This window comes from Cricetulus griseus, chromosome 5 (genome assembly GCF_003668045.3).
Source record: "Cricetulus griseus strain 17A/GY chromosome 5, alternate assembly CriGri-PICRH-1.0, whole genome shotgun sequence".
NCBI classification, from domain to species: domain Eukaryota; kingdom Metazoa; phylum Chordata; class Mammalia; order Rodentia; family Cricetidae; genus Cricetulus; species Cricetulus griseus.
Window position 1 is genome coordinate 37,936,919 of NC_048598.1, and position 70,312 is coordinate 38,007,230.

Consider the following 70,312-nt stretch of genomic DNA (forward strand, 5'->3'; position numbering starts at 1 on the left):
TTTTAAGTACCCAAGAACTTGATTCATCTGTTCTATTGTAGACCTCACAAGTCACTCACAGAAAGTCTAACTTAACAAAATGATTCAATTTTTTATTGGGTATGCTTCACAATGGACATTTTGATTGACATATCCAAGTCAGATAAGAAAGCTCAATTTTAAAACCTAAAGTGATCACTCTGCTCAAAAACCTTCTTTTAAGCCATAAGCTTGTCTCTTCCAGGGTACCGTTAACTCCTTGCAGTGACAGCCATCATTCGTTTCCAGATGCCTCCTTTTAGGAAAGACGTTAAGATATCCTTTAATTCTCATTCCAAAGCTGCATCTTAGCAACCACAATGATAGGTGGAAAGAACACTAGATGTCACACCAGAAAATCTGCCCAAATCAAGACAGTGACATCTCATACTATATGCCCAGAGTACAGAAAAATATTTCTAGCCTTGGTTTCTTCATTATCAAAATAAAGATCACAATGCTTACTTTACAGTGCTGTTTTCAAAACAAAATTAGATTTAAAAATATGTAGGTGTAACGTATAAATTCTAAAGTCCATACAATTTATCTTCATCATCATCATCATTCATGTACAAGGATGGTTCATTGATTACTCAGTGAAGATTTATCAAACATGACCATGGAGCAAACGTTTTTACTAAAGCCGTAGAGATACAAAGGTCTTAAGGAGCTTTGATTCAGGGGTGGGGGGCAAAAGGACAAAGTTGGATGAACCATGCACTGAGGTGACAATTTTTTCAGGGAGCTAGGTAGAGCACCATAAGTAGAGCATATGCACCATGGAGTATAGGAAGGGAGAGAGGGTGAGGACTCCTGAGTAGACACCTGTTACGATAAATATTTCTGCCAAAAGCTGCCTGAGCCCCACCACCACGTGTGAGCTTTACGCCAGCCACCTGCCCGAGTTAGGCCCAAATGAATACACAGAAACTTGTATTAGGTTCAAAGCTGCTTGGCCAATGACTAGGATTCTCATCCGCTAGCTCAGTCTTAATTATCATAAATCTATATAAGTTATAAGATTTATCTTATCGGACGCCTTGTTGGCGTCCCTCCTGGCTGGTGGATCACATCGTGTGCTGGAGCAGGAGTGGAGGGGAAAAGAGGGCCCTTCCTGAGTCTCCTTGCTATGTCACTTCCTATCTGGATCAGCACTTCTCTACTACATTTCCCAGAATCCTCTTTGACTCCTAGTCCTGCCTAATTTGCCGTTTCATTGGCCAAACAGTATTTTATTTAACAATCAATAAGATAAACATACACAGTACATTCCCCATCAGACACCAGGAGCTATTTGATTTCAGATCCAGCATCAAGAAAATACACCAGAAAGAATGTAATTCTTTTAGCTAGGGACCAAATACTGAACGACTGACAAGCTTCCTGGAGCCCTCTGGCATATGTTGGCATATTCCTTCTGAGTTTCACCCAGAAGAGATATGACTGCTTTTAAAGTCCATGTGAGATGCAACAATAACGTCACGTCCTTTTAGATACTGCTCTGCACAGGGTGTCACTCGGACTCTCCAAGCCTTGGTTCTTAAATGCAGACAATAAATTCTGTTTTGCAAGATCATTGGAAGAATTAAATGAGATAAAACATAAAACATCAGCCACAGGGGTCTTGACACTCATTCCTTTGGTGCAATCAATGTGATAGGAATCGTGCTGGTGACGTGACTCAAGCGGGTAGTGGTGCTTGCCACAAAAGCCTCACAACCTGAATTTGATGCTCGAAACCCAAATAATAGTAGAAGGAGAACTAACTTCACAGGTTTGTACTCCAACTTCCACGTGTGGCCTGTGTGCCCACCTCTCCTCTCTCTCTCTCTATTTCTCTTTCTCTATTTCTCTCTATATATTTCTCTCTATTTCTCTCTCTCTCTCTCTCTCTCTCTCTCTCTCTCTCTCTCACACACACACACACACACACACACACACACACACACACACACACACACACCACACACTTTTTTACTTTTTTTTTCTTGGTTTTTCGAGACAGGCTTTCTCTGTGTAGCTTTGGAGCCTATCCTGGCACTTGCTCTGGAGACCAGGCTGGCCTCGAACTCACAGAGATCCACCTGCCTCTGCCTCCCGAGTGCTGGGATTAAAGGCGTGCACTACCAACTCCCGGCCACACACACTTATTTTTAAGAAAATGAAATTTTAACAGAAGGCTCTCCCTAAAATGGAGTAGTGTAGTACACTGCTTTTGTGATTGTGTAGAACAGTGTATCAGAAACTGACACATTGGTTCTCTAACTCAGCCCTCACAAGCAACCAGATTACTTAAGAGATCAGAGATATTCAACTTGCAAGAACTATACACATTAAAAATCAGTTCCTTGAACTTGCAAGATTCAGCTCTGTGGTCCTACTGCCTCAGGCACGCTACAGCTTGGTTGAGTCTGTAGGAAATGTTTGCTGTATTCTGTGTCCTTTAGTGTCTTGTAGACATAGATTGTAAGATCTGGAAACGTCTCCTGAAAATAACGAGAAGGGTCTCCAAGCCTCTCCTTCATACTGAAAGGAAACACAAATAAGTTAGTTGACTGGCCCCAAGCTCTTTCTCATCCTTAGAGTATGCCCTGGCAGCTCGCTGTACTTGATTCTATAGCAGGAACAATAAGGACTTTGGAATCTGATGAATAAGATGCTTCCTGACTCTTTAATAACTGTGCAACTTAATCTTTCTGAAATGTGTTTGTTCATTCATAAAAAAATGGTAGTAACATGGGGGAGGGGGTGGTTCTCATAAGGCCCTACCCCTAAATAAATAGCTGTTACAGGCAACTAATGGGTGCTGAGAGACAGAGAATCAGTCTTTTCCAGGATCAAGACCTGTCTGAGAGGTTCCAATCCCAAGTGATAAGCACTAAACAAAGACACATGTGAACAAAACTAAGTGGACTCAGTATTTATCTATACATATGTAAATATGCAGCAGCAATTAAAGGAGAGGTCAGGAATTTGAGAAGGAAGTGAGGGGAACACAGGAAGAGTTGGAATGGGGGAAAAGGTGAAAATGATGTAACTACACTGCTTATATACAGAATTCTAAAAAATAATAATAAATTAAACAAAATAGTAATACAATACCACAATTCCTTATAAACAATCCCTAAATAATAATAATAATAATAATAATAATAATAGAAGAAGAAGAAGAAGAAGAAGAAGAAGAAGAAGAAGAAGAAGAAGAAGAAGAAGAAGAAGACGATGATGACGACGACGACGACGACGACGACGACGACAACATCCTGAACTTCGCAGCTAACAATTTTGATAACACAAGATTAACTAATATGGGAATATGCTCAACTTTTGTAACCCTACATTGCTTTATATAGTGGCCCTGTTTTCTATACTATTCACACAGGAAGCTGCTTCTGTTCAGTAGAAGTCAGCAAAACTAAAAAGGAGGATGCCCTCCTCCTCTTTCTCTTCCTTCTTCTCTGACAGGGTCTCACTATGCAGTTCTGACTGGCATGGAACTTGATGTGTAGACCAGGCTAACATTGCAGAGATCCATCTACCTCTGCCTCCCAAATTGTGGAAATAAAGACATGTGCCACACCCCCACCCTCCAACTTGTTTTTCTTTATCAAAATAAGTGTTCTTCTTTCCATTCTGACAGACTTAGAATTGGATTTTCTAATTGTTCCCCCTCCATGTATGACTCACAAGAATGAAAGCTACACTTACTGCTTGTTTTTGTCCTCATTGATGTGCTCTCCTATATTCCGAATGAACTTCAGTAGATCGCCCACAGTTTCCTGATAAGGATTTCTAGGTCTATTGGGCAGATGGAAATCATCCATTTCTTCCATAACACATTTGTCGATCTAAAAAACAAAACATTACTCCCAAGATATGGTAACAACATGAAACAAATCCTGATGGTGTGTTCATATCAGAAGGCCAAATACAAATGTGAATAAATGCCCTCTACCAATGAACGAATCAAACAGAAGCAAATGAAAGTACATGGGGCAGTTGTGTTGTGTTTGAATGAGGCATTATGAGTGACAGACTTCCTTCTGTCTGTACTTACCAGTTGCCAAGAAACTATGCCTATTAAACCCCTTTGTGGGAGTGTTAACTAGTCTAGCCACTATGAAAATCAGTATTGCAGTTCCTCTAAATAAATAAATAAATAAATAAATAAATAAGTAAACTAAAACTACATCTACCAAACCAACAGCTACAACTCTGCTGGGTATTTATCTAAAGGAATCTCAAACAACATATCACAGAGATATTGCAGAATTGCTCACAGTAGCCAAGATGTAGAGTCAACCCAGGAGTTAGTAGAACAGTTAAGGAAAATGCAGTTTATGTACACAATGAAATATTTTTCAACAACAAAAAAAGAACAAAGTTATGTCAGTTGCTTGAAAATTGATGCAAATGGAGATAGTCACTCTCAGATAAATAACATGGGATTTTGCTTACATACATAAACCCATATATATATATATATATATATATATATATATATATGACATGAAAATAGAAGTAAAACTGTCTAGACCAACAGAGACTAAGGAAAGGGGGAGGGTTATGAGGGGAGGGTAAAGGGCATGGGGGAATATGCTCAAGGTATATTATATACATATATAAAAATGTCTCTACTTTCAGCCAGGCAGTGGTGCACATGCCTTTAATCCCAGCACTTGGGAATCAGAGGCAAAAGGATTTTAATGAGTTCGAGGCCAGCCTGGTCTACAAAGCAAGTTCCAGGACATCCAGGACTTTTACAAAGAGAAACCCTATATGGAAAAACCAAAATAGAAGAAGAAGACGAAAAGGAGGAGGAGGAGGAGAAAATGTCTCTACTTTCGAGTTTGTCCATTTCTAAAAATTTAAAGTTTGAGCTGAAATCTCATATACATGCATTCAGCAAAGAGTCAGGGCACACGTGCACCATACTAAGAACTAGCAAGACAGCCTCTGTCTCTGCCCCCACGGAACTTGCAGACTAGCAACAAAGACCACATTAAGCCAGCAGTTATGCGTGGAGACAAGTGAAGCAAAGAAAACAACTGAGAAGCAGAATCAAAGATGGAGAGAAGAACAGAGGTCTGAAATAGAGAAGCTGATGGTCTCAAAGACCTGAAGATCATGGATTCTCCCAGAATACTTTGCCCATGCCCTGCATCACACAGCATCATCTCTGCAGATATCTCTGTCTCACCGGAACATACTTTATTCCACTTTATGGTACCCAGACCCTGAGGCTGGCCTAAAACATAATTGCATTGAGAAATGTTTGTAAATTTACAATAATGAAAGTTTGGTGATAAATACAAGATTGAAACGGTGATTAATTTTATAGAGACTCCCTAAATTCAAGTTTGGCAGAATTTGAATTGAAGAGGAAAAATATGAAAGGCTATCTTTTTTCATAATGTTTTCTCAATACGATGTGGGTCCTCAGAACTGGAGCTATTTGGTTTTGGGGGTGTTTTTTGTTGTTTTGGGGTTTTTTTTGTTTTTGTTTTTGTTTTTGTTTTGTTTTGTTTTTTTTTTGCTATTTGTTATGATAAAGCTCTAGGAGAACCTTGGCAGATTCCATGACAGGAGAGGGCTGCGTGATAGACAGACAAAGCTTAGTGAAAAGTTTTATTAGAAAAGGAAAGGGGAGTAAGGAAAGCGAAAAGAGGTAAATAGACACAGAGAGAGAGAGGACAGAAGAGAAGAGGGAGACAAGAAAAGTCCTGTCTGTCCCAGGGGAACAACAGGAAAAGAGAGCACAAGTGGGTGGGGGTCTTTCTTTTAAAGGGGTCCTTTGCACTTTTGTGTAGACTATGTAACCAGACCAAGGTACTGCCTGAATGCATTCTGCCAGGTGACAGGGGCAGGCCAGCATAATGCCTGAATCCTTACACTGTTCACAGGCAGCAAAGGTGTCCAGCCTGCCCAGGCTATGGTCTCATGGTGGAGAACCTCTTTGGCTTAGGCTCTATTTAGTCAGTTGTCCTTGTTATAATAGAACTTTGGGGCAGACTTGAGGACTCAGTAACAGGCTGGGTTAAGGCCATCCTAAGGAAGAACTTAATGACCGTGCCTTAGGGGCTCTGGACTCTGAAGGAGGGAGCAGAGAATCAACAGGGTCAAGAGAGCTCATTTGGAGAGAAGAAAATGACCTCATTCGCTTCCCGATATCAACAAGCTGGTGTATACAATAAGTTCAAAAAAGAACATAAACTTTTTTTGTTGTGTTTTTTTTTGTTTGTTTTGTTTTGCTTTTAGGAAGCATAAACTGTTACACATACCCTTATTCCTAGGCCACAGAAAGTGTTCATACCTTAGATTTCCACTGATTGAAACTTCTGGAAGGCCCAGGTGTCCCAGACTGTAGTAGTTTGAGAAGCTTGCTATTCTTTTTCGGTTTTTTGATGTCAGATTCATTCCCCACATCCCGAAGCACCCTGTATCGCCTGAGATGGTAGAAATATCATAGTCGTTGTATTTTTCCAAAAAGAGAAAACAGATATGCTTTGATTTTTAATAAATCAAATTTTCTGCATAATTGCAGAGGCCACCTGTTCTTCAGCACTTAAAACCAGAATGCAAAGGGTTGTTACCCCTCCCAAGGACACACTGCCTACTGTGCCACGGTGAGAGGAAAGCCTGGCCTGCTGATGCCCAGCCCTGACAGCTGCTCATACCACTTCTTCATCTCCATCTGAAAGCCTGTGACACAGTGGTTGTCAACCTGTGGGTCATAATCCCTTTGGGGGTCAAATGACCCTTTCATAGAGGCCACATATCAGTCATCCTGCAGAGCAGATATTTACATTACAATTCATAACTGTGGCAAAATTACAGTTACGAAGTAGCAACAAAATAATTTTATGGTTGAGGCTCACCACACCTCGAGGAACTGTATTAAAGGGTTGCAGCATTAGGAAAGTTGAGAACCACTGCTGTATCACATACCCAAGTTCTACTTACTGCTCCCAAGTCCAAAAGAAAGGATGGCCAAGTAGGTCCTTCAGACAGTTCTTTACATTCTTTCCAGGAGAAAACAGGCACTGAATGAGGTCCTTAGTGTCCTCATCTGGAGATGTTTCAGCCACCTTTTTATTATCTTGATCTTTCAGTTCCTCAAAAGGGATCTCACCTTTCTTTACCACATAGAGGACCAGCCGTCCAAGGGCCTGCACAGAAGCCATAAATCAAGCCAAAATTGCAATGTGTTACCTCTCTATTTGGGTAGCCTTGAAAGATTTGATAGTATTGTGATCATCAATTTCATTGGTCAGAGATGTGCCTAGAAGATTAGTAACGGGCACCTCTGGGTGTGTCTGTGACAGTTTTTACGGAGAAGACTATGATAATGTGGGCCCTGGCCTAATGGCCAATGATGGACTCAAAATTTCAGTGGATTTATTTGGAAGTAGTGGGACATTAGAAGGTGGCACCTCAGGAAGAAGTTGTCCAGTAGGGGATTGTCTTGGAGGCTATACCTTGATATGATCCCTTCCAGTTATGGATCAACTTTGTTTCCTGTCTATGTTGAGCTGCTCTATTAAGTCCTCACTTCTTCCTTTAGGTTCTCACAGTGACACAAAAGTAGTCAGTCCAGGCAGTGTGGAAACAGAGATGGGAGGGGTTTCAAGGAACCTGTGGGCTATATTCCTGGGATCTTGTGGTGTCATGTTAATACTCTGGACTCCGAATCTGCAGGATTCTAGGTGAGAAAGGCAAAGCTCCATTCACAAAGAACTCTTCAAGGTCACACATGACCACGATGTTTCGGCTCTTCAGGGCCACACATGGTATTATGATAAAGAGTGAGAGGAACCTTGGCAGATTCCATGGCAGGAGAGGGTGACTGAGGTGGGGAAACAAACATGCTGGGCAGACAGAGCTTAAGTGAGAAGTCCTATTATTAAGGGGGAGGAAAGAGAAAAGAAGTAAAGAGACACAGAGAGGACAGAAGAGAAGAGAGAGACAAGAAAAGTCCCGTCTCCCCAGGGGAACAGTGGGAAAGGGAGAAAGAGATTTTAAGTGGGGGGGTCTGTCTTTTAAAGGGGTCCTTTGCACCTGCATGCAGACTACACAATCATGAAACCCTGGGCTGACCAGGGTACTGCCTGAGTGCATTCTGCCAGGTGACAGGAACATGCCAGCACAATGCCTGAATCCTTAAACATGGCCCACACAGTTTAGGCTCTTCAAGGCCACACATGGCCCACATAGTTTAGGCTCCTGAAAGACCATCCTGATCCAGAGTTGATGGGACAGACTTGTTGGCAACAGGATTCTACCTGAGTCTTGAATGTTCTGCCAGAATGTAGATAAGTCAAGAAAGGGAGGATGTTCTAAAAGAAGGGCACACCTTAGAACAAACTGGGAACCTGACCCAGTACTATGTGAGGTAAATAACAGAGTCATTCCCAATCAGGTGGGACGCAGTGCTAACCCAGAGAACCACTAGGCTTTAGTAGAGCAGAGAAGTAGGCAGTGGTCAACACAAGAGATAGTTACATAGATACCACGGGCTGTCAGGAGCCACCAAACCCAGAACCAAAGCTATTGCCCATTGGCTACTATCCAGTAGAGAACTGTCCAGCCATGTCCAAACAAGCCAGGCAGCCTGGATCTGTGTCCTCTCAGGAAGGCTTCTGCTGAGCTCTGTGTCCTTGGAGCTGAAGGCTGGTCCCCAATCCCCCCAGAACTATCTGGAGCCTCCATATCTGGTTTTCTTTGGTACTCAGCAGGTAAGTTGGAATAGAGTTGGGAAGAAACTTCATTTGCCTTAACCTTAGGCAGAAAAATATTTGCAGAAAAACCTTTGAGTTATTCAGAAACCCTCGTAGAAGTCTTTGAAGAAGAGGCATCCTCGGTTTACTTATTTAGCTGATGGAGGAAGAAGGGAACAGTTAAAGATAAAGAAAGGGACCACAGGGAAGAGCAACTCCACACCAACTCAGCTATTTTACCTTCCTCTCTGCCCGGTGAAAGTTCTCCTTCAGAAAGACACCCAGAAATGCCCCTGTATGCAAGGTAGTGAGGACAGTGGACAAGGTAGAAGGAAGCCATGCTAAGTCTTCCCTTCTGTGTTAAAATGAGAGGTTCTCTACCTGACCCTAAGAAGTGGGGTAATGAACAAATAAGGAAACAGAGAACAGAAAAAGTTAACTAGATCACAGAAATTACCTCCAAGTCTCTCATGACGTTCTGGGGATCTCCCGTCCCCTGGATGCTCTGATCAAAATCTGCCAGGTAAACAGCTTCCTTGGAATCTAAGGGACAGTTTCAGAGATGCATAAAAAATATTCTCCGTAGTGTGATAATCAAATCATTTAACTAAATATGTAACATGTTATACAATCTATCATCTCTGAAGATCAATAAGAATACTGTTTACTCATGTCCAGCTTCGTTTGATCTATTAGGTACCTGCCAAGAGCAGGACACACATTTTATTTTTTATGGGACAGACAGTGGGAAGAGATGAGAGTGAAGTTCACCAGCTGTCCACTTACACAGCTCCTGGGGCACAGCACAGTAAAGGGTTACATCCTATGGCTAACTAACAGCTACCCAACAAGGTTCTGAGTCTGACAGTGTCTTCGAAACACTTTCCATTCAGTTAAGCCCACCAATCCCAAACACTTCTGGTACTTTAGACCACCATCATGGGTCAGAAATGTGTTGTCTCTGAGCTACCTGTTCCCTGCCCTTTTCAGGCTCTTCTTCCTTCTTGAAAAAGCCACTGAGTTCCCAGAAAGAGGAATGAAAGAATGATAGAAGCTGGGAGAGAGATCTAAAGATTAGTAAGTCAGGGACTTAGTCCTCAAGAGCTGACCCCTGCTATCTCCATAATGATCAGAAATAAATCTCCATTATTTACAAATCTCTTAGTCTTCGAGGTTCCATCCCAGCCACACATAAAAAACTACCACAAGGCCTCACCTATTAAGATGTTTTGTGGCTGCAGATCCTGATGGGTATATCCTTTCAAGTGTAGTGTTTGAACAGCCTTAAAAACAGACAATAGCACATTGCGAGCAAATGTATCTTCACTGTTCTCCATGGGTTCCTCTCTGTGCTCACCCAGGAACTCTTCCAATGTCCACTCACACAGGGACACACACACATAAAAACAGTCCTTGGTGATCTCTTTTCCATAGAAAGTCACAAAGTTATTGTGGCCAAGGAAGCCCTGCAGACAGGAGACTTCATTAAGTGCACGTGTGCTGTCCTCAGGGAAGACCTTCACAGCCACCTCTTGATTGTCATAGAACCCCAAGTAGACGGCCCCTTCAGAAGTGCTAGCAATTTTAAATTCCTCATCCACAAAGATCTTGAGTTTGCCAATCATGGGTCGATGCATACTGTGGAGTCTCTTCAAGGCTTTCCCCCAACGTGAACTGTGAGGCAACCAGTCTCCATCAGGAGGGCCAGTTTGATCCTTAGCTCCATAATGGAGAAGAAGTTCTACAAGGCAAGAGTTGTAATTTCGCCTGGCTATCCCAACAAGATCCTCACACTCGGTACTGGCTCCCTTAGCACACAGCAACTCAACTATTTCATTCAGGTTGTGTTCAACAGCAAATTGCAGGGCTGTCTTGCCCTGGCTATCTCTGGCATCAATGTTTATTTCCTCTTGGCTCAGTATCATCTGCACCAAACCTGTGTGTTTTTGCTTTTCCACTGCCAAGATCAAAGGTGTCTTCCCTCCTTCTCCTCTCACGTTAGCATCAGCCCCATGATGGAGCAGAAGACGAGTAATCTCCTCCACGTTTTTACCCCCTGGGTCCCGCAGAGTACAGATCAAGGCATTTCTGCCCTTATTGTCCTGGGCATTGACTTCTGCCCGCATCTCATTGAGGAGAATACTCACGACTTCTGTGTGGCCTTTTTCAGCAGCACCCATAAGAGCAGTGGCCCCTCCTCTCTTCATTCGCTTTTTGTCCTCTGTTGTCTCTCGTCTCAAATTCACATTGGCTCCCTTATCAAAAAGGAATCTTAAGGCTTCAACATTACCACACTCAGCAGCTTCCATGAAAGCCGTGAAGCCATTCAAGTCACGCTCATTGACATCTGCTCCTTTAGAGAGGAATGTCTGAAGCAGTGTCACATTTCCATTGATCCCGGCAATGATGAAGGGAGTGGCCCCATTCTTCTTCCTCTGATGAGGGTCAGCTCCATGACGAAGCAGGAGATGGACAATGTCTACTTTGCCAAGCTGCACTGCGTTGTGCAAAGGTGTCCAGCCCCCAATGTCTTCACAGGCATTGATATCAGCTCCTCTTTGCAGCAATTGCTTTATCCTGTCAACATTCCCCTCTTTAACAGCTTCAATCAACGGATGAATGTCTTCCCCAGTGGTCCTCTGACTACTTGAGGTTGTGGATCCATCCTGGGGTATGTCATGATCATTGGTCTCCATGATTGTCAATTCTAATGCCTAGCACTCTTAGCCCTTTCCTTGAGGAATGGACACTTGTTTCTTTGGGATGCAGAGTCTTGGGGTAGAAACTGGGTTTATGAGTTCTATCTTCTGACGGCCCCTCTGTAGACAAATGAAGAGGTGATTTTGCTATTTCAGACAAGAAAAATTCGTCTGACTCAGAACTCAGCTTTACCCATAGGAAGCCTTTGCTAAACACATTTACTTGCTTAACTGGAAATTTCTAAATTGTAGACTATTGTGAACATACGTAAATTTAAAATGAGGAAATTATTACTCCACAGCTCCACGCCCCCAAAGCAACTGCTACCAATATTTAGTATATGTGTATAGTGTTAAGTTTCAAATCTGGGACAAATATCTGAGGTGCCTACTTAACATATCAAAGCGAGTATGGCCACCAGGTTCTCCCAGCATCTCCCAGTTACCACTTTTTACAGGGTATGGCTGGCAGACCTGGCCCTATACCATAGAGAGTTACCCAAAAAGGCTCTTTTCCTATATAATCTAGACATTTTGGTTATCCGTCCCCTTTGTATCTTGAACCTCCTGACTGCTGTTCCTGGTTTTCCTCTCTCCCTGCCAGCCCCACCCTCCCAACATGATCCAGCTCAGTCTGATGGCGTCCATTCTGGATTCTCCCAGATGTCCCTGCCTCTACCTATCTATGCTCTCCCTCTTATCTACAATCTCCCTCCACCACACCTAGTAGCAGTCATAGCCTCTCCTTTCCTTTTTCCTTTTTTTCATTCACAGGGTTTTATTTTCAGGCTGGGGTAAGGCTATGCTTAGTGACTCTGCACTTTCATGCTTATTCCAATCTTCTAATCTTGAATATTTTGACATTTGAAATGATATTTTAAAAATTAAACAGTGCCAGGCAGTGGTGGCACATGCCTTTAATCCTGGTGCTCAGGAGGCAGAGGCAGGTGAATGTCTGTGAATTCGAGGCCAGCCTGGTCTACAGAGTAAGTTCATAGCTACACAGAGAAACCCTGTCTCAAAAACAAAACAAACAAGCAAACAACAACAACAACAAAAAAGTCTTGGGGCTGGAGAGATGGCTCAGAGGTTAAGAGCACTGACTGTTCTGCCAGAGGACCAGAGTTCAATTCCCAGCAATCACATGGTGGCTCATAACCATCTGTAATGAGATCTGGTGCCCTCTTCTGGTGTGCAAGCATGCATGCAGATAACTGTATACATAATAAATAAATAAAGCAAAAAAAACAAGAAACAAAATAATTAAACAGTTCAAAACAATTCTGAATAATGTGGTAGACAATTTAGCTAATTTTATTATATTTTCCTATTACAGATTTCTTATAATAGACGTCCTGAAAACTAACTACTTTTTTCAATATTCTATAAACGTACTTACCTAGCAATTGGCAGCTTCTGGGGGTGGGGAGAGCACAAGCCAGCTCCTTTAAGAAGAAAAGGTATCTCTTTGTGTTTGTCCTTCTGAGTTTCTTTATCCCTGGTGAGGCTGGTCACCCCACACTCGCTGCTGCCTTCTCCACGTCTGTCCTCATCATACCCCTGCACGTTTTTATGGAAGTAGTCATGAAAAATGTGAATCTTGAGCTCAGCTTTGAGTCTCTCTGGGTGTGCAACTTTTGACTTCCACTTCCTGATTGCACACTCCTAAACCGCTGATTTACAATATCGTTCCCTCAACAGAGGACAGCAATAAACAGGGCCGTAGGAGACAGTGTTAGGGAGTGTAGCAAATACTGGGCATTGGATAAATGACAGAGCATATTACGCCTCTTTGTGCATTTTTTTTTCCTTTGTAACAAACCCTCTTCTCCTAATGACCTGCCCTTCCTTCCCGGAGTGTCATTTAGGCCAGTGGCCTCACTCAGCTCTAGAGCTAGATCCAGTTCAGCCATCGGCCAGACCTTGTTAACCTGAACAACTAAATAGCCGTGTCTGCTACAAAATGCACGACGCATTTGAGGTCTACATATGCAGTATAATCTGAATACCAAGTGAGTCATTGACCAACGCGTTTGAGCAGCCAGTGCTGACTACAACTGCCTGTGAGGTGGGCTGGTGTAAGCGGCAGAGGAGGAAAACCCAGCCTAGAATGGAGCGCCTGCCCCAAAGCAAAGGAGCCTGCTTTCACTTTCATTTTCTCCTCCCTTGTTCTAGAGAGCTGCCCCAGAAGCAGAGCCCATAAATACAGTGATTGGACGGTGACAACCTTAGGGGATCACAGGGCTGCCGCGCAAATCCCCAGGCTTTCTCATTCCCTCCCCAACCCCAAGAGATCAGGCAAGCCACGACTCCTCAGCCACTGCCAGCTCTCCTCCAGCGCACCTTACCTTCCAGTCTCCTCAGCGATCATTCTTTCCAGCGATCATTCTTTCGGCAGTAACAGTCCTTTAAGACCACCCCCTAGAGAATCTAACATTTCCTTGTGGCACGTCACTGAGCCATCAGGGTGGAGCCAAGAAAGAAGTGAGAAAACGGAAGAACAGAAGGTGTGTGCACAGGGTCAGCCCAGACTCAGCCTGAGCAATCTTCACCCCATGAAAGAAAACAAAGGCTCTACCCTGAGCACGGAGGGCAGATTTGATCGGCATCACGGCTCTAGCCTTTCAGGTTATAGGACCCAACTTCACTAGCACTCTTGTATCTTCTGTTGTCATAAATCCCTTGTGTTCCTGGAGGGAAAGAATTAGCTAGCTAGTGCAGGGCAGGAAGCCAAGCGAGTGTTGCCACAGATGACTGGAAGTGCTTGGGATGCAGGGGCTTACTGCACAAACCTGAAGCTCTGCATGGATGGAGCTTACTCCTTAATGGGAACAGAGAAATTACAAGCAGTCTTGCAGGGATGAATATTGTGTGTATGTACATGGCGTGTGTGTGTGTGTGTGTGTGTGTGTGTGTGTGTTTGCGGCAGGCAGCTGGAGGTCAGAAAACAACTCTGTGATGTGGGTTCTCTCCTTCCACCTGTACATGGGTTCTGAAGCTCAAAATCAGGTTACAAGGCTTGCCTAGCAAGCACCTTTACTGGAGGTGCCATTTATTCAACCCCATAAATAAGGTTTTGTTTAATAACTAGGATGTCCAAGTATGCTGGAATGCCTGGCAGTCCCTTTTTCTATAGGCTTCATGGCTGCTGTGTTCTAGAACCTCAAATACATCCTGCTGTCCAATCTGTCTTTGTGTGTGCTATTTTGCTCTCTGAGCAGATAATAAATAGTAACAAGGATTATGATGGTGCTGGTAGCAATGGTGGTGGTGGTGGTGGTGGTGGCTGAGGTGTTGTTATTGGTGGTGGTGGTGGTAGTGGTTGAGGTGTTGTTGGTGGTGGTGTTTGAGGTGTTATTAGTGGTGATGGTGGTGGTTAAGGTGTTGTTGTTGGTGGTGGTGGTGGTAATTATGCTAATTACAGAAAACAATTGCATAGCTCTTGAGTGTACTTCAGGAACTGTTCTGAGCACTTCACAGATACTAACTCAGAGAAGCAAATCTTCTTAGGATAGCTACTATTTTTCACCCCATTTTACAGATAGGAAAACCAAGGCATAAAGCAGTTAAGTAGCTTGCTGTGCTCTGGAGACTGGGCTACATCACAGAGGACACACTTACCTTCATTCTCACAGAAGCCAAACAGGGAAGAGAATAAATTCAACCATGCAGTGTGTGTTATTGTAGGAAACCCACGGGGAAAATAGTGTAGATGTGGGAGGGTTTAGAGTCCTGAAGACATACGGCAGTCAGTAAAGTGCTTGCCTTGTAAACACAAGACCTGAATTCAATGCGTAGAACTCATTCAGAAAAGAAAGGAGACACAGCAGTGCCATCCCAAGAACTTGGGTAATAAAGAATGGATCATGGTGGCACATTTGCAATCCCACTGCTGGGGAAGCACAGACAAGGCATCCTCAGAGCTTTCAACCAGCCAACATGGTCCACTTGGTATGTTCTAAGCCAATGAGAAGTGAACAGTACCTAAAGAATGACAGCTGCGGTTATCTACTGACCTACACACACACACACACACACACACACACACACCACCACCACCACCACCACCACCACCACCACCACCAGGATGGGAATCTCCATAGGGTGATTGGGGAAGGAGGAGGTAGCTTCGTTCAGATGGTGACATTTGAGCAAAGACCGGGAGAGGAGGCTGAGGAACCAAAAATTAAAATTAATAAAAGTTTTAAAACTTAGGCCCTGAAAAGGGCCTAATAACTGGGAATGTCGTGGCTGGTACCTGAGCCCTGCTCTCAGAGAAGGGGAGGTAACCCTCCACCACTTGGGTCAACATTACTATCTGCTAATTGCTGGTCATAAGGTTGTAAGTATCCCCAGCCCAGGGAATAACTGACAGATCCCGTGACTCTGTGGCCCATGCCCTGCCTTATCTCACTCTTGCTTAAAATATATAGTTACTGCTTTACTCTGTACTTTGTATGACCTTAAGTAACCGTGGAAACTCTATAATTTGTAGCCTTCAACCTTATGGTCTGTCCCTTTAAAAGCTTCTCCTTTTGGCTGGTTGGGATCTCATTTCCCTGCCATGGACTGGCATCCAAGCTGGCCAGCTTGAACAATAAAAAGAAACCTTTTGCTTTTTCATCAGAGTGTCGACTCTTTGGGTTAGTCTCTGGGCTCCGAGAACCTGGCACAACAGAGGCAAAAGCACACTGCGCAATTGCCGCCTCAGATGGAACTGTGGGTGCAAAGGCCCTGAGGCAGGAACAACTTCAGGTATAATCAAGGAACGGCTTAGAGACCAGTGAAACTGGACTGAGAGGAAATGGCAAGTGGAGTTTCAAGACATGTCGGAATCACGGACCCTTGAAGGACTTTGGATTCCACCCAGTGCACGATGGCCACCAAAATTGGGAAGCGGGGAGATGTTAAACTCTGTTTGACTTAGGGTGACTCTGTTCCTTGAGTAAGAAACCACAACCAAACCTAATTCATAACCACAGAAAGCTTGTGCTTGTACTTTTCTAAGAGATAGCTGGGTCTCAGCCAATCGGTGCAGCCCGGCTTCAGGTGGCTGTCTGACAGACCAAGCTATAAAGAAGTACGCTGTCACTATGCCTCATTTTCACTACGTGCACGGTGTGATAAGACACTGGTTAAAATCAACTTGGAGAGAAAGGGTTTATTTGGTTTGCAGGTTGAAAGGACAAAAATAAATAAATAAATAAATAAATAAAACAAAAACCTGGTGAGGTGGGTACCTTTTGGCAGATCCTGACAAGGTATGCCCCTAAGAGAGTTAGTGTAAGGGGTTTATTGGGGCAGGAGAGAGTGAAAGAGCAAAATGCCTTCTTGGAGTGGGGACATGAGAGAGGCAGACAGACAGATGGAGAGGCAAGAGACAAGAGCTGTGACTGACAACATTATTTTTTCTTTTTTGTTTTGAGTTACAAACACGATTGAGTTACATAACAATCCCAGTTCCCTTCTCCCTCCTCTACCACCCCCCAACTAAAACCCTACCTATCACATATCTTTTCTTCCATTCTTCCCCTGACTCAACCTTTCTGCTCCCTCATGACCTCTGCATCCTTCCTCTTCTTCCCTTCTCATTCTCCTAGCTCCCTCCCCTCCTCTTCCCATGCTCTCAATTTGCTCAGGGGATGGTGACCCTTTCCCTTTCTCCAGGGGACAAAGTTTGTCTCTTTTAGGGTCCTCCTTGTTTACTAGTTTCTCTGGCAGTGTGGATTGTAGGCTGGTAATCCCTTACTCTAAGTTTAAAATCCGCATATGAGTGAGTACATATCATTTTTGTCTTTTTGTGATTGGGTTACCTCACTCAGAATGGTTTCTTCTAGTTCCATCTATTTTTCCTGCAAATTTCAAGATTCCATTGTTTTTTTCTGCTGAGTAGTAGTCCATTGTGTAAATGTACCACATTTTCTCTATCCATTCGTCGGTTGAGGGGCATCTAGGCTGCTTCCAGTTTCTGGCTATTACAAATAGTGCTGCTATGAACATCGTTGAACAGATGTCCTTGTTGCATGAATGTGCTTCTTTTGGGTATATGCCTAGGACTGGAATTGCTGGATCTTGTGGTAGACTGATTACCATTTTCTTGAGGAGTCACCATACTGATTTCCAAAGTGGCTGTACAAGTTGGCACTCCCTCCAGCAGTGGAGAAGTGTTCCCCTTTCTCCACATCCTCTCCAGCGTAAACTGTCATTGGTGTTTTTGATTTTGGCCATTCTGACAGGACTAAGATGGTATCTCAGAGTTGTTTTGATTTGCATTTCCCTGATGGCTAAGGATGTTGAACACTTTCTTATGTGTCTTTCAGCCATTTTAGATTCCTCAATTGAGAATTGTCTAGTTCTGTACCCCACTTTTTAATTGGATTGTTTGGTGTTTTGGAGACTAGCTTCTTGAGTTCTTTGTATATTTTGGAGATCAGCCCTCTGGACTGATGACATTTTTAAGAGGTGTGCATGTTACGTAATAGAGAGTGGAAAAGCAACCCCTTCAGTAGCAGCTGGTCACAGCAACAGGAACTGTAGTGGCATCTTGTTTAACCAGTAGATGGCATCCTAAAGGTGTGGCTTCAAGTGTTCAGATGTGACCCCTTATAAGGAAGAGGAGGGGTTGGCTCACTCTGGGGCAGCAGTGGGAACTTCCAAAGGGTAAAGACTGCATCTTCAGGAACAGGAAGACTATTTGTGTAAGTGCTTCCCTAATAAATACCTGTTTATTATTTATCTTGGATCTTGTGGACTCATTTAAACCCTGCCTTCAGGGAACTAACGGGTTATATACTCCATCATCGAGGGAAGCCAGAGCAAAACCCAAGGCAGTGACCTGGAGGCAGGAAATGAAGCAGGGACCATGGAGGATGTTTATTGGTGGGTTCCCCCTGGCCTGCTCAGCTTGGTTTCCTTGTACAACCCAGAACCACGGCTTAGAAGTGGTACCACCACATTGGTCATTAATCAAGAAAATGCCCCACAGCCATACTAACAGGCCAAACTGATGGCAGCAATTTCCCCAGTCAAGGCTGCCTCTTTCAGGTGACTCCAGTTTGTATCTGATTGACAAAAAGCTAACCCGCTGTCTGGCCATGGCTATGGGCTGGCATTCTAAAACTGTTCTGGTTTTGACTGCCACCTGATCCACAAATCATTTACGACTTAGCTGAGGTTGCTAAATGGAGTGTCTAAAGTGCTTCCTTTAACAGAGACTGTTAGAATAATCTAGCCAGTGTCAGCCCAGAACAGGGCGGGACATAGAGGTAGCAGGTCGTGTTGGTTCATGCTAAGCAGAAGATGTGACAAAGACTCCTGGAGACTCTTCTCACCCACCACAGCCTGCGTGAGCCCAGGAAGCTTGCCTGTCGTCAGCCGTGTAGGAAGAACTCAGCCCAAAGGAAATCCAGGGCTTGATTTCATGATCCTGGCAGGTTTGAGGCTGTGTCGGTTCATCTGGGGTACGAGGAAATAAAGATCTATGCGCAACTGGATGCTCTTTGGAAGTGGAAGAAATTTTCGTGATGGCTGCCTTCACCGTTGTTTTCTAGGAACTAGACCGAACAAAAGAGCTAGATTGACAGCATCACCCAAGTAAGCCAGCAGAGGGCGACGTTTAGCTCCTTTTGTGGTGAAATCTTGCACAGTTCCCGTGTTTTTGTCTTGTTCCCCCACAGTCATGGGATAACTTCTCTAATTGCTGCTGACATTCGGTGGGGATGTTTATGTCTGAGCGGAGAGTTGTCAGGGCCGTTTTGTTCAAGCAAGTGTTTTCTCTCATTTTTAGAATTGAACCACGATTGATACGTTGGAGAATAAGTTCCACTTGCAAAAGAATCCAGCTAGTCTGAATGGGTCATTTTGGAAAGCTTAGTCTCATTTCCCTCATCCTGGAACTTCTTCCCAGAGAAGAGGCTTTCTTTGTTTGTTTTATCTTGGTTTTTGGCTTTTGGAGACAGAAGAGTTTTAAACAACCCAGACCAAACCTCAGAGCAGCTGCAGGTCTAACTGATTTATAAGAGGCACGCTGATTTACTTTTTTTAAAAAAAGATTTTATTTATTATGTATGTATATAACATTCTGCTTCCATGTATATCTGCACAACAGAAGAGAGCACCAGATCTCATTACAGATCGTTGTGAGCCACCATGTGGTTGCTGGGAATTGAACTCAGGACCTCTGGAAGACCAGTAGGCACTCTTAACCTCTGAGCCATCTCTTCAGCCCATGATTTGTTACTTTTTTTTATGATTTCCAAACCCAAATTCTAAAAATTATTTGAGGCCACTTATAATAGGAAGCACACATATAATAAAACTCTATAGTATCAACACATGTATAAGAGACCCTGTGAATAACAGAGGAAAGCAAATATCTGATTCCAATAGAAAACTCAACTCTGGATCAAGGCCAGGGCAGAGAGCTAAAGTGACCCTTGTGAGGAAAACACAATAATTTATTAGCTGTCACATCAGGTGAGCCTGAGAGGAGTGGCACTTGGCACCAGCTACCCACCTTGGGGAAGAATAAGTGTTGAGACAGGAAAGCATGGAGAAGGCTCAGTCAGTGTTGCAGGACTTCCCCAGGACCATCTTGAACCTAGAAACACGAGGAGAAGGAGATGACCCAAAAGACAGACTAGTACCACCTCCTGGCCGAAGAGATCCATCCATTCACAGGTCCCAGCCCCTGGGTGTGGTTTAACTTTGAAGAAGTAATAATTTACCAAGAGTAGAGAGCAGGCCCAGGAGCGAGTGGGAAGCCTGAAGTAGAGACATGGAGAAAAAAATGCAAGGCCCAGGTAAATGTAAGGACATGTCCCCAGCAAATGTAAGGGTATGTCCCCAGCAAATGTAAGGGCATATCCCTAGCAAATGGAAGGATATACCACCACCACCTCCGACCCCTTACCCACTTCCCACACTCAACTGTGGTTGCCTGGATATTCCTTTAACCAAAAATAACCTGGAAGGCAGGTCTTGCCTCTGAGCTCCCTTCCAGACATGAACTTAGCTCACCCAAAGCCTTCTGGGATCTCGGGTAGGAGACAGTGGGGTAAAGTGGAATCAATAGAATGCAACTGTCCCCCATCAGGAACGGTCTGGACTGGCTTGCTATGCAGAACAGCTGACTGCTACAGCTCTGTACATCTGACTGATCCTTTTAAACTTTCTGGGCCTTTGCTTCTATATTTTAAAGTTATGGGATTCGTTCAAGGATTACAGAAATTAGCATATGTAAAATACGTAGAGCAGTGTCTGCCACATAAGAGTATTTGCTATTTTTTGAGAATGCCACCAAGCTGTTTGATACACACTTTTCATACATTTCCCATCATGACAAAAGCTCTTTGAAGCCAAATACTATTTATAGTCACACTTCATACTACCAAGTGAGAGTCTAAGAAATGGAGCAATACACTGATGAATGAGCCGCAGACATGAGATTCAGTCAGTTGTGTAACATTTGTCATTGAATCATGGTTTCAGTGTGGCTGCCCTAGGGGTGGCAGGGCAGAATTAACTAAAAAGGGAGACCTCTCACTTACATAGAAATGCATTGTAAATTTTTAAAAATCTACACATTCTTGCTTTACTTGAAGTCTAAGTCAGTGCCTGAACTAGTGATTGTGGGCATTTAGTCTCCATTGTCACCTTGATTGGATCTGATATTAGCAAAGAGACAAGCCTCCGGTGAGTCTGTGAGCATGATCCCTGGGAGGGTTAACCGACAGGTGAAGACCCTCCCATGCTGGAGTGGGCAGCATGTTCTAGCTGCTGCCAAGACAGGAGAGTTCCAAGCTTTGCCCACTTGCCTTTGCTCCCTACAGGTGAGCGCATTTACCCTGGGGTATAGTGCCTAGACCCGCCCCCACACACACACCCTGACTGGGCTCAGGTGTTTAACTCCAGGCTTTCTTTTCTTCTCCTAAGGGGTTTGGATCCCTGGACCCATTGCAAACACTCCACTCACATCGAATTACCTTGAATCAGCCCTTCATGATTCCTGGACACCCGAACAGTATATTACCCAAGACCTTCCAGATTAAAAGTTAATTTTTAGTCCTAAAAGAACTAAGGAAATCTTGGTTTAACTCCTACACACACTAACTGTGTTAATAGTTGCAATTTCATCAAAATTTCATATGTTCACCAACATGAATTAATAAACCAAACAAATTCTAGCCATTATATAGAATTCTACCGGGTAAAACAAAATCTGCTCTTCCAGAGGACCCAAGTAGGGTTCGAGCACCCACACAGAGTGGCTCACAGTCACCTATAATCATAACTCCAAGGATGTCCTCTTCAGGTGCCTGCAATTCACAGGCACATAACCACATACTTGTGCATATAATTAAATATGTGTTGACTATTGAACTCAGATGAGCCTAAGAAAAAGCATAGTTATGGCCACAGGGGGGCAGCAGAGGGTAAAATATGAGCTGACCTTCCTCAGCCATGGAAGCAACTTTGAGCATTCCTGTCTTCCATCCATCCTTGGTCCTGGTCCTTTCTGCCCATCTCATGTAGAGAGATGTCCCCACAACCACACACCTCCCTCCCTCCAGGAATTGATAGAGTTGCTCTCTGGGCTATATGAGGTCAAGACCTGCCTGAGTGTTTGTTTGTTTCTTTGTTTATTTTCTGAGACAGGGTTTCTCTGTGTAACAACCCTGGCTGTCCTGGAACTCGCTCTGTAGACCAGGCTGACCTTGAATTTTGAAAGATCCGCCTGCCTCTGCTTTCCAAATGCTGGGATTAAAGGGGTGAGCCACCACCCCTGGTTGTTCCCATGTTCTTGCCTAGGCCCTCAATGTCAGAATCCCCCCTGCTGTCACCCAAGAGCCCTGGATCTAGGTGTAGGGTGTAATTCTAAGGGTTATTTGAGCTCTGATCACCCTGAGAGCTTAGGGAGAGATGAAAGTCAACAGAATGTTGGATATATTGCTGTGTATAAACAGTTAACTATAACACCACATAAAAAATTACTTCTTTAGAATTGGGATCTCACTACGTAATTTAGGTTATTCTCAAACTTCATCCTCCTAAGAGCTGGGATTACAGGCACTCGATGCGGTGTGCCTGGCAGGATCATCTTTTCAGGGACTGGCAAGCAAGAAACAAAGAGCAAGGATTTCAGGAATGAGGTGACCCAGAAGGCAATGGGCAGAAGAGGAAGGCTCTGGTCCTTGCAGACTGCCCCTGAGAGCTCAACCCTTGCATGCCTTCAGCCACACACCCCACCCTGTACCCCCAATCTACAGACTCCCCAGAGGTCTGTGACATCACAGGCCCTTCATACTCCCTTGGGTCACCTTATCAACCATAGGGTCCTTGGAAGCAGGATGGTATACTTGTGTTTTATTTTCATTTCTTACAAGAATATAACACACTCAAACAGAAAAACAGGGGTTGCATACAACACTGATAAAGGAACCCAGCTCCCTTTGTTAACAATAAATAAATATTAAAACAGTGGGGTGTTTCCCCAACAGCCCTCAGTGGTTCCCAAGGCTTGCAGAGGTAGAGTCCGGTGAGGGAGGAGGCACAGCCGGGCAAGCAGCTCCTGCTGAGTTTCTCCAGTAGAGGCAAACAAACCACAATAAATAACAAGGGCAACAAAAGCTGAGACAATCAGCACAACACAATGTAACAATATATTAGACTTAAATAATTTTCTCCTGGAGAAGCCTCAAGTGCAGAGAGAACAATGTTAGCAACCTGGGGCTCCACTGCCATTTTGGTCTCTGGTGCAGGAAGTCCCGACTTAGAATGTTTGTCCAGTAAGACCCAGAGGTGGTGGGTGGGTTGATTTCCCCAGCCCCTACCCTTCCAGGCAGCCCCTGATACTCCCTGGCTGCACTTCCAGCTTCTTATCCAGAGCTATGGTGGTCCCTGGACTACCTCTCCCCTAACTGCAGTGGGCATCTCCTATCTACAGGAAAGAAACACAAGGTTCCCTTTCCAACAGGGGGCATCTCTTGATCCCAGTCTCATATCCACCAAGAGAGCTGACTTGATTTCAGCTAGAGGGTTAGGCTCCTCCCACAGATGGGATTTTCTATGGCTCTTTTTTTCACTCACTCAGTTCCTGGGCATGCGTGCCTGAAGCCTCCTTCCACCCACCTCCCGCCCCTCAGACCTCATCTTCCAAGGCCATGCAGGGCTTGGTAAGGCCTCCCTCCCAGTTAGCCCTGTTCACAGGTGGACCCTGCTGCAAATGTTAAGGACAGGGGGCCACCGACAAAAGGCCACCAAGAGCACCCAGTCTAGGGTCACACGAGCAAAAGTGGCTTCTTTTTCAGGGTTCATTGCTGACCGGGAAAGGGGCTCACAGGTCAGTTTTTGAGGTATAAAAATCTCATTTGGGGCAAGAATCATAGGGACTCATTGACCCCCATGAGACTGTAAGAATGAACCCAGGAATGTTAAGAAGCCTAAGCTAGGGAACCCTTGGTATCTCTGGGAAGGCAAGCACAGAAGAGGAAGGTTCCACATTCACAGCTTTTTCTAGGCCCAGGCCAGGAATGAGGAAACCAAGATGTGACCAAAGCCAACTGTCTGGCAGGCGAACAGCTGCTATGGTTCTCTCCAGCTCCTAGTCTCAAGGTTCCCAACCACCCAGCATTCCTTCGTGCCTTGGTGGGATGAACATAGCTGCTGTGCCTTCCCCAGAGCTCCCCACACAGCCTCTTTGTCAGCCACCGGTCCTGGAATCAAGGAGCCTCTCCCACACTTAAGCCCACCACAGTATCTGAGGAGAGGGAGTTCTTCACACCCAGGATGCCTCGGGAATGTGTGTTCCCTTCACTGTCCTCTCGCACTTGTTGGGCAGAACCTGCCTCCCACACAGGGCAGCTGCTTCAGGGACGGGCGACTCCACCTCTCTTCCTGCTGACTTCTTCGCTCCTGTGGAAGCTCAAGTGTGTGAAGGCTCATCGGGGCTGCAGCAGCAAGAAGAGGTGGAGGAGGTGGCCGAGGCTTGGGCAGCCAGGTCCCGGTAAGCAGGTGACTTGAGGAAACGCGGATAGGAGTCCTTTTCCATCAGGGTGCGGGTCTTCTCCTGAGCCTCGTTGAAGCAGCTGGCAGTGGCTGCCTGCAGATTTGTCCTTGTCAGCTCTCGGGTCTCGTGGTCTATGTTCACCTGTGGAAAGCAGGGCAAGTGCAACGGTGAGTGAGGGGTACGGAGCAGCAGGGTGTCCGGTGGGCAAGTGAGGTCATGGGAAGAATACCAGACACTAGATAAGGAAGGAGTCTCCCCCTTAATGAAATATTTTAAAAAGTATTGTTATGCGTTTGTGCCTGCCTAAGTGTGTGTGCCACATGTGTACAGGAGCCTTGGAGGCCTGAAGAGGGTGCTGGATTCCCCAGAACTGGAGTTAGAAGAGGTCACATGAGCTGCCATGCTGGTGATGAGCTATAGGAATTCTGGAGGTATAGTGTGGGGTGACCTATGTCCTCTGTAAGAGCAGCAAGTGTTCTTAACCACTGAACCATCACTCTAGGCCCACTAGCCAGCTTTTCAGCTCTGGGACAGTTCCCACATGGGACCCAGGGGTTGGTCCTCTGGACTCTCAGGATTAGCATGAGGTTGTGTTATGCAAAGCCAGAAGCTGTGTTCGCCCCTATCAGAGCTCTGCTTCAAGCCACCATCTCTGTGCTGGATCTATGGGATCATTCTTAACTGGCTTCTTCCTCCCGTTGCTCCCACAGTCTGCTAACCTCACAGTTGCTACTGAACCCACTCCATCAGGGAATATCTCCGCTTCCTCCCAAGCCATTCATTAGAAAACTAGGATGACCACATCTGGCCACCAGGCATATGCATGACCTCATATCCTACTGTCTCCCTGCTTCTTGGGTCGCCTGCTGTTCCCTGTGGCAGGATGTCCTTCCCTCTCTTGATCCTTACAGTGCTGTGTCACCCACTTCCTAACTCCCATTGTGTGCTTTGTCCATACCCCACCTGGCTTATATTGAATTGGTTTACTGATATCTTCTCCCCGTAGAATATTTATTATTATCCATTGGACATTTATTTTGCTCATTGCTATGCCTTCTGAGATCATAAAAGTCCCTTGCATATGAGTGATACTTAAGAAATATTTATAGACTGATGTGAAAATAAATAAAGCAGCAGCCAGAAAACAAGAGACAAAAGCATGGCATTACTCAGATATGCCCACCAGGTGACGCTACTGCTACTGTGTAGATACCTCCAGGAAGGAAGGCTGAACTGCTTAAAAAGAAAAAAAAAAAAAAAAAAGTCCCCCAAGGGTGGAGGCAAGTCAGCCCAGAGCACTAAGCCAGGTTATCCAAAGTTCTTGTGATGACTTTGTTCCTCCAGCTGATGTATGGAGGTTCTAAACAATAACTAATTTACAAGTATAGGGATGGAGAGAAGGCAAAAAGCCTGCTGTCTTGCCACCAAGAGTCACAAAGCCTAGTGTCTGGCCACTGAGGCCCTACCCTACCTTACCCCTCTGTAACCAAGAAGAAGACTGCTGTACTGCAAAACCTAATCCTTCCCTCACAGTCCCCCACTGGCCCTGGTTCTCAGTGGGAAGGGGCAGGCAGGATCTGGGGGAGTCACGGCCAGTGCCAAGACACTGACCTCTTTAGGGGCTTCACTTCGAATGTACTCGTCAAAGATTCGGTGAGCCCTAGTGGCCAGTTTGGTGGTTGATCGGATCTTCTTGAACTCCTCGCAGGCCAGCCAGAACTCCAGGTTCTCCTCACTGAACTCCGTCTTCAGAAAGGCATGGAAGGCAGCCACTCCATCTGGTGGTGAGGGGAGAAAGGAGACAGGCCAGGTTAGGGGACAGCTGGGAAGAAAGGAAGAAAAGACAGCAATTGCCATTAATGGCTCTATTTTTAGGATGTAATTTTCCTGAACAAGGCTCTGCCTTTGTGTTCTGAACAGAGGCTGACACACTGGGGGACCGGGATTATTATTACTACTACTATTATTTTGCTCGTGGTTCTCAGCATCCCAGGGACAAGCTCCAAGCACATGAGCACACACATGTCTTTCACAGACAGACAACAGGGTCCTACTTACTCTTGCTGCTCAGCAACAAATCGAAGGACTCTCTCCATCCCAGAACATCTTCCGAGAAGCTTCTGCCAAGAGAAGGGGAAAGAGCAGACATTTTTGAATTAATTTTTTTAAGTTGGGAAATGCATAGCACACATCCTAGGCTGAAGTTGATTATCAAAACTAACCCCTCAAACTCATATGGGGTTAGAGTAAGCAGGGATGTTTGTTATGTAATGGGCAACCTAGCATCCAGTGGCCGACTTTAGTCCTTGTCAGTCTTCCTAAGGCTCCCTCTTCTGTAACCAAAATTGACTCTATTCCTCAGCTTTGACTTGCACACCGCTCCAATGATGCAGGAGCTTCGCAGAAATTCTACCTACGACCCCAGAGCCTAGCACAGCACCTGTACTGCTGGAGTTCAAAAAGGGGGAGTGGGTGCTTCTAGGCAAGGAGCTCTCTAAATGGAAGCCGCCCCTGTTTTAGCTCTGCATTCAAGCGCAAGCGCACCGCCAGATTAAAGTCCGGTAAACAGGAGTGCATGCCCTGCAGGCAGGCGTTGCTGGGTCTGCAAAAACCCGGACTCCACAACCTGCTCCAAGGAGCTCGGCAGCCACAGCACCACAGCAAAGATTCTCACTAAAATCTCCAGGAAGGGTGGCCTGGGCCCCATAGCCTGTCTCCTCCCATTTTCCCTCTCAAGCTTCCTCCCCTCTAGAACCCCAGGACTGGTGAGAACAGGACTTACCTCTCTTTGCTATGTTTACTGGCCCACTCGAATTTGCCAATACCCCCGGTATCGGAGCTCAGCTCTGATTTATGAAGAAAGATCCCCAGGCGCGTCTTGAACTCTTTGGCTCTGAAACACAAACCATGAGCATGTAAGGATTCTGTTGGCTCTGCCTGCACAGAGAAGTTTGTGGTGGTGCTGGGGTGGAGGAGGTCCCACAAGAACTAACTCCAAGAAACCTGAGTACACTTGACCGTTCCCCCTGGCCCTGACAGCTTTTCTTACTGGGGTCTTCAAGTTCTGGGCCACAACAGCAGCACTCGAGCTGTGCCCGGATAGGTCTTAAACACTTTAAGGCACTGCAGTCGCGCCCCGCTGTCCCCTCTACCCAAGTTCCCAAGCCTGCCGGTTGGTGGATTCCGGACTTTGTCGTCGGGATTGCTAAAACAAATTCACTCCTCTTACCTCTCCAGGCAGGAGTTGGGGAAGGTGGTCAGGGTGCGGCACATGGTTGCGGGCGCAGGATAGCACGTCGAGGGGAGGACAGGAGCGGGCTCCACGGGGCACCGGAGGGCGAAGAAGCAAAAGTGAGGCTGTCCGAGTGCGGAGACTGGGTCGGCAGATGTGCACGCGCCGGGACCGAGGCAACTTAGGCTTTTATTCCCGAGGGGCGGGGCGGGGCCGGGCGTCTCCGGCCAATAAGAAACTGGGGCTGAGTCTTGCGAAGGAGGAGGCAGGGCGGGGAGCATGATGGGGCGGGGCGACACTGGCAGCCCCCAGGGCATCCTCCTGAGCACACGGGACTGTCCCCACCCTGGAGGTCGGAGACTTAGGGTGCCAGGAGAGGAGGGAGGCTTGAAGACGAGACAAACGCCCACAGGTTGCACGCGGGGGGCGGGGGGGGGGAGGGGAGGCAGGGGAAGCTGCCGACCTCTAGTAAAAGCAAGAAAACAATTCAAAAGTGTCAGGAAGCGTTTTGTGGGGGTGGCGGGTCCGGTAGGCACTTAAGAAATCACTGGAGAGATTGAGCTTCTAGGGTCACAGAGGACAGGAGCACAGGGTACATCACAAGAAAAAGTACATCACTGTTATACTGAACTCTCAGGTCAGAGCAGGCACCATTCCATGTGCTCTGGTGATACGAGCTAAGTAAGCTATTCACCGTCCCATCCCCCCACCACCCACCCCCGCCCACCGCCCACCTCCCACCTCCCCACTCCCCCCATTCCCCCATCCCTCTACCTCCCCTGATCAGAAAATCGGAAAACTGGTGATTTGGCCAAGATGAGGAAACAGCAGGCACGCGGGAAACATTTACTTAACACAATTATTGCAGCAACCTTTGCACCCATGCTAAAAAGGTTTAATGGCTCTGAGTTCTATAGTTATAGGGTAAATATTAGTGCCTAAATTCAGACTTGAATTCAGAAACGGCTCTGTAACTGATGAATGTTCCTGAGGCTAAACAACTTGGGAGTTCAGTGTCCCATCTCTGAGCTAGTGGAAATTGATAGGTGCTGCTCCTCATCCCCCCAGAGAGGCACTACGATCTTCCCTGTTGTCCCTCAGTTCCCTCTGAGATTGCAACTAAGAGGCAGCAGGTGAGGTTAAGGGTAGATATTTGTGGAGTTTCAAATCCTGGTTCTCCCATATACTGAAGAGAGACCTTAGGCAAACTTCATCTTTCCAAATGCTTCCATTTCTTTGTGTCCAGGGTTTAGACAGCACTATACTTAGTTCATGAGGTGTTGTGGGGAATCAAGAGGGCTTCTGTTGGCTGGACTTCCCCAGGAAACATTCTGCAGCAGGCAGAGTTCTCAGAGAGGGAAGAAAAGCAGTGAGGCTGAACAGAGAGAGAAGCTGCGTCATGCCATTTCAGGAGAAGCCCCTGGAGGGTCTTCAAGGATGCTCTAGGGTTGTATTGGATCTTTACAGGTGTCTAGTTCTGAAGCCAAATATCAAGCCCTAACATCAACCATTTATTGGATGCTGCTGTGCACTCTATGTTGCATTTCAGTTTTACTTAGGCCAGAATTCTGGAGAATAAAGAAAATGATGTTTTGTGCTTTTGGGAATACAGATTTCCATCTCATGGGGTCTTCTCCAGAGTTACAGTTCTTCAGCAAGGCCTGCTCTGTGCTACATGATGTAAAAGACCAAGGAAGGAAGGAAGAACCCTGGAGATGCACCTGGGTGGTGGAGCACTTGCCTAGCATATGCCAGACCTTGGGTTTGCTCCCCAGCAGAAGGATAAGGAGAAAAATAGGTGAAGAGGCAAAGGAGATGCTCTGACCTGAAAGAGGTCAACTAGAAGGCTGAAAAATAAGTGAAGGGGCGGGGGAGCGGGAGGAGAGGCCTATGAGCTAGTAGTTGTTGAGGGGGTTAAGATGGTAGAGTCCGGGACTGGAGAGATGGCTCAGTAGTTAAGAGCACTGACTCTTCTTCCAGAGGTCCTGAGTTCAGTTCCCAGCAACCACATGGTGGCTCACAACCACCTTGAATGAGACCTGGTGCCCTCTGCTAGTATGCAAGCAGGAGACATAATAAATAAATAAAAATCTTTAAAAAAAAAAAAGATGGTAGAGTCCAAGGTTAGACACAACATGGGACAATTGGTCAAAAAGACCCCCTTCTTGAGCCAGGCCCTGTAAGGGGTGACCTAGTTAGCCAACATAGTGTACTCCAGACTGTTTGAAGCCTTTCCCAAACTCCCACATACTCCATGGAGAGCCAAGGCAGATAGGACCCGGCACCCCTTCTCATCGGACTTCTATCTGGGTTGCAGCCAACAACACATCCACATGCTCATCTTACCAATCTCAGCTCTTGAGGGCTTCCTACCTCACAGCCCTAGGGCTAGGCCGGTGCAGGGCTGAAGTATGTAGGCAGCCTGGGAGGATGCCTTATAGAGCAGCTGGGTGTCTCAAGTCTTCAGTCCACATGGTGTAACCCACCATCCAGCCGGCCAGGAGCACCTCCTCTTTCTGAGGTAGAGGTGCTCAGCTAGCTGAGGGCTTTGTTTCTCTTGGTGGTCCTCATGCCCACAGGCACACTTTTATCACACAGCTGCCAGGCATAAGTGAAGGTGTTATCCATGGCACAGCCATTCTCCATGTGACAAAGAGAAAACAGAGAGGTTATGGATGGATCAAGCTCTAGTCTCACCTGTACTCCTGCCCGTATTTGATCAGCCCACACATAACCTCGTGACAATGATACTGATTTCCCCAGGCTCCTTCCAAACTTCCCTGTCCATTTTGCATCCCCATGAATAGGCCACAGGAGGCTTTTAATTTCCATTTTGTAGGCAACAAAATAGCAGTGCCGAGGTGCCCTTCATTAAATGAATCCAGACTGGAAATAGCTGAAGCCGAGGCTGTCTCCAGATTCCTGAGCTAGCATGTTCTATTCGACAAAGCAAGCAGAGACAAAGGGAGTGATGCACAACACACAGACAGGCAGATCTGAGAGCACACAGCTCCCTGCTGAAGATGAAGAGCCCTCCTCAGAGTTCAACCTGCCTCCTGGTTGCCATGGTTACCTCTCCAGTTTCCAGGCAGAAACTTTTTGAAGTTCACAATGTATCCCAAATTCTCTTCCCAGCAGGTCAGTTCCTATCTGTGATTTCAGAAATGCGACTGACTCCACGGTTGCTGGGAATCTAGCCAGTTGAATTCGCTTGTGAATCGCACTGGCTTTGACAAAATCTGACCTCATTTTTTGCCCAGCATGTCCAGCACAGCTGCTGTCTCTTTAATGGAGGGTGTGGGGACAACAGCTTTGTGGCCTGGGTCAGCTGGGATCAGCAATCTGGGCAAGGCTGAGGTCAAGATTAAATATCCCACGGTGTCCAGCCCTATCCTCCTTTATCTCCATCAGGCCCTGTGGTACCCAATACTACTCTTTCTATGGCAGCAGAAGCCCAGGGAGGAGCTTTGTCAATTATAAATGGTGTTGCAGTGAATGGCTGTAATCTCCTAAAACACCACACACACACACACACACACACACACACACACACACACACACACGATCCCCACAGTGCTCTGGATCCTCCAGATTGAAAAATCAGTCTCCCCATAAATATTTAAAATTCACTGTGTTTGCAAGTCAGTGGGAAACAACAACTTGTTAGACTCTTCCCTTACAGGGTTTTATAATTTAGGAGCTAGGAAGATGGGTTGGCGATTAAAGTGACTGCTTCTCACACATGAGGACCTGAGTTTGGGTCCCCAACTCCCACCTAAAAAGCCAGGTGCTAGCCACATGTCAGTAATCCCAGGGCTGGCAAGGGAGGGGTGTGGGGTAGACTGACAGAGACAGATGGATCCCTGGGGCTTGTTGGCCAGCCAGTCTAGTTAAAACCCAGGCTCCATCCCTGAAGGAGTGCAGGGTGCTGCACTCATCCTTCCATCCCATAATTCTGTCTCCTGTATCCTCTTCCCACCCCACCCCCCTTTTTGCTAGCTCCATTCCTTTCTCCCCACTCACATTTTCCACTTTTCGTTCCTTGCCCTTAGCTGTGGTGTCGTCACTGGCTGTGGGCTTTTCTGATTCCTTATTTCCTAGTCCCTTGTGTCTACAATTCCCAAAGGTGGCTGCGGAAAGCCCCATCCATCCTCTGCTGAAGTCCCTCAATTAATCTTTGAACTCTGCAGCCCCCTGCAATCCTTCCCAGCCCATGCTGTTCCACCCCCATTTGCTCCTAGAAGATCCTGCCTCCCACTTGGGAGGGCTAGTGTCCTGTGGTCAAACCTTTAGCTTCCAAAGTCTTAGGGACAGGGGCACAGTCAGTCCTCCAGGCCCTTGCTCCTCCCTGTCCTCCAGGACTCTGGCCACTGCTAGATAGAGCCTGGTTCTCCATGTTTATACTTCCTGGGCTCTGGAATGTTGGTATGTGTCCTCGTAACTACCAAGCATGTTGTTTATGGTTGGGCCCGTGTGAGCTTGTATGTCAAGCTATGCTGTCTTCCTAACACCACAGTGGACTGTCCACTGCCTCCAGCCTCCTGGATTTCCCATGACTGCCAATGACCAGGTTTTCTGACCTCTTCCCATGTTTGCCCACCCTATGGTGACTCAGCTCTCACTTTCAAACACACCTGCCCATGGCCTTGCGGTCCTAGTAATCCAACCCCTGGGAGAACGACCATGTGGCATCCATGACCCCATTTAATCCTCATATTGCCATTTCCAAGCTGGGATAACTATCTAAGAGCTTGTAAACATCATCTTCCTTGTTGTGGCTCCCCACCCCTTTCCTCACCTTTGTCACAAATGTCTCTCTTCTGAGAGCACCTCTCTTCCATTCACTAAGACTCAGAAACACACTTGAGAAATCTAGATTTTCAGGTAGGCATTTTCCTAGGCCCTGAGAAGTCATTCAGAATGAAAGATTCTAGAAGAGGGAAAATCTGAGGTCTGGCATTTGCAAGTGACTGGAAAGCAGGGGTCAGACCTCTGGCTCTAAGTCTGGACACAAAGCTGATTTTTACCTCAGTACTACAGAGTCCTGCAGGTTCTGGGTGAAGCCGAGTTTTGTTTCAGACAGGAGCCAAGCCTTGAAGGAACCTAACACCCACTCCCCTGGGGCTGGAAGAGAGGAGGTGTTCTAGTCATCCCCAGCATCACCCCCTCCACCAACAGGAATTCCAAGCAGGGTGCAGCTCTTTCCGAGAAAATGGCAAACAGCTCATGCCTGTGCCAGCTGCACAACAGAGATCCAGAATAGGTGAGGAGGGAACACTGGGGCAGCAGGACTCAAAGACACAGAGTAACTTCCCATGATTAACTGTTTATGGCCCAGCCCAGAAACTCAGCAAATTAGACCATCCCCAGTTTCAAGGACACTTGGTCTTCTTGGCCGGAAGCTGCCCCTGAGATACAGGTGTTTGCTTAGATGATCACAAGGATGATCACAAGGATGCTTCAAACCCCGAATCTCGATGCCCCGAATGATATCCAACACAATATACATTCATTAAATACCAAATCTATGAATAAGAAAAGGAACAAATTCCACAGACAGAGAGAATTTAATACCCTTGGAGAATCACTGTCAACCCTGCCTCCCCAGGGTCTTCGAGTTGCAAGCATTCTCTGCTGAACTCACGCCAGGCAATTTTCTGGAAACGGGTCCCAGAAGGGCTAGATTATGCAGTGAAATTTAATGCTATGCATGCCCCTCACATGGACCGCCACTGTAGCTTTTGGAGTCTCCTGGAGCCCAGCAAATGGAGCCAAGTCTGGAGGAGGAGCAGACAGAAGAGCTGAAGCTAAAAACAGGACATCAAGTACACCTGGAACCTGCAGGAACTTTCCTTGTCCCTTGAAGCCCTAGTACAAAACTCTCAGCACATCTCACTCTCTATTGGGTCTCGGGGAGGAGGGGGAGCACATCTCTAGATGCTGTTCGAGGATCCCAGCCAGCCAGCTCTGTGTTTAGTAGGGGGATTTCAGTGGCATTACCAGGCTATCATACATCAGTACTCCAGACTCAGCCAAGATGTTTCTGAAAGGTCCAAACCCAGAATTAGTCGATGCTGATCTCAGAGCAGCTTGGGGCTAGGCCCTGGTTGCCACCCTGGCCATGTCTACATTATCCTAAAGTACTCCTAGACCTCAGTTGGGGCATGAGGATCGCAGCAACAGCAAGCCCCAGCATGTGAACATCAATGGCATTTTCTGACATAATGCCAGAGGAACTGGAGGGCTTTGCCATGTCTTAGAAGTTAGGGATCCTTTGTGGAACACCCCTCCCCAATTTTTGAGCCACCCTCCACGAGTCCCCTTGGTGACAGGGACGGTGCGATGTGGGGATGAGAAGGGCTGGTACAGAGGCACAGGTTTCATAGGAAGACAGGGCTCCACACAGCTCCTGCATGCACCAGCCACGATGCTGGGACAAGTTGTAAACAAACGTGCCTCTCTCAATGCGCCCACAACACCTGAGCAGAGGGAGAAAAACGTGGATTGATGTGTGAGCAGCTGGGAGACTTGGTCTGGCAGCAGGGGAGGGAGAGGGTGGGAGTGAAGCAACAGGAACAGGTGGTCCTTTCACGAGCTCCCAGGCCATCGCCCCTGACACAGCAGCTGTCCCAGAAACAGGCCCAGGTGGACAGAGGGAGGAGCACGGCAGGGGGCCCATGATGTTTTGCAGAGAAAGAAATGAGCTTTCCATAATGGGCCCCACACATCTAAGCAGGAGCAACACGCGGGGAGCTGTGTGACTGAGCCTCTCTTTCCCCACCCACCAGCAAGCAGCTGGCTCAGCTGCTCCAAGGCCACCAGGGAACCTTCTGGATCCAGAATCCCCAGGCTTCTCAAACTGCCTGGCTACAGTAACAATGGTGATTGTGAATATTTAGTGAGTGTTGCCTCTGAGCTCTCCATGCCTGCTTCTCAGAGTCTCACGGACTCCCCCCCCCCCGTCCCCCAACCTCTGAAGACAGTACAGTGATCATGGTTGACGGGTAGGGAAACCGAGGCACAAAGGGGTTAATTGAGGGACAGACAGAAGGACCAAACTATGGTTGATCCCAGGCCATGTAATTCCACTATCAGTTCAGTCAGCTGTTCACTTTGCAGACTGCCCAACCTTCCCTCTCTTATTGTTCCAGAAAATTATTTCTTGCCCTGAGCTCCAGGAGGACTCCTGCAATAAATGTTTTCTTTCACATATAGTCCTAGCTGGTCTTGACTTCTCAGAAGGGGCCGGAGGGAGCTGAAGAAAAGGGCTTTCCTAAGTGCAGTAGACAGAGGGGCAACCCTGTTACTCCCGGGAGCTTTTGGCCCTGGAACCCTGTTCATCATTCTAAAGCATCTCTTCCCCTTTCAGCATGAAACTTCACTGTGAAGTCCTCGCCAAGAGCCTGGAATTTCACATGCAAGAGCTCATCTAGAGCTCAGTATGACCTGCCCATTAGGACTGATCCCCTATCCCCATCTGCATACTCTGTATGGCTACAGCCCAGGACGTGAGCTGGACCCTCATCTCTGCCCCTACCCTGACCTCCACCAGAGTCAAGTGCTGTTCCAGCGTAGATAGCATATACTCTGATGAACCCACTCCTATGTTGGCCTCTACTAGAGTTCAGAGCCTGTATTTCCACCTGAAAACTGGAAGTCTTCATACTTACCCTATCTAAAGTCAATTCGGTGTCTTGGACACATCATCCAGAATCCCAATTCACTGGGTCAGTGGCATTAATTAAGGACATCAGTGCCTCTGTTTGGCAGCTTTTGAAAGCCATCTTGGATGCGGTGGCACATGCTTGTAAGTCCCATGTTCTGAAGGTGGGGACAGGAGACGTTTAAGGTCATCCTTGGTTATATAGTGAGTTCAGGGACAGATTGAGCTACAAGAGACATGAGACCCTATCTCAAAATATGAAAGAAAGGAGAAGGGGAGAAGAGGAAGAATGAGGGGGAGAAGAAGGGAGGATTGGGAGGAGAGAAGAGAGTGGAAGAAGCAAATGAGTCTTATTTACGGTCCCTCCACCACCATCACCAGTCTCCGGGATCAATCAGTTCCCACCTGGCCTCCAGGATCTATCAGTTCCCACCTGGGCCCCAGGATCTATTAGTTCCCACCTGGCCTCCAGGATCTATCAGTTCCCACCTGGCCCCCAGGATCTATCAGTTCCCACCTGGGCCCCAGGATCTATCAGTTCCCATCTGGCCCCCAGGATCGATCCAGCTCCCACCTGGGCCCCAGGATCTATCAGTTCTCACCTGGCCCCCAGGATCTATCAGTTCCCACCTAGGCCCCAGGATCTATCAGTTCCCACCTGGCCCCCAGGATCGATCCAGCTCCCACATGGCCCCCAGGATCTATCAGTTCTCACCTGGCCTCCAGGATCTATCAGTTCCCACCTGGGCCCCAGGATCTATCAGTTCCCACCTGGCCCCCAGGATCTATCAGTTCCCACCTGGCCCCCAGGACCTATCAGTTCCCACCTGGCCCCCAGGATCTATCAGTTCCCACCTGGGCCCCAGGATCGATCCAGCTCCCACCTGGCCTCTGGACCCTTCCCCTTACCTTAGCCGTCACTGTCCCCAGTCTCTTTAATCCCCTCCTTCTCCATCTTTCACATCCAACCCTCTCTGTCACCAACATGCTGTCCTCTTTTTTTCAAGGTCTCCAGTCTTTTCTACCTCCCCAGAAACACTGAAACTCCATTATCAGAACAAACAATTCCTTCACACCCTGGTCCATCAGTCATTCCCACCTCCTTTACCAGCTGCCTTCACACCCGAATCCCTTGAGGTCATTCACCTATTTGCATTTGCACAAAGCCTTACCACTACCTGGAGTGACCCTCCTCTTTTTTTCTGATAAATCCTCATTCATCGGACCAGATCCTAACTCCAAATTTGCCACTTTAAATGTTCTCATGCTGAGAAGATGCATGAAATGCTTAAGAGTGAATTTTATTTGATGTGTGTTGTCTGTATGGGTGCAGGTGTGTGCTTGCTGTGAATGCGTGCGTGCGTGTGTGTGTGTGTGTGTGTGTGTGTGTGTGTGTGTGTGTGTGTGTGTGTGTGTGCAGGTGTGTGCTTTCTGTGAGTGCAGGTGTGTGTCTGTGTGAGTTCAGGTGTGTACTTGCTCGCTGTGGTGCATGTGTTGAGATCAGAGGACAAGGTCCAGTGTTGCTTTCTTGACTCCCACCTTGTTTGAGGCAGTATCTCCTTGTCACTGTGTCCACCAGGCTAGCTACCCCTAGGAGCTTGTAGGCGTTGTTCCATCTCAGCCTCCAATCTCTTTGTAGGAACCATGGGATGACAGATGTGTACTACCACACACGGCTGTTTGAAATGACTTCTGATGAGTCAAACTCAGGTCTTCATCTTGTACACCAAGTGCTTTCTCTAAAAAAAAGCCGTCTATCTTCAGCTCTTCTGCGTGCTTGAAATTCTCTCTAATCAAAAGCTTGTGGGAAGACTTCTTCATTGCCCCCCCACCCCTGAAATGCAGTTTACCTTTCTCTTTTCCTAATAGCTATATTTGCCAGTAATTATGTGCTTAGACACCATCTACAGGTTATTTCCTCTCATGAGGCTGTGCTGGAGCAGAACCAGAGAACTGCGACTCCACCAGGGTTACCATACACCAGCCCTTCCTTGCTTCATCCATTGACAGGACTATAAATCGCTCTTCGCTGAATGAGTTGTGAATGAAGTAACATGCTAAAAAAACACGGGAAATCTGCACTCTGTGCGGGCTCCATGATTAACTGGTTGTGTGACCATGAGCAATGGCTAAGCTCTCTGTCCCTCACTTTTCTCATTAGCAAACAAGAACTAAGAATGCCTATTTCCGCCCACGAATGGGGGAAGTGGCTGAAAGTACTCTGCAAAATAAACCTGTGTGTTAACTTTATTTTTGTTTTTAAAACAAGAAGGACTTGGTCCTGACCAGTGAAAGATTCTGAGTCAGTGTGAGTGTGTCGAGGATGTGGGGGAGGGTGTTACTTTCTTCCAAGAAGGATGGGAATTTCCACTCTGCTGGAGGTAGTACACTCCCCGCAGCTTGGGCCTCATTGTCTCTCACCCCCCTGCCTCCACCCGGCCTTTCCTATTCTCTCACCAAGAGACAACTGTTGGGAAACACGGTTGGGAATCTTAAAATAGAGCAACAGATATCTTCAGCTCACAGCCTAGGGCTCAGTTGCCCTGTGGACCTGGGCAGGACTCAACAGTTGGCTCACGTGGCCCTGTGCTCCGGAAGAGCCAGGCCATGGAAAAAGTGTCCACATGCCTCCCAGAAAAGGGCCATCATCCAGGATGCTGTGTTTGGCTTGGCTGCCAGTCAGAGGCCCTGCTGACTGAGATGCTCTGGCCCTGATAGTCTTGTGCCTCCAGGGACTCGGCTCTCAGAAGGACCAGCTCTTCCTGGAAGCAGTAGCCTTCCTGCTGGAAGAGTGGGGACACAAGAGACCCTGGGTCAGGGTAGGGGTGGGGGGGCCCAAACCTCAGTTCTTTAGGAAGTGCTTGACTTCAGGCTGAGGATCAGATATGAGCTGCATATGCAATTAAACACGGATGAATACATTGTGGGTAAATGGAGGACCACCTTGAGGAATGGAACCAATGGATCCAAAGTTCCCGACTGACAAACTTTCAACCTGACTCCTAGGAAAAATGTCGATACATAAGTGTGAGTGTTTCGGGGAGTGAGGCTATGGGACAAAACTAGCACTCCCCCCCCCAAAAAAAACCTGTTCTCTCACCTGAATGTCAACTACTGTGATCAGGCATGGGTATGGTGCCAACAGTGGAGTGGGGGCCGAGGAAGACTAGAGAGATCTCAGATATCACTAATAGCGATTGATGCCACAAAGAAGGCAGAGCTTGAAGGAAGAACTGCTCGGAGGAAGGAGTTTCTGGGGGTAAAGAAAGAAAAGGCCTTTCTTCTACTCAAAGAGAAATATATATGAGTTTGGGGCATCCAAAGAATTTTCAGGGTGTTTCAGAAAACAGACAAGAACAAAGAGAGGCAGTTGAAAACCCCTCAACAAAACCACTTTGATGAGGCACAGCAGGTGCGGCTTTGGGCTAGACACCTAAGCCTCCTCCACAGCCACACAGAACTCCCCAAGCGCCCACAGACTCTGCTGCCCCTAGAAACCAGATGCGGTAGCCACCGTGGCCCACAAACTAGATCCTCCCCCATCCCTCCCCTTTGAACTCCCACCTCCTGATTCAAAGGCCCAGAGGGGGGTGTGCCTCATTTCAGCCCATGCTGCTGATAAGTTGGAAATCTGCGTTGGGCAGACACACAGCTGTATATGTCTTCACTGAGCATGCAGACCAGGGCCAGGGGATAGATGATGCTGAAAACCATTCATCCATTCACTCACTCATTCATTCATTCAGTGTGTGTGTGTGTGTGTTTGGGTATGCTTGTGGAAGTCAGAGGACAAGGACGCTAGTGCTTACCTTCTACCTTGTTTGAGGCAGGGTCTCTCTTTTCACCACTGCATATACCAAGCTAGCTGGCCCTGGAGCTTCCAGAGTCTCCTGCCTCTGCCTCCCACTATGTAGGAGCACTGAGATCACAGACATGAGCAACACTGCTTTGGGTGGGTTCTGGGATTCAATCTCAGGTCCTCACGTTTGCACAGCAAGTACTTTATCCACTGAGCCCTACTTATTTTCTGAGGTGAAGTCCGAAAATGGATCTCAGACTGACCTCAAACTCCTGATCCTTCAGTGTCAGCCTTCCAAATACAGAGATTATGACCATGGGCCACCACACCTGGCTCATCAACTCTGTACTAGATGGTATCCATTCTCAACATACTTACAGACACAACCTATTTTGTTTAGTGCAGCCTTTTCCCTTCCCCAGCAGCTACTGATTTTGAGTGCTTATTAAATGCAAATCCTTCAAGATACCATGCTGCCTCCATGCTCTCCACTTTCTGATGCGGAACCTAGGGCTTTGGGTGACAAAGGAAATTGCCTAGGCTCTCTGAACTAACAGGCAGAGATAAATACCAACTGTGCTATTTAGGTTTATGTCACCTTAACACAGGCTAAAGTCATCTGAGAGGAGGGAACCTCAATTAAGAAAATGCCTTCATGAGATCAGGCTGTAGGCAAGCCTGTAGGGCATTTTGTTCATTAGTGACTCATGTGGGAGGCCCAGTCCACTGTGGGTGGTGCCATCACTGGGCTGGTGGTCCTGGGTTCTATAAGGAAGCAGGTTGTGCAAGCCATGGGAAACAAGCCAGTAAGTAGCACCCCTCCATGGCCTCTGCATCAGCTCCTGCCTCCGGGTTCCTGCCCGTCTGAATTCCTGTCCTAACTTCTTCTGATGATGAACAGTGATGTGCAAGTGAAGGTCAAATAAACCCTTTCCTCCCCAGCTTGCTTTTGGTTGTGGTGCTTCATCACAGCAATGAAACCCCGACTAGGACAGCACCCCCCCCCCTTTCTAATGCTCTTAGCATATGCTCCCTCCCAAGGGGCTGACAGGAAAAGCAAAGATTCAGCACAGAAGTGTCCCTACCTCCTCCTCCTGTGTGACCATGGCACATGGGAAGTAGGAGCAACAGTCCACTCCTTTGGAGTTAGGGCCACAGGCTCTACAGCCTTCCAGCCAGGCAACTCCAACATCTGCTTCTGCAGCCTCCCAGACTGCTGGACTCCAAGAGTCCAGCAGCCACCTCCACCCTCTGAGCCTGCACACTTGGAACCTCCATACAGGCCCTCTGGGGTCCACCATGGGGCACCACTCAGTTTTACAGAGAGAATCTGTCTCCCAGCTGCTCAAGAGTTCTATGATGGCATGTCTTCATACTCACCCGTTTTCGTTGCCATTGTTGGTCTCCAGCTGTCATTGACCCTGGGCACTCCAGTGTGATGCTTCCTTCTCCATTCTTTCCCTTCTTAGCAAGCAAAGATGTATAAGCCCATAGTTAAGTGGACCATGGAAGTACAATATTAATGGATTCCTAAGGGAAATCATTTTATAAAGTGAAAAAAAAATGTTGTTTGGTATGAAAGATTATTCTCTAAAACATTTCTATCATGGGTTGGATTTTTTCTGTTTGATTTTTATTAATAATGTTGCATGCATAGTCAGCCATCTAGTCATGAGCAGTACTTTAAAATGAGTAATTTGGTCAGAGACAAATTTGGGGAGAAGAGAAACACAGTGAGAAAGAACACTGATTTCTGGATATTTCCATGACTGGCGGCTAATCATGGGCTACCACCCCCACTTCTTAGGGCTCAGTTTCCCTCTTTTGCAGTATAACATAGAGTCATTTGCATACTTCTCGGGGCAGTGGTGAGATTTAAATTAAGCTGTCTGTTTAAGGCCCTGTGGGATCAGCACAAGGTCTTATTAGAATGCAACCTGCAGGCACCGGTGAAGAGAGCTGACTTTCTCTGGGGTAGTATGCAGAGGTTGGCCATCACCACCTGCCAAGTGCCCTCCCCAGGGATAGGTGTCTGTCTTCCCAGAAGTACCGGGGGCTGAGTCACTCCTAGGAAGGGGGGCTGGTGCAGCATCATTCACACTTTCTCTAAGGCCAGAGCAACAAAACAAGCAGATGGCTACAAGGCTCAGGGTGCTGTCCCTGACTGCTGCTGGAAGTCAACACAGAAGTGTTTCCCCTGGCAGCAGACAGCTGCTGTGATAGGTGTGAATCAAACGTGGAAACCTCTGGAGATTTGTCTGTTGCTTCTATGAGACACAATTTAGCAGAGTGGCTGAAAATACGGTGACACACTGCCTCAGGAGGCTCTGAGGGCGATGGAGGAGGGGAGAGCGAGACTCTTCCCAGCAGGACTCCCAGTGTCCAGTCCTGTTAATGGCCTCCCCTGCGCCTACTTGTCTGCACTTGTCTCTTTTATACCCAGACACCTAGCTAAGACCCAACATTTTTTGATGTTTGGATTTTCAAATAAAACCACTTGAAGATGGTAGAAGAGGACTAGCCTCAGTCCAATCAAAATACAGGCACATGCGTCTTTATTGATGACTATATTGATATTGGTAGCAGGGTTGCTGACAATGTCTTTTTAAAAATAAAAAAACAGTTCCATATTTTGGTCCACAAATGCCTGAAATAGTCTAAGCCCAGGAGAGACAAATGTGCAGTCTCTAAACTCCAGGCAACCTTACTGTGATCACCTGACAGTGCTTCAGCAGCAGCCCTCACCATCATCTGACCAGAAGCCATCGATGGAATCAATGCCTCAAACCCAGCCAGGCACCCCAAGGGCCCAGTGCACCAAACGACAAACTCTCACAAACAAACAAACAAACAAACATCTCCCACCCACAGCCACCCTCAAAATCAATGGAAGTGTTCAAAGGTAATGTTGGGGGAATCCCACCAAAGTTGAAAGAAGATGAAGACAGAGCACAGATGTTGCCACTTAGAGGGGATGAGCCACTTCCCTCTGTCACCTCTCTCCACCTGGCAGGCTCCTCACTGTGATCTTTAGATCTTTCCTGGTTGGAAAGAACAACAGGATGCCCTTCCTGCCTGCTGCCTGCATCCCAGCAGCCAGGCTCGTGACCATCTACCCCATGTGGGACCCTCTCTAAGCTCTTAGGATAGAGAAACACCACATCACATTCACTTCGGAGCAGGGTCTTACCAGAGACCCCTCTCTGTTCAAAGTATTTGAAGTAAGGAATCTCCTCCGGGTGATTGAATCTCCTCTCTTAGCTCCTCCCCATGCAGGGGCCAGGGTGACTAAAGGATGTTTCACCTGAAACTCATCCCCGTGCTTCTCTATTGAACCTGACAAGACTCAGACAGCAAGACCAAAAGTAGACCATAAAACTTACTTAAGTTTTAAGTTAAAACTTACTTTACTTTAACTTTTAAGATGACTCTGGGGGGTAAAGGTAACTTGCAACTCAAACCTGACAACCTGAGTTGGAACCTGTGGCAGTTTGAAAGAAAACGGCCACCAAAGGGAGTGGCACTATTAGGAGGTGTGGCCTTGTTGGAAGAAGTGTGTCACTGTGGGGGTGGGCTTTGAGGTCTCTCTTTCTCAAGCTTTCCTCAGTTTGACAGTTGACTTCCTGTTGCCTGCCAGATGTAGGACTCTCAGATACTCCAGCACCATGTCTGCCTGCACAATGCCGTGCTCCCCTTCATGACGATAATGGACTGAACCTCTGAAACTGCGATCGAGCCCCCTCAAGTAAGTGTTTTCCTTACAGGAGTTGCCATGGCCATGGTGTCTCTTCACAGCAATAGTGACACTATTAAGACTGAATGCTATTCATGTGTCTATTAAGATAGACACACTAAGATAGAACCCAGAGTGAAAAGAGAAGATTGACTCCCCAAAAGTGTTGTGTGACCCCACACACACATGCCATTGCCCATGCCCCACACTCATAAACACATCACTGCGCACACAATAATACTAATAAATGAACTTTTTTTAAAAAAAAAAGATGTCTCATTTCTAGTAGGAATTCTGGGATAGAGTGAAAGAAAACAGAGCAGAGGACATTATCAAAGAAATAAAGCAAAATATATGACTCCAAAGTGTCAAATACCAGACTGACAGGTTTATCGGGTGCACTTCCTGGATGTAGGCATCCTGCATCATTGCACATTGAGAATCCTGGGATACAGAGGAGATCCTGAAGGTTTGGAAGCCAGTAGCAAAGTGGAGGGAGAGGAAACGGGCCACAAACAAGGCTGGGGATCAGCACGACATCAAGAATAATCAAGAATAATGACATCAAGGCAGCAAGGCAGAGTGACATTCCCAAGTTCCAGTGAAGATCCTAAACCAAACTAGTCAAGTACAAGCAGAAGATGAAGTGGGGTTTTGTTTGTTTGTTCCTTGTTTTTTGTCAGAAAAATTAAAAGGCTGAGGATGTAGCTCTGCTGTTGGTGTTTGCTTGGTGTGCAAACGTCACATAAACCTGGCATAAGGGTGCATGCCTCTCTCAGCATGGAGAGGTGGAGGCAGAAGGACCAGAAACTCAAAGTCATCCTTGGCTACTTAGTGAGTTGGAACTCAGCCCTGTTTCTCAAAAAAAAAAAAAAAAAAAAATCTCAAAAGCAATTATCTCTCATGAATCCCTCCCCAGAAACTACACTGGAAATCACAGTCTGTTGAAATAAGGCAATACAAGAAGAAAGAGAGTGAGATGGAATCCAAGATAAAAGAGATAAGAATTCTTAGGAACTCATCAAAGGAAAGAGCAGGAAGTGGACAGCTGAGCAAGAAATCAAGCAACTCCGAATATGGGGTTAGAGGACCCAAGATGGATGTCTGATGCAGAAAATACACATCAGATGGACTGGCAGCCATGTGATGGGGGAGCAAAGACTCTGAGATTCTGGACATGGGAGAGAGCTCAGGTGTTAATAGACAAACAAATGTACAAAAAGGAGGCAATCATTAGTTCCAGGAAAAGACAAGAAAAATTCTATTAAGTATAAGAATTAATGTATAAGTAGACTGTACCACTGAACTTAATAGTAAACAATATTTATGCAACCATTATTTCAGAAAGACACAGTGTGAGAAAACAGACCACCAAAGGAAGACTGATGGCATCAGGAAATCAGACAGAGGCAGGCAAGTCCAGGATTGTGTTGTATTAAGTGCAATGTATTGGTTACTTGAGGACTGAAATATGTGTGTGGGTTATTTTTGTTTTGTTTGTTTGGTTGGTTGGTTTTCTAAGACAGGGTTTCACTGTGTAGCCCTGGCTGTCCTGGAGCTCGCTCTGTAGACCAGGCTGGCCTGGAACTCACATTGTCCACCTGCCTCTATCTCCCACCTTCTGGGATTAAAGGCGTGCGCCACCACTGCCCGACTTCTGAAATGTGTTTTGAGCATCAACAAAACAAGAAGATTCCCACATCCCAAGGCAGGAGGAAGGGGTTGGTTCTCTAATAAGTAAGACAAGGTAGACTAGAACCAGTGAGAATGTACTTGGGATTCTTGGCCATGCTGTCAGGCACCGGTTAAGAAATAGTTGGGGTAACCAAGCACGGTGGTGCACACCTCCAATCCCAGGTCTTGAGAGGCCAAGCCAGGAAGGTCATGAGTTTAGAGCCATCCTGAGCGCTACATAGCAAGTTCCAGCTCAGTCTCAGCTATAGAGGAAGATCTTGTCTTCAAAAAAGGAAAAAGAGATACCAATGTGGTAATGTACACCTTTAATCTTGGCACTCAGAAGGCACAGACAGACAGACAGACAGACCGACAGACAAAAAAAGAAGAGGCAAAGAAGGAAGAGTTGGGTCTGGGTCATCCGTGGCCAGTACAAAATGTCTAGCTCTCAGTGACTGTCCTATAGAGTTTGGAGTGTGTACCAAGGCCAGCTGGTGGGCAAAAACGGGGTCACAACCAAGATGGCATTACCTAAGTCAAACTGGATCCCTGTAAATCATTAAAATTAAAGCTTTATTAGCCAAACACAGGATAGGCAGGGGGCCTAGAAAAGGAAAATGGCATGTGAGTATAAAATTCTCATTCCCATAAGAGGATTTCAATAAGTGATGCTGAAAGCTAATGGGTCAACAGAGCTACCCATTCTGTGAGTTAGACATGCAGTGGGGGCAGGGAAGATGGTTCTGTGGGTCAAGTGCTTGCAGTTTAAACATAAGACCTGAATTCAGAACCCCAGAATCCACAGAAGAAGCCAGGCATGGTAGTTGGTGCCTGTAGCTCAGTTCTGGGGGGACAGAAATAGGACAGAGAATCCTGAAGGCTCAAAGGAAAAAAATCTAGCACAAAGAGCAAGCTCCAGATTCAAAGACAGACACTTCTCAGAAACATAAGGTAGAGAGCAATGGAGAGAGATAACCCCATCCCCTACATAGATTACCCCACACACACACACACATCCACACACACACACACACACACACACACACACACACACACACACACACACACACACACGAGGATGTAGCTCTCTTAAGGAAGCTTGCAGGGCAAGGCAGGAAGTCACCAGAAATGGATGGAAGAGCAACAGACATGCATCTGTGTTCACAAGGTCTATCTTGAGTCCCAGCTGTATCACCCACAAGATGATTCTGGGAAGTCATGAACTTACCTTGGTCTCCTCAGATGTTCCTACCTTTCAGGGTAATTTGAAAGATTGAATGGCTTGATGTATAAAGGGCTCAGAACAATCCCTGGTATGGGTAAGTGTTATACTCTCTCAGCAGACACTAGATAATCCACTGACCCCAGGCACCAGATAAGCACTGGGGTTAAAAATGTCTAAGCAGGTTCTGCCCTTCTGGGTCTAGAGAAAGGAACAGAAGATACACCCATTAACACGGATATGTTTATTAGATTCATTGCACTATACAAGCACTAATGTATAGGTGGATGGATGCAAAATAGGGAGGGCCCATTTCTTTCTTTTTTTCCAGGAGGGAGTATTCAAGAATTTCTCTGTGGAACTAGGAAGCAAGGAGGATCCAAAGAGAGATATATATGGTCCCCCGGAGAAGGGGAAAGGGACAAGATCTCCAGAGCAAATGGGAGCATGGGGAGAGGGGAGAAAGAGAAGGGGAGAGGAGGACACGAGGGAGCAGGAAGATCGACTCAAGGGAAGATTAGAGGAGAGCAAGATAAGAGATACCATAATAGAGAGAACCATTATAGGTTTAAAGAGAAATCTGGCACTAGGGAAATGTCCAGAGATCTACAAGGATGACCCAGCTAAGAATCTAAGCAATAGTGGAGAGGCTACCTTAAAAGCCCTTCACTGATACTGAGATTGATGACTACCTTATATGACATCCTAGAGCCTTCATCCAGTAGCTGATGGAAGCAGAAACAGAGATTTACAGCTAAGCACTGAGCAGAACTCCTGGAATCCAGTTGCAGAGGGGGAAGAGCGATAGGCAAAGGGGTCAAGACCAGGCTGGAAAAATTCACAGAAACCTCTGATCTGAACAAGAGGGAGCTCATGGACCCCAGACTGATAGGACTGACCCAGAGCCCCTGAACATGGGTGTCAGTTAGGAGGCCTAGGAAGTCTGGGGCCTCTGGTAGTGGATCAGTATTTATCCCTAGTATACGAATGGACTTTGGGAGCCCATTCCACATAGAGGGATACTCTCTCAGTCTAGACACATGGGGGAGGGTCTATGCCCTGCTCCAAATGATATGACAGACTTTGAAGATCCCCGTGGAAGGCCTCACCTTCCCTGGGGAGCAGAAAGGGGATGGAATAGGGGTCAGCGGGGGACAGGGGAAGAGGGGAGGGAGAAGGAACTGGGATTGACATGTAAAACAATATTGTTTCTAATTTAAATTAAAAAATAAGGGGGAAGAAGTTCTCTGTGTAGTCCTGTCTGGCCTCCATCTCACATAGCTCCACCAGTCTCTACTGCCCAAGTGCTAGGATTAAAGGAATGTGCCACCAGCACCCACTCAGGTGGGCCATTTCTTAGAACAGGTATCAGTGGATCTATACACGCAGAGAAGGTCTGGGAACTAGGAAACATGTGAAGGCCAACCTTGGTTTGGCATAGTGGCACGCACACTGGAGAGGCTAAAGTCAGAAGTTCATGAGTTTCGTAAGTCCCAGGTCAGTTTGGATTGTGTCTCCAGGAATGTTCTTATTCCCCTCCTCCATCCACTTGGTTGGAATGGAAGGGGCCCTCTCTGATGGCGTGTCCCCATCTCCTTGACTGGGTGAACACAGCCAAATGCAGCTATGTCAATGAGTTGGGTAGTCTCAGTCACCTGAGACGGAGAGAATGGATTTCCTCTCAGTTTCTTTGTGTTGAGACTGATATGTAACATGGATGCCATTGGCTATTTTCATCATATGAATGAAAACAGAAACAGGCCTCATGGATGGTACAGCGTGCAGAGAGACCCTGGTGAGGAGAAGAGGGGCTCTGGATTCACTAGGGCTCTCCTCAGTTTCTAATTCCAGCTGGGCTGCACCCCTATCCAGTCTCCATGGTATGCTCCAGTATTCTGGCCCAAATCTCCTTCTGTTAATGCTATTTTGAGTTCAATTTATGTCCATATCAAAATTTCCCTAATAATACACAGAGCCTTCCGGCCCTTTTTGACCCCATTAAAACAGCAGGAGAAAAAAATCTGCCCATGTCCCTGGTCTGCTGAGACATTTAGCAAGTCTGAGCCTGGAAAAACCCAAAGGAGTCCCCATAGTTGCATCAAAACATAATCTAGCTCTATACCCAGGGGCAGAGCAGTGTCATCCCGCTGGGGACGAGGACTGTGGGAGATGAGAGAATGACAGGAATGGCTGAGGGCCTAGGTTTCAGGGGGGCTGGTGAGGGCATCTGTAGCTGGAGTTCCTTCAAGCTTGTAGCACAGAACCTGCAGCAAGAAGGCAGGATGAGGAGGCTTGGGAGGACCTGTAGTCATGACAAAAGAGAGGTCCTTCTTTGCCACTGAGGCAAAGGGAAATGAGACATGGAGTAAGCTAGGCAAGGTACAAGGCCAGACAAACAAGCGTTGACCTTTGCCACCCACTGATTTTGTCACTTTCTGCTTGTTTTATATTAGGCAGCAACATCTTAAGCAAGGGAATGGAAAGTTTGCTCTTCAGGGACCCAGCTATGGAGGTGAGTCACAGGGTTATGGACTCTCTCCTCACTGTTCCTATAGGTGGGTGTGGCTCAGGAGCCTCCAATCTCCATCTCCAAAATTCCAACTCCTGCTCCCCAGCAGGCAAGTAACAGAGACCATAGCTGCTAGGAACTTGAGAAGATTTCTGCAAAAGAAGAGACCCTTAAAAGGTGGGGTTGGAGACCCCTCAGTACAGCCCCAGCTCCCCAGTGGGCCGGTACTGAAGTGCACAGCTGGGTTTTGGGAAATTTGAGAAAGCTTAACAAAGGAGGGGGACCTTGAAGGACGTGCAGCATTTAGACATATAAAGACCAACCTTTGCTGGGCCTGATGGCACATGTCTGTCTTCCAAACACTTGAGAGGCTAAAGCAAGAGGATTGTGTGTTCCAGGTTATAATTGCTAGGACTACTTTTCACGGTAGCTGTACTTCTCAGTCCTAATTCAGCAGGTTCACATGAGTTGTTGCTTGATTGAATCAGAGTCCAAGTATTTGGAATAAGTAAAGGCAAAGGATAAGAAAGGGTATGAGGTATGTGGATAGGGGCCACTTGTGGTAAAGCTATTTGTGGGTAATAAACAATGCAGTGGGGTGCCTGGAGAGCTGGTGCAGCAGCTAAAAGAGCCGACTACTCTTCCAAAGGACAAGAATTCTGTTCCCAGCACCCTTGTTAAGTGGCTCACAATTGCAGGTAACTCCAGCTCAAAAGGACCCAGCGTCCTCTTCTGGTCTCCAAGGGCACCTGAACATATGTGGTATGCACACAGTAGACACACACACACACACACACACACACACACACACACACACACACACACAGAGAGAGAGAGAGAGAGAGAGAGAGAGAGAGAGAGAGAGAGAGAGAGAGAGAGAGAGAATAGAAATAGAAATAAACCCTTAAAAGATGCAGAAGGACTCATGAAATACATGCTGAGGAAGAAACTGAAGCCAGAGCTTTAACTTGTAGCTACTGAGTGTTGACTTCCCAGAAGACAGGGCCATGATTTCATCTTACTCCTCCTGGTGATAGGCTCAGGGCCTGAGGAAGAGTAGGAGTGAGAATGTGTCCAAATGAATGAAGGAGTACAGAAAACCGTCTTATTAACAAAGAGTTCACCATTGAGGTCCTTTAAATCAAACATTCCTGAATCCATTCATTTAGGACTCTGTGCATAGAAATTACACTCTACAAAGAACTTTTAAAATGAAGTTGTCTCAGTTACTTTTCCTGTTACTGTGATCTGATACCCTGACAAAATTGACCTAAGAGAGGAAGGGTTACTTTGGCTCACAGTCCCCAGTCCCCAGTCCCCAGTCCACAGTCCCTTGTGGAAGGGACCTCAAAATGGCAAGAATTTGCAATGACTGGTCACAGTAAAGGAAGCAAGAAACAATGAATGCCCATGCTTGGATAGTGTCCTTCTTTATGCAGTTCAGAGCCCAAGCCTTGGGAATGGTGCTGCCCCCTGAGGGTGGCTCTTAGTACCTCAATTAGCCTAAGCTCACAGGCTTGGCCAGAGAGTAAATAATTCCTTACAGCTGTGGCTGTGCATGGAAGCTTGCCTCTTGGTGATTCTAGGTCTTGCCAAGTTGACCATGTTAAACATTGGCCGCAAAAGATATGTATTAGAGTCCTACCATATGCAGGTCCTCTCTGATGTTCCCTTCTTTAAGCACATCTGCAGGAAGGCAGGCTCTGTGGCCAGCCTAATGCCTGAGCATTCCATAAAGGCTAAATGTGTGGGAATGATGATCAAAGGCAACTCTCAGCAATATATGTGTTTTTTCTAGACAGGATTTCTCTGTGTAGCCCTGGCTGTGCTGGAACTCACTTTGTAAACCAATCTGGCCTCGAACTCATAGAGAGCTGCCTGTCTCTGCCTCCCAAGTGCTGGGATTAAAGATGTGTGCCACCACCACTCGGTGTCTATGAGTATTTTTACACAAAAATACAATAAATTGTTCATGGGTACAGTATATGACTGATAAGTTCTGATATAAGTAAATGCCAGGGAAATCGGCAAAGTCAAAACAGTGAATACAAACAGTATCCCAAAGATAGTCTCTCGTTTCCCTCCCATCCCCAACCCCTGCCTCCCCACATATGTTTTTGAGGAATGGTACCATTATCAATGAGGGGATAAGACTACTGATCTTGGGCTAGAAGGATCAGGTCCATTGTTCTGGTTAGATAGTAAAATGTGATCTTGGACAGGCCATGTGATATTTCTGTGGTTGGATCTTCCTTATAAGTAAAATAGAAAAATAGAGTCTATACCACCCCACACACTCATGTACAGTGAGAAGCTGCAGGGGATGCGATGCTAAGAAATGTGTAATGCACGTATATGTGCAAGTAGCCAAGTGATGTTTAGCAACAATAACTGGCCTTCTCCCGACTTAACATTTCATCTCTCTCTTCTTCCATCTGAGCAAATAGCTGAGTATGTGCCTTATATGGTCAAGAAAGTGCTATATAGAATGAGAAAACAGAAGCTCCGTGCTGAACTTCCTGGTTTTGAACTTCCCAGACTATGACGTCAAAGGGTTCCATTTTCCAGAATGGCAAACTGAGAATGGGCCTGAGGGGTAAAGGTGAAGTAAACCCTTCCCAGCAGATTCTCTAACAATGCTATGTTCAAAGTCTTCACACCTTTCACCTTTCTGCTCTTTCCTCTGGGACCTGAGCCTTTCAGGGATTCTCCAGGCAGTTGAACTTGCCTTCAGTCAGCCAGCCCCTTTCCTGTGCCCCTCACCTTCGGGTCTAAGGTTGGCTTGTGTTCTTCCTGGTTAGTCATTTGTTATTTCCTTCATCGGCTTTCTGTCTGGTAACATTGTGGTTGCAGATGTCATCTAGTTTCATTGAGTATCATTGGGGGTTACAATCACTATGATGAAATATCATGACTAAAGCAAGTTGTGGAGGAAAGGGATTATTTGGCTTACACTTCCATATCAGTTTCATCATTGAAGGAAGTTAGGATAGGAACTCAAACAGGGTGGGAATCTGGAGGCAGGAGCTGATGCAGAAGCCATGGAGGAGAGCTGCTTAGTGGCCTGTTCATCACGACTTGCTCAGCCTGCTTTCTTATAGAACTCAGGACCCCCAGCCCAGGGATGGCCCCACCCACAATGGACTGGGCTCTATCCCATCAATAACTAATTAAGAAAATGCCCTACAGGTTTGCCTACAACCTGATCTTGAGATGGCATTTTCTCAACTGTGGCTTCTTCCTCTGAGGTGACTCTCAACTTGTGTCAAATTGACATAAAACTAGTCAGCACATCGAGACTGAGAAATTTATTTTGATGTTTCTTATTTTATTAGTTATCTCTAGGTTGATTTTTAACAGAGAAAGGTGCAAGAAAAGTTTCAGCTCTACTTTCTTAAAACTTGAAACCAATGGGCTGGCAAGATAGTTTAGTGGGTAATGGTGTTTACTACGAAGCCTGATGACCTGAGTTCGATCCCTGAGACCTACAAGTTGGAAAAAAAAAAGAGAAGCAGCTCCCAGAAGTTGTCCTGACCCACACACGTACACATATGCACACACACACACACACACACACACACACACACACACACACACACACACACAAATTAACACAAAGTAAATGCAATAAAATTTTTATGAATGGAATCGAATTAATTCTTTGCCTAGCAACTCTTTTAATTGATTTTTATTTTATTAGGAACAGTTTTAGATTCACAGTACGTTGGGTGGAAAGTAAGGCTAAAATCATTCAGAGGGTTTTTATGCTCCGAGGTCACCCCAACTGAAATCCATAACTTATGTTTTATGTTTTGGGGCCAAACATAGAGATGTCTTATTTGTCTTCTGACTATACTGGTGCACATCCTCTGTACGCAGCAGACTCCTGCAGAGTGGGACACCTGTTTCATCTCATGAGCTTACACTAACCCATCATTATCACCCAAAGCCTGTAGTTTACATCTGCTCACTCTCGATGGTGAACCTTCTGTCTGTTTAGACCATGTCTAAGAATGCGCAGCCACCAAAGCAACACAGAGAATAGTTTCACAGCTTCATCCTATCCCTTCCCCCAATCTCTGCAACCTCTGGAGACTACAGCCCCCCTTTTCCCTTTTTTCGTTAATTTTTTAACCATTTCCATGTTTCACCATTCCAAAAAATCACTGCCTAACATTTTTTACAATGTGATTATAATTTACATGAGCAAAGTGCTCACATCCAACTTGTACCTCCATGTTTGTTGCTGCTCTACTCACCAGAGGCAGCAAGTGGAACCCAGCCTAGCTCTCCATCAACAGACAAATGGATAAAGGAAATGAGATGCATGTACACAGTGGAATTTTATGCAGCCATGAAGAAAAATGAAACCACAAAACAGGATGCAACATGAAGAAACTCGGTGTGACTGAAAAATCACTATATTAAGTGAAATAAGCCAGAGTTAGAAAGACAAACGATGTACAGAACCTGGATTTAAAATTATATATGCATGTGTGTATACGTGTGTGTGTATACGTGTGTGTGTATACGTGTGTGTGTGTGTGTGTGTGTGTGTGTGTGCGTGTGTGTGTGTTTGAATATGTGGGAGGGTCATGAAAGTCAAGGGGGATCCTAAGAAGGAAGGAAAACTTGTCAGGGAGGCAGGAAATGGAATAATATGTGTGAGGAGGGAGCAGACTGGGACTAACTGCTGTAGGGAGAAGACAAGCAATTGGAGGTGGGAGTGTCCACGGGGGAGGAGAGCTGGGAAGTGGGTGAGGAAATCAAAGTACAATGGCATATATATATATATATATATATATATATATATATATATATCATAATCGTTAATAATAATTTGTAAAGGCTCAGTTCAAGGCATTCTGGCAAATGTGTTCGCCCATGTAATCATGTCACTATTAATGTAAGGAGAATTCCTGCCACTCTTGCTGGCTAGTTTCTTGTATCCCTTCCCAGTTTCCCGCTGCCAACACTCTTCGTTCTGAGTCAGGCACCTACTTTTCTGATTCTAAGTAAACACAGAGTAGTTTAGCTGACCTAGAACCTCACCTCAGCGGACGCCCACAGAAAGTGGTCTTTCCCTTCTGTCACTCAGAGTGCTTTTATACTCATCCACATCGAGCCATATGTCAGTTAACACATTCCTGTGCATTGCAGAGTGGTATTCCATGTGCGAATAGCCTGCAGTTTGCTTATCATTGCCCCGCTTATGACATTGCTTCAAGTTTTAATTGTTATGAATAAAGCCGTTATAAGTATTTGCATATGTGCCTTTTTAACATTAGGTTTTGGTTAGCTTATGAAATAGCAGGTTTCATTATGCCACGGCATACATATACCCCATCCATATTTGCCTACCCCTCAAACTTTATTTCCTCCCTGCAAACTATGGTTCCCCTTTTATTTTCATTCCACATATGTATGTTTGTACTTATGTCTGCTTATAGTCTACATGTGGAAGAAAATATACACTATTTTACTTCATCTTCCACGTTGCCTTCTACTGTCCCCCACCTTTTGAGCCTTTTCCTCTCCTTTTATAATCACCCTGTACTTTACATTACATATGTATTTACATATAGATTCTGCATATGACAGGAAAAAGTAGTATTTGTGTCTTTAGATCTGGTTTATTTCACTTGACATGCTGATCTCTCCAGAGGCATCCATTTTCCTGAAAATGACATGACTCTATTCTTTTCTGTGACTAAAAACAACTCCATTGTGCTTATGTACCACATTTTCTCGATTCATTTCTTTATTGATGTGCATCCAGGCTGGTTCCATATCTTGTCTGTTATAAAGAGTACAGCAGTAAACATTCCATACATGACTTTTGGTAGACATATATTTTTAGGGTAGCTGGTCTGTAGTGTAGGTAAATATTTAGCTTTATGTGAAATGCCCAAGCCTCTTTCAGAAGTGCTTTGACCCATTTTGCACTCACACGGCTCCTGTCAAAGAATTTGAAGCCCTTTGTGTGAGCTAGTGAATTAACAGAGCCATCTCCCTGAGGGACTGGGATGATTTTTCCAAACATCCCGTAGTGCCAGAAAGAGCTTCTTGGAGCTCCAATGAGGTTGGCTCTCTTTTGGGTTATCATTCATACTTCACCAGTGTGGCTGTTGATGGGTAGGAAAGAAGCACTGTGGTGCCAGGCTGATGGTAATGAGGGTTTGCAGGCTGCTGGGAGTAGTAACTGCAGCCCACTGGGAAAGTGCTCCCCGGTAAAGAGAAACACTAACACATCATTTGAAAACTTAGAGAAGAGGTTTGTAAAGTTATATGTGAAAAATCACATAACCACTGACATCTGTGGAAATCTGGCTGTACTCTGTGACTTTAGTGCTATAGATAAAAATAATTTGGAGAAGAAAGGGGATATGAGAAAAAAGCAGGGGGGGGTTAACCACAGAAGGAAAATGTATTCAGGGCTTGCTCTATTTTGAATCAATGTCCTCAGAAGGGTATTGTGTCAAAGGCGTGGGCTCTGCATAGTCCTTTCCGAGGCCTAGAGTCACTAATAATGTGTCCTGAGTGGAACTTGGCCTCTAAGTCTCTATTACTCATTTTCTGACTTGTGATGCATGTGGGTTTCCCCCCCCCCTACACTCCATGATGAGCTGTCCTCAACTAAGGCCCAAAGAAGGGATCCCTCTAGTCTTGAACTGGACCATCTAGTGTCAGAAGACAAAATAAGCCTTTTCTTTTCATATATTAGTTGCTTTTATTTTATTTTATTATGATATTAAAATGATGACTAATACAGGGACCCTTGGAACTGGCAAGGACACAGACTGTTTCTGTCATCACTATTTACAAAACAAACTGTTGGCAAACTATTTAATCGGCACCTCCCTGGTAAATATGGACCAACTTTTAAATATGACTTATCGGCCACTTAGATACATGATTTTATGATGTTTCTGTTCAAATCTCTTAATCAAGGCTGTAAGTTGCTTTTTGTTTGTTTTTCTGTGGCATTGTAAGAGTTCTAGATACAAGTGTGTTGCCAGACGTATGTGCAGCAAAAATCACTTCCTGGCCCGGCTTCTGTCTATTTCAGTGCTATCATTAAGTGAACAGAAGTTTTAGATTTTGATATAGCCTAACACTGACTCTTTCCTCTTGTGCCTCTTGCTTTTGTGTCCTAAGACTCTGTCTATCCCCAAACTGTGGAAGCATTCTCCTGCATCCTTCTGTAAGCTACATGGAAACTGCTGCTTTTTAAATGAGGCTCTTTGAATCCTAGAAGGGCCTAGAGAAGAAAAGATGAGATCTGTCACACAGGACCCTTGACTTCATCTTCCTCCACACCTCCTCTCCTCTCCCTTTTTCTGCTTGTGCCTCAGCTGGAGCTGCCCCTTCTGGGTTTTATTCGGTGAGGATGTAACAAAAAATTTCTCTTAACAGGAAGATTACCACTGTCCTCTTAGCTACCCCTCTGAACTGTCCAGTCATCAAAGACAAAGACCTGGCATGGGTTGTGTTGTTCTCCTTTACCACATCAGCTATGCCAGTGTCTGGGAGTAAACATTGTAAGAAAAGAATTAATTGAAAAACCAAGCAAATATGGACTAAGAAGAGGACCTGTATTCAAGTTATCTGAGTGTTATATAAGAAGTCATCCTGAGCATCCAATCTGGATCAGGCCCCATGAAGGGAGACTGGTTCCCAGGGAGATGAGATCAGAGACCATCACCTGCTGCTCCATGGGCAGCAGGAATAAAACATCACTTCTACTTATATAACCTCTCCTATTTATAATCACTTTCATATATCCATCTTAAAAAAAAGAGCGAGCTTCTACAGGTAAAAAGCCTTTCCCTACGCACAGACAAGCAAAATCACCCCGAGAATTTTCAAATATATAGAGCAATAGGGGAAGGAAGGTGACAGGTCCCAGTTTCAACTAGAACAGAATTTTGCTGCCTCAAGTGATGACGTGATGAGGCCCGAAAGCCTCCCCTTAGCCAAATCCCATCAGGTACGTGAAAGCTCACAGAACTTCATCTCTTCAGGGCAAGGATTTTTATCTCAGTTAAATACCAGTCAGACAGACTATTCCCTCTGCCCCCAAGACAGTACTGTGGTGGTTCCGTGATGGCAAGAATAGCACGCGTAAGTCTCAGAGTCACTGCCTGGTCAAATCCATAGACACCACCCCCACCTCTGAGTGAGACAGGCCAGCATGACCCCAGACAGGATGTGGCACTTCCTGTCTGTTCTCTATCAGTTACTTCCACCCCCCACTCCTGGATTCTTCACCCACGATTTCAATATTTCTCTCTTTAAACTGCACCAGACCTAAGTAGTTGTTAAAATTCTGTTTCTTGTCTGGAAAATGAGTATTTGGAGACATTCAACAGCTAAATAATAAGTTTTCTTTAGGTATACAGAAATTTAGCACCATGCCCAGCACATTTTGTGTGTTCAGGGTTATCTTTATTTTGGAAATAACTACTAGTATTCACTCGGGCTTCCTGTCTGTCTCACAGGCCTAACCTGAATCTTGTTACTGGGTCAGACTAAGTTGTTACTTTAAGAAAAGGGAGATGATTTTTCTCAAGCCAAACACACTATTGTTTGTTTGTTTTGGTATTTGAGGCAGGTATAAGGCAAGATGGCCTGACTAGAACTGTTATGTAGCAGAGGCTGTCCTTGAACTCAAAACCCTTTCTCCCGTCTCCAAATCCTAGGCTACAGGTGTACACCACTGTGCCTAGATTGAAGCCTTACGATTTTTACAAGCCCCTCCCTCCAATTCCCATCCACTGACTCCGCCTCCTTTCCAAGCTTGTTTTTGGCATCTCTTCCCCTCTGATCTATTTGACTGGGGTGAGGGTGGGGGCGCACAGACCTTATGCCTTGTCATTCCTGAATTGTGTGCAGCTGGGTGAGCATGGATGGAAGCTAAGGGACTTCTTCCTGCCACCCAGGGCGGAACCTCACACTCATCCTTTTTGTCCCTTTGTGACTGGCTGAAACCATCGGTCAAAATGAATTTTTCTTGAAGTATTTTAGTTACAGTGACAGGAGAAATCAACAATACCCCTCGCTTTACAGTCCCAAATCCAAAGTTTTTCCCCATTAGACCACAGAAACCTCGGGTCACCACCTCTGTCGCCCTCGTAGACTCCTGGAGATCACCACAGCTGTTCTCCCTTCTGCACAGGCACACACAGCACAGGCCCCTGTGAGAGGTCCTCCAAAAGGACTCAAGGGTCTCCAGACTTAAGCCATGATTTCTTTATATCTCCCCACTAAGCACAGGGCAAACAGAAATCGAGTCTCTACAGAGGTACTTAATGCCTGAAAGCTTCTGTATAGGACTGCCACAGTCTCTATAACTCTGTCGTGTGGGAAAGGATGCTTTGGTCTCAGGAGGCAGAAGTAGAACAAGGGACGAAGGAAAGGAATGTGATGAGTGACTTGGGACTCTGCCCTGAAGAAACAAAGTACTAAGAGTCCAGTTACATGTGGTATGGACCAGGATCAGGGTTCCAGGGCACCTCTGAGGGGTTCTAGGTTCTTGGGCGCAGTAACTAGAAATTGAACAGAGATGGGTGGAAAGCAGCAGAAACTGGGACAGTTAGTTAGAAAAACATACATTTCTAAGAATGGAAGCGAAACAGAGACAAAAAGGTTAGTGGCTCAAAGAGCCCCTGCCACACAAAGGGCAGGGCTTACACCACATAGTTGAGTCATTTTAACAGCGCAGGACTTTCTTATGTGGGCTCTGTGACTTGTAGTTCTAGGTACAACTTCATGCATCATACAGCTCATTAACATCTTAAATCTCCACCCAGGGGTGTGTGTTTTAATATTACAGTGAGTCGCCTTGGAGAGACATTCTGGAGCGCCTCTGCTCCCATGCTGTTGGCTCCCTCCAGTTCTCCAGAGTTTTAGGTCCGGGGATTTCGAGGCTTCCTCTTTGCCACCTATTTTTGTTTTGTTTTGTTTTGTTTAATGATAATTTGTAAGACTTTTGTGCAAGGCCATCTGGACTTCACTTTCTACCCTCCTCTTCTTGGTGGAGACCAAGATAAAGTCCCTACTTACAGGCAGAGTTTTTTCTTGAACTCCTGGTGGACCAGTGGGCCCTAGGAGGATGGGGTGCACTATCTCTTGTAAATGCACTTCTGCAGTCACTGCAACTGTATTTGGGCAGCACAGTGCACAAAATTGAGTGAATCTTCATAGCCCTTGGTTCAGTGACTACTATCCTTCCTGAGCCTTGCTTGAGTCTTCATTATTTCTTCTGTCTCTCAACCACCTGTTTTAACAGTGTGGTAAGGAGGCTTGAACTTATCCCCAAGAATTAGAACATGGAGGAGAATCAGAGAAATATTCCGGTGCTCCTTGTCTGCCCTCCCGTGCCTCCCACCACCCAGACAAAACCCAGCCCCTGCCGTTTTCTTGCTGTCTTTAGGTTTTATTGCACATAAGTTGAGACCTTAAAATCTATTGTTAAGATCTGGGCATGGGTAGCCTTTAATCTCATCACTACAGAGGCAGAGGTAGGTGAATCTCTGTGAGTTTGAGGCCAGTGTGGTCTACATACGGAGTTCCAGGCTACATTTTGGAACCCTGTCTCAAAGCAAACAAGCCAAATATATATGCATGCGTGTAAATTTTAAGAAAAAAAAATCTTTCTTTTTTCATACATTATCTTTCTAACATTCATCCAGAGGGGCATAGAGTGTCACTGGCATCCGTTTTTACAGCTCCGTGATATTCTTATAAGAGTTTTAATTGTTCTTATGGGGGCTCTGTGGTGTAAAATGTCCAGTCTTTTGTTATTACCAACAGTGCTCCGATGTTTGGTGGTAAGTGCATACAAGAATACCTCTGAGAATGCTGGATCCCCATAACAAATGAGGAAGTGGAGTCTCAGAGAGACTCCTGAAAGATTCCAGTAACACACAGCAAGCAAGCAGCTGGAATGGAGATTTCCATGCAGGACTGCTATTGGAGAATAGAGGTGAGGAAAAGCAGAGGGCGGGGCTTTAATGAGGAGAACTTCACACCTCTTGAAATAAGAACTCTTATGTGCTGGCAAAGCTGAGCATTTTGTATACCTGCTTAATGTGCCTTGGACTCTATTGAGCCTGGAAACCCTGCTTTGGTCTTGATGAAGAGTCACGTGACCCTTTAATTTGAGGGCTGAGCCCTTCACTACAAAGCAACCCGTTCTGGGCTTCGGGAGCAGTCTGCTCCCAGGGTGTTGCCTCCTCCCTCAGATCAGAGGAGAAGCCCCCATACTTCCCTGGCAGTTGCCCCTCCCCCAGGGTGCGTTGACCCAGAGCCAGAGCCTCCCTGGTTACTCCTGCTTTGCCCATTATACCCACACCTGCCCCATACATAGGCTAACCAGGGTGAGGCCACCCACGGAGCCATTTAACCGTCCCTGAGTGAGTGCAAGACCATGCCCTAGGCGCATGCAACAGGAAGGGAAAACAAGACCACAGCTGCACTGTGATGTCAGGGATGGGCCAGATGGGCATTCAAATAAAAATTAGAATTACCAGGCAAATATGCCCTAGGCAGCCCAGCTGTTGTTGCTCTGTGGCTGGCAGGCTTCCTGGATCTGCATTTTGTCTCTGCAGAGTCCATACAGCCCCTCCCAAGAAAGTCCCTAAGACTCAGGCAGGAATCTCACTTTTCCCCAAGACCACTGATCAGTGCCCACAGGCTGGATCTTCTCCTTAAATTTGCTACAGCAGTGGTTCTCGACCTTCCTAATGCTGCAACCCTTTAATACAGTTCCTCATTGTGGGGACCCGAAACCACAAAATTATTTTCGTTGCTACTAATTTTGCTGTTGTTATGAATCATAATGTAAATATTTTTGGACATAGAGGTTTGTCATGGGTCAAGACCCACAGGTTGAGAACCACTGTGTTAGAGGTTAAAGTGAGATTAGAGGAGAGTGTAGGCTCAGCTTGGAGAACCAGCTAGTGTTGAAGTCCCACAGGTGAAGAGTGGGGGAAGGGTTACCTCTCATCATCTGGGGAACTAAGATGGGAATCATGTGACCTACCAGGGTCCTGGGCATCAGGACTGCCAGCCAAAAAGTATCAGCCTTGATTCAGGTCCCCAGAGACTTCAGACTCCAGGTAAAGGGAGTGACAACAGCTGAAAAGTCTAGTAAGTGTTTAGTCCTCTCACAGAGGAGGTGCTGCTCCAGAGAGCCTTGGGTCTTTTCCTCAGGAATGCTCTGCCTGTGCTGGAAGCCTGGGTACCAAAGGGGCAGACAGAGTCTGTCATCCCAGCTGCCACTCACCAGACAGCTCGGTTAACGCTTCTGAGCCCGGGAATGATCACACCTGCTGCTGTGGTGTTTAAATGAGATGTTGGTGGTGGGTCTGCTCTGCGAATAACAGCGCCCTTACACCAGAACCGGATGTGCCCCCTCCCCACTGGCCTCTCTACAGGATTACAGGAAGTGTTACTTCTGTACTTCTGACTTATTTCGTTCCTCTCTGGGTGTGTGGCAGATGTGCATGCAATGTCTTCTACAGCTTGGAAGAACATCTCCTGACTCTTCCAACCACCCCCAACCTTTGCTCACAATCAAGCACCCAGGAGTCCTTGACTTTGCCCAGCTGCCAATAGGATAGGCTGTTGCCCTATAAAGGAGTCAGGGATGGCAATCTAATGGTCTGAGATCCCTTCAAAGTGGCTGGGCTTCCCTGGCTTCCATCCAGCCTAAAATGCTCCATTCTGGTCCTGCGTACTACAGGGAACAGGGGCAGGTGCCAATGTGTCAATAAGGTCCTCAGGGATGGACTGATACAATGATATTGAGCGTGTGTGTGTGTGTGTGTGTGTGTGTGTGTGTCTGTCTGTCTGTCTGTCTGTCTGTCTGTCTGTCTGTCTGTCTGTCTGTGTGTCAGAGGACTTTAGGTGAGGTGAAGAGAGAGCATACCAAAATCAGCACACTGGGCTCCCCTCAAGAAGTTACTGTTCCAGACAGGAGGCACTGAGCATGGCATGGTGCCTCTCCTGTCTCCTTTATTTTAGAATCCAGACTTCCAGCTCCTACTCAAAAGAGGGATTAGTCCAGGCCAGTGAGCAAGTGGCCTACAGCTGCTCCCTCAACAAAGCGAGCTTGTCTCTGTAGCTGCAGATGCTGTCCCTCTGTATGAAAAGGCTTCCTCCTGCCTGAGACAAGTCCCTCTGCAGAGCTGCCTGCCAAAGGCCACTCACTCAGCAGTGAGAGAACAAGAGTCTCACAGCTCTCCAACACACACACACACACACACACACACACACACACACACACACTGCCCTCTTCTTTCAGGTTGCTTTGTCTCAGATATGGCAGCCCCTGAGTCAGGTTTGCAAGGCTATTTTCCCAGGGTGGATGCTCCCTGAGCCTGACCCCTTTCCTCTTTGATGAAGGCCAAGGCCTTAGAGAGATCAAGTTGACTGCTGAATATTGCCCTTAGTCACCTCCCCAGGGACCACTGCTCTGCCTTTGCAGTAAGAGTTTCCCATGATCCATATGTGAATGTGACATGAATATGATCATGATGCATGAGCTCCCAGAAGCCTCGCTAGAGAATCCCACATCCCAGCCCATCATGGTACTTCCTCGTCATCTCCTGGGAGATGCTACCAATCAGTCCTTGAGGAGTTGCCGGGTTTCAACATTCCTTGCTCACTAGTTACAACTGGCCTAACAATACCCTTACTGGAAAACCCCCCAACATGTTCATTTTTAGAACACACAATTGAAATCACTTCCCTTCACATCCCAGAAAGATTACACATAGCTATTGTGAGTTGGAAGGGGCTCCATTCCCATTCATTCCAAAGCAGTTTACACTGTGGGCTGAGTGTGAACATCCACCTGTGCTTCCCCAGAACTGACAAGTCAAAAGTCTAGCTCGGTTTCCCTGGGATACATAAGGTAAGAGCACGCTGTCAGTGCCTGATCAGTTGATCTGATGCAACAAGGTTTTTTTTTTTTTTTTTCTGCCAACTCATACATCCAGTTAATCTGTTTGCATTTGGGGTGGGGCGTTGAAGAGCTATGTGACAAGTGTCCAATCCTGGAATATTTAACTTGCAGAACACGGCACCCTCTTAAATGAAAAGGCCTTGGTTCCAAGCTAACAAGAGATCCTGTTTTCTCTGCAAGCACAGTTCACATTCACCCACCTCAGCTGACCAACTGCCCCAGGATAAGTTCTGATCCCAGGCAAGGTTAGGAGGCCAAGAATTACAATGTCTGTACACTATGACCAAGACCGCCAAAACTTAGAGCTACTACAATTCTTTTAAGCACTTCCCCAATACCTGGTCCTGCTCCAGGTGGTTTCAAGAAATTACGCATAATCCTTGTGGCTAGGCTGCCAGGAGTTGTACAGGGCCCCTTTTGCTAACAATTAAAGCAAAGCTAGGAGAGGCTAAGTCCTTCCGCAGGGTCCTAGACAGTATTAGTATTCAGTCTCCTGGCTCTCTGGTTCAGAATCCTCTGTGCTCCCCACCAGCTGCCTCTGGAGAGAGCCAGCCCCTATGGGTGCCAACAAGGCTAATATTAATACATGAGAGATGGACACAGCATTTTAGTCTTCACACCAGGGATGTGCCTTCCCACAGCAGATGCGGGAAATGGAGCCACATGTCCAGGTTATGGACAGGGCTGTGACTCAGCCTCCCTAAAAAGAGTGGTGTGCCTTGACATGCCGTGGAAGACCGATTGATGGACTAGTGGAGACATCACAAAGGGCAGGACAGACACAAATCAAACAAACTCGATGACTGCATCTGCACTCATTGCCAGAGAAGCCTGGCAAAGCTACCACAGGTAGGCTTTGCAACAGATCTGTCAACCAGAGTTGTTTTCCACCAGGAGACAACACTTGTGAGTGAACAGAAGACAGAGAAGTGTTCCCCATCTCTACTCTGGCCAGCCCACACTGGTGTATACCTATCTGCCCATCCCATGCGCAGGTTAGTTCTAGTACCCAAAGCTCCCCAGAGTACCTGTGCACTTGTACCTCCTCCTCCACCCACCTCATCTCCTGAGGAACCTCCTGTCCACAGCACTGTGGACAGTAGGATGTTGACTCTGGATTTAGAGTACCAGGATTCTAAAGTCCACTTCTTTCAGCTCCTCCCTGTGTGACCTTGGGGGTGTCACATAGCCTATCTGTGCTTCCATTTGCTCTTGTTCTCAGGGCTAACAGCAGCATCTTTCTGAGAATGGCCTGAATTGCTCTCTCCTGAATTTACAATGGTGACACCTAACCCCTAGGAGCTCAGAATTTGGAGACAGGCCATTTAACGAGGTGATGAAATTAAAGAGATGCATTAAGGACACATCTCTAATCCACTATAACAACTGTCATTGTGAGGAGAGGGAACTCCAGAAGTTTTCCTTGGCTCTCAAGGGCTTTCCACTTCATAAGCATTGACCCCAAAGGAACAAAAGTAGCTCCATACTTTAAGCACGACAAATAAAATCCAATTCTTGGAAGTCAAGAACCTTCCACGGGGTCTTGTACAGGGTCAGAATTGAGTCTCTGGCTTGTCTAGATCCAAATTCCATGTGCTCTCCCAACAACTACCCCTGGAGAGAGCCAGCCCTCATAGGTGCCTACAAGGCTGTTAGTACCTGAAGGAGGGCTACGGACACAACCGACTGAAACCTGCCACTCAGGGGTGTACCTCCTCCCAGCAGCAAGCAAATGGCCATCAGAAAGACCAGGAGAGATGCCTCAGTGGAAACCAGCCTAGAAGCACCTTGATCTTAAACTTTAAGCTCCAGAATTATGAGGCAATAAGGTTCTGTTGTCTTGGCCATGCTGTCCCTGGATTTTTTGTTTTGACAGTCCTAGCAAGCTAATGGACTGTCTCATAGAACTGTCACAGGAATCTAAACAACTTGGCTAAGCTCCTGACTCCTGACTGTTTCCTTATATTTCTCTGGCTTGTAAATATGCAGCCACCTACATTCATCTGGCAGGTGCCAACGCTTGTAAAGTGGAAGGAAAATCCTTGTACGGGACAAGGAGTTCCAGGTTTTAGAGTTCTTGCCTCCACCCCTAAACGATACTAGCATCTAAGCTGCAAACAGTGCTTCCCTTAAGTACTTGTGGATTCAACATTCATTCAGTAAATATTTAGGGACTAGAGCAAGGAATGAGGAAACCAGTCTCTGCCCTTGGGGAGTCTAATGTAGCAAAGAAGGGATGACACATTGCTTTTGTAATAGCATTGACTTTCCGCTGTTTTCTTCTATTATTTTTTGTTGCTGTTGTATGCATGAGAATTCATGGTCGGGTGTGCATTTGGACCTGCTCTTCTCCTTCCCCCTTTACATTGATTCTGGGGATGAAACTCTCACCACAAGGCTTGACAGCAATTGCCTTTACCTCCCAATCTCTCACTGGTCATGGTTCTCTTTCATATTCAGACAAGAAGCAAAGGAGTTACAAAAGGAGAAAAGTGTTGGCTCGTGATTTCTAGTGATTTCCATCTGAGAGAAAACTCCATTTGATGTACACTGTGCTTGCTGCATGCCACACTGTTCTCCTGCTAACTACCTATTGGTTATAGCAGATCCAAGTTATTGGTTCACTTTTATAAGTGGGAATTTCCCCAGGCTCATATGCCTTGCAAGAGTTAAAACCAGGATTCCAATCCAGATATCCAAACCCCTAGGAAGATCATGTAGCTGTGACCCTGTCAAAGGCAGCTCTTAGACTGTGGCCTTTCCCAACTAATCTGCTGTGACCTGGGCTGTGGGCTCAGATGTCCCTCTGTGCCACAGGGTAAGGCATGGAGGGTTGGGATTTGTATCTTTTTATAAAACAATTTCATTCTACTATTACAACTCAGAAGTAGGGCCTAGAACTTGGGCAAACAGCGGGTAGCACAACAGACATACAGTTCTAATGTCCTGTGGTGTTTTGCTATAACATCACCATGTTTACCAGCTACAGCACACCCAACTAAGCACACTTCCCACAGAAGCCGCTTCCTCAATGACCTCCTTTGCCTCTGGCAATGGCTCTCACTTAGTATATGTAGGACTTATTTTTCCCTCAGATACCATGTGTTAGGAAACTCCAGGGGTAGCCTCTAAGTCCCTTACATGTGCAACAGCTTTCTGTCAGAGTTCAGAAGAGCACTCAGACACAAAAGCCATTCCCAAACCAAGTAACCATTAATGGAGGGAGAGGAAAGTCCTGAAAGGGTCCTCAGACCCTGTCCAAAGAGCAGATGACCACAGGTAGGAGGTTTATGGAGGAAGCTGTGGAGAACTGTGAACCCCACCCCACCCTATCCCCAGAAGGAAGAGGAGGAAGAGGGTGCCTAGCTCTCACCTTGCCCCTAGTAGGGAGTAGGTTCCACAGTTCCTTGAAGAGTCTGGCATGTGCCATTGATGCCCGAGGCCCAGAGACGGGGGTCTGATTTCAGCCCAGAAAGTCAGTGATATAAGTGTTACGCTGATTAAGGAGCCTGGCTGCCAACCTTCTGCTTTGTCTGGCCTATGTATTCTTGGTTGTAAGCATCCTCCATGAAAGCCAGCACAGGGTCATCCTATGACCTATGAAAGAAGGTAGACTGCATGGCCCACCAAACCAATGGGCATAGTCCAGGAAGAAGCAGGCACAACCAGAGTGGGGGTCACTCTCAGTGAGGGTGCTGCAAGGAGCATCTCCTGAGACACAGGGTCACCAGTGGACAAGAAGGACCAGAGTCCATTCAGGCTTAGAGTTCACAGCCCAGGCTAGATGGCAGCTACACAGGGCATGATCTCTCTGTCCTTTACTTCTGTTGCCTCTTCTTCTTCTACCGTCCCCCTCCACTCTCTCCTGGTGGCAGGAGATGGAGACGTCTGTTGGCAATAAGAGAAGTAGAAAGCAAAACTGGAAAAAGAGAAAGCTGTCACACATATTCCCCGGGAGGGCTCTAGTCTACAGCAGCCCTGCCTGCCATTATTCCTGATCTGCAAATTGGGATTTGAGGGCATCATTTGTATAATAGCCCCTTTTCATTTAGCCCAAAGGTTTTTACCTTTGAAGAAAAATCAACTGTCCACTAAAGCCAGAGCCTCTCTGGTCTGATTTTAATTTAATTTCAATTTATTTGAATTATTAAAGTTTCACAGACCTCCAGCTCTTCACCCCACCTGAAGAATCAGCCTTTGCCAACAGAGTCAGTGTCTCATTCTCCCTCTGTCCCCTCAGCAGGACCTGCGCGCCAGGCACAAAGATTTGATGACTAATGCAAGACCTTTTAGGGACACGCCACGGCACAAAGCAAGCTACAGCTATAAGCAATATGAACCCACTGCGTTTTCAGACGGCCCCAGCTGAACAAACGTCCAAACCATCGCCGGCCTTTTCTCTCCCTGCATTTTCAAGCCGTAGGTGGCACAAATAAAAATACCACCTGGCATTTGTATAGCACTTCACAGTTTCAAAGCCACTCTCATAACCACCCCTACGCAGCCGCAGACCATTCTCAAGGAACCCGTGTCTATCCACACCCCTTCTCTTCCTGGTGGCCAGCCTCGTGCCAGCCACAGCAGGGCAGGGCCACATGCTCCCCCTAGGGAGTCCACGTGTTGTGTGAAGAGTTTCCTCATAAAGAGTCAGACGGCCAGAAATGTGGGCAGAGAGCGAAGGGCAGCTTGTTCAGGTTTTGTTTATTATGTTCTCACAGCCTGTGTATAGTAAAAGTGAATGTATTCCACTTAACATGATAATGAAACAACTTGATGCGGACTCCGTCAGCCAAGCGGTTTGTATGGCAGGTGAGCTGCTATAAATCTGTTGTGCTCCGTGAGTGACCAGCTAAGGCTACCGTGGTCAGCGCACATGCGGAGCCTAGTCACCTTTTCCTAACCTGGCAGAGGGAAGGGAGCAGAGGGGTTAAGTTCAAGAAATGAACAGTTTATTGAGAGGACCCTAAATCCAAAACCTGGTGAGGCCTGTCATCCCATCCTGATGTCTCCCATTGTGGCCCACAGCATTGTGTAGAATCCTTGAGAAGCCACAGGGATAGAAAGCTATCTCTCCTTTGGCTTCTCCCTCCTGAGTCTCATGCCAAGTGACATGGTGGCACAGGCTCCCAGTGCCAGAAGTGATGATGGCACCGCCTCTCTTGTTTTAACTGGAGGGGTATGGATTTAAGGAGAGCTGACATTTGGTCGATTGAAGGCAAGGGTGGGAAATCGCAGTTCTTCTTCAGGGTCAGCTGAGTTCTGGGGTTGTGCTTGCTGGAAGACCATCCTGCCTATGAATGTGTCCCTCTTTACCTTTCCTTCTAGGACATGGAGACACAACTATCATACCGGTAGCTGGGGGCTCTCCTGCCCTGCCACTTCCTTCTCAGCTCCCCCTTGCCCACCCTCCTCCAGCTCTCATGCCTTCCCCTCATGGCAGAGAGAGTTTCTCTTGTTGTCCAGGGCCTGTGGCCTGTCCAGGATAAGCACCCGGGCAGACCGTTCACTTTTTCACAGCTTTGGTTTCTCAGAGCAGCGAGTTCTGGGGAAAGCACCAGAAAATAGAGCCAACTAGCAGCTTCCTAGCTGCCTAACCAACATGGGACCAAAGAGAGAATGGTAAGGGCTTGAAGGAAGGAGAACACACCTCACTGTGGTCTTGGAATAACTTCCCAGATTTGATCCTCCCCGGGAGGGACAGCCTCCACCAAGAAATTTGGAAGCCATGTGCCACGATCATCACTGCCAAGACACTCTTTACTCCCTATCTGTATTCCAGCGACCCTATTACACCACCTTGGACTCAGTGGCACAGCCTGACACAAAGGGGCCAAACACAAGGCTCTACGAAAACAAACAGTGTTAGAGCTCAGGAGGCAAGCCTGGAGGAAGCACTGTGAGAAAGGCAGGGAAGCGTGGCCAAACAGCTCTCAGCCAAGTGCCCCTTATGCTTTCCATCTGGGCATACATGCTAACAACTAGTGCTGGTAGCTTGACCCCAAACACGACCTCAAAGGAGCAAGTGAGAGGCACAAGACAAATCCCCCAAGAGTCCACCGCAGAGCAGGCAAGGGGTCCTGGTTATTGTGCTTTTTGCATCCAGGCGGGCTGTTGGGCCTTCTCCCTGCTGCTGTGTTTGTCCTTCAGTTCTGCTCTTCTTCATTCCTCAGGCTGCTGCTTCCTGAACACATCTGCACATTGGGACTAGTGGAACATTAAAAGCTACTGCCACCTGGCTCCTACCAAACCTTTCTGATTTAACTATTCTAAGCCCAGTGAGCAGCAAGGTTGAGAACCACTGTCTTGGGCCATCTTTGTCCAATGCCCGCAGGCCATTACATACCCAGGAGCTTTTTTTTTTTTTTTTTTTAATGTTACTTTATGGGTCCCTTTTCTAAATCTATAGGATCAGCATCTCTGAGTGTGGAACCTGGGAATTAGCATTTGTAAGGGGCTTTTCGAGGTGATCCCTATTATTCATGCTCATGAATAATAATAAATGTTTAATAATAAATACAGAGGATTCCTCCCCATTCCATCCAGAGTGCTCCAGTTGTCAATGACTGAGATCTATTTAGTCCACAAGAGCAATGGCAAACCATAAACCAGAGCCAAAATAAGTGAACTCAGTGGGACCAGAATGCCACTCACAGATGGAAAGCTGCATCACTGTATCCTGTTGCCAGGGCTTGCCCGAGTTTGGGGCCAGTCATCAGCACACTCTGTAGGACTGGAGCAAAGGAAGACATTAAATGGAAGTGGCATCTGTAGTGACAACCTGGTGAGGCAGATGAGTCTTGTAGAGGAAGACATGAGGGGAAGGGACCAGGAGACATGGAAGCTGAGAGATGAGGTATGCTTCAATATTGCTCTAGATGTTGTAAACATTTCTGTTTCATCACAGACCAAAATCTGAGCTAGCATGACCAAAGTGCCTAAGAGGAGGTATCAGAGCAAGAAATTCTGTGCCTTCTGTGAGAAGCAGGGGAGAGAGGGTATGTGAAAAGCTACCTACCTGGGAAGATCATGTCTGCGGTGTACTACCTAAGACTCACAATACACACACACACATACACACACACACACCACGAGATGCTCCATGGGAGTACCATAAATAGAGCTATCTGCTCCTCTACACAGACACAAACTCATGTGCCCTTGTCCCCTTGTCTAGCTACAAAATTCAGGCTACTCAAACTTGGTCCTTTGTACCTCCCATGTGGAAAGGAGTCACCAGGGTGTCATGACATCACCATCACCATCTGCAGCCTTCATTCCACCAATAGTTGGCAAGAACTCTAGGCCCCAAATGAGGGTGCCACACAATGCATGTGGAGCCTTTTTGCATTGGGATATTGAAAGCCCCTCCCAGGGCGTTTCCATCACTGCAAGTCCAATTGATATGCACCTCATATTGGACAGTAGCATTGGCAGCAGATGAACATTTCATATGTAAACAATGTTTAAAATACCCTGTTAGAGAATTTAATCATTCCATTAATTCTGGCAGCTTTAGCTAAGAATATTTTTATATCAGGGTGGGGAAATCTGCCTGACCTAACCTGGACCACCATTTGCGCTTCAGAGTTCTTACTAACTGTGACTGTCACAGGTCTCTTCGATGTGAGGCCTGGAAAATAGGTGTTTTTATCTCTTGTTGAGGTTCACACACAGACACCAACACCCACTCACAGATGACGCTATCCCACCAGGAGGGCAGTTGGCACTAACACAATAGGACTCAGGGGCCTTCTTGCCCTTGTCTGACTACAACCAAAGAAGGAACTGATATGCCTAGACCAGAATTCAAACCCTAGAATATCTCAGAAGGGCTAGCACCCCACAAAAGGGGAGTCTCAGCCCAGCCAGCCACCACCTGCTTTCCAGAGCAGCCTGGCCATGGACTATTTCTTTCACTCAAGCTGAAAAGTTTGTGGCTCTTCAATGAGCCCATGTTGACTAGCTGTGAATTATCCCAAGAGTGCCTCCATCACTTCTTTGCGATCCAGTTCATCCAGAGACCAGCAGCTTCCAGACTGGTCTTCCATTTCCTGGCCTCTATGCTGAA

General features: G+C 46.4%; 2 protein-coding genes across 5 annotated transcripts; both read right to left on the reverse strand.

Moving 5' to 3' along the window:
* Positions 1-2,073: 2,073 nt before the first annotated feature.
* On the reverse strand, positions 2,074-13,925 carry Rnasel (ribonuclease L). 4 transcript variants are annotated; one of them, XM_027417351.2, is made up of 8 exons: positions 13,783-13,925; positions 12,834-12,994; positions 9,952-11,554; positions 9,193-9,278; positions 6,982-7,187; positions 6,332-6,464; positions 3,727-3,866; positions 2,075-2,544 (listed from the first exon to the last, which is right to left on the reverse strand). In XM_027417351.2, exons 3-8 carry the CDS (start codon positions 11,429-11,431, stop codon positions 2,382-2,384), a joined length of 2,208 nt encoding a protein of 735 aa, XP_027273152.1. In that variant the 5' UTR covers positions 11,432-11,554; positions 12,834-12,994; positions 13,783-13,925; the 3' UTR covers positions 2,075-2,381. The 4 variants fall into 4 exon arrangements, with proteins under 4 accessions (XP_027273155.1, XP_027273152.1, XP_027273153.1 ...); XM_027417352.2 differs by having other exon boundaries at positions 12,834-12,879; positions 13,783-13,917; XM_027417353.2 differs by lacking the exon at positions 12,834-12,994 and having other exon boundaries at positions 13,783-13,921.
* An 8,853-nt stretch (positions 13,926-22,778) lies between these two features.
* Rgs16 (regulator of G protein signaling 16) lies at positions 22,779-27,855 on the reverse strand. Its single transcript, XM_027417355.2, has 5 exons — positions 27,670-27,855; positions 27,223-27,333; positions 26,499-26,560; positions 26,052-26,218; positions 22,779-24,581 (listed from the first exon to the last, which is right to left on the reverse strand). The coding sequence occupies exons 1-5, from the start codon at positions 27,711-27,713 to the stop codon at positions 24,357-24,359; spliced, it is 609 nt and encodes a 202-aa protein (XP_027273156.1). The 5' UTR covers positions 27,714-27,855; the 3' UTR covers positions 22,779-24,356.
* Positions 27,856-70,312: the final 42,457 nt, after the last annotated feature.

Excerpts from the sequence above, each read along its gene's own strand:
- Rnasel (XM_027417351.2), bottom strand. The coding sequence starts at position 11,431 with ATGGAGACCAATGATCATGACATACCCCAGGATGGATCCACAACCTCA. Across the intron at positions 9,279-9,951 it reads GCCACAAAACATCTTAATAG|ATTCCAAGGAAGCTGTTTAC; the intron begins GTGAGGCCTTGT and ends ACTGTCCCTTAG. Across the intron at positions 6,465-6,981 it reads TTCTTTTGGACTTGGGAGCA|GCGATACAGGGTGCTTCGGG; the intron begins GTAAGTAGAACT and ends CTACCATCTCAG.
- Rgs16 (XM_027417355.2), bottom strand. The coding sequence starts at position 27,713 with ATGTGCCGCACCCTGACCACCTTCCCCAACTCCTGCCTGGAGAG. Across the intron at positions 26,219-26,498 it reads TTTGTTGCTGAGCAGCAAGA|ATGGAGTGGCTGCCTTCCAT; the intron begins GTAAGTAGGACC and ends CCTCACCACCAG. Across the intron at positions 24,582-26,051 it reads GAAGTGAAGCCCCTAAAGAG|GTGAACATAGACCACGAGAC; the intron begins GTCAGTGTCTTG and ends TGCTTTCCACAG.